At 33.3% G+C, this 72,089-nt stretch overlaps 1 protein-coding gene and 1 long non-coding RNA gene across 2 annotated transcripts; one reads left to right on the plus strand and one right to left on the minus strand.

Moving 5' to 3' along the window:
• Positions 1-11,002: 11,002 nt before the first annotated feature.
• Positions 11,003-11,532, minus strand: LOC150037395 (uncharacterized). Its single transcript, XR_016528657.1, has 2 exons — positions 11,443-11,532; positions 11,003-11,363 (listed from the first exon to the last, which is right to left on the minus strand). It is a non-coding gene; the product is annotated as an uncharacterized LOC150037395 (long non-coding RNA).
• Positions 11,533-37,218: 25,686 nt separating this feature from the next.
• Positions 37,219-37,557, plus strand: LOC150037396 (uncharacterized). Its single transcript, XM_090311987.1, has one exon. The coding sequence runs from the start codon at positions 37,219-37,221 to the stop codon at positions 37,555-37,557; it is 339 nt and encodes a 112-aa protein (XP_090168113.1).
• Positions 37,558-72,089: the final 34,532 nt, after the last annotated feature.

Genomic DNA, 72,089 nt, shown 5'->3' on the forward strand with positions numbered 1-72,089 from the left:
GATTCCTTATGTAAAATAATGGACGGGACATGCGGTGAGGGAGGTTGATTGACTGAAGTTCTTTGACTTGGTCCAGACAGAGGAATAAGTTCTTGTTTCGATAGTATTCCCAGGCTGAAAGGTGGAGCTAAGTCAAGCATTCTCTTGGATTTTCCTAGGAGAAAGGGATGTGCCTTTTTGGATGCTTTATATTCTCATCGCTCATTGTGTTTTGTACAATAGGGTTGCTTCCATTGACTGCAAAAATATTTTTAGCATCTGCTTGATAGATTGTAATGTTTTTTATGGTGTGATTGACACGAAAATAATTAAACAAATTTTAATTAAAATAATTTTAAAAAATTCCAGGGATAGTTGCATAAATAGAATTGAAGCCTAAAATAATAGAATATGTAGTACTAGGATAAAATAATTGCATATATAGATCAAAAAATGGTAAAAGACTAAAAGACCCATGCCTAGCTACCATTTTGCCCATTTTTTCTCGATTTTCTCAAATTGAAAGCTATCATTGATAGTTGCTATCAGTGATAGCCACTGAGCTGCTATCACAGATAGCTGCTATCAATTGCTATCGATGATAGTTGCTATCAGTGATAACTTTCAATTTGAGAAAAATTAATACAATCTTGAAATATTAACTTTTAATTTGCTATCCATTATTAGTGACTATCATTGATACATTTTCATCAATTGGAATCAACCTTGAAACATTCATACTTAAGGCTATCAGTGGCTATCAATGATAGATTAATAAGTAGTTATCAACTTTGAAAGATTAAGCTATACATGGAAAACTATTAGTGGTTATCACTCATAGACTTTCATAAATGACTATCAACTTTGAAAGATTAACATAGTAGCTATCACTAATAATCTTTTATCATGGCTATCACTGATAGCAACTATAAGTCGTTAAGAACTGTCATCACCTTTCCAAGATGATGCAAAGTGCCCAACATCCTCAAAATGTGTTAATTTTAAAAAATAAAAATAAAAAGGATTCACCAATGATCTTTTTTATGTCGTGATTGATACGAAAATAATACAAACAAATTTTAATTAAAATAATTTTAAAAAAATTTGCGATAACTAGAGTTGGGTTCGGGAATCATTTGTATATGGGAAAGGTGTTAATACCCCTCAATAACCACTAGATTTAAATCTTGAATTGAAAATATTCTTTAGTTTTTTTTTTTTTTTAAAAAAAAAAACATTGTCTTATTTTGCCCTTCATTACTCCAATATTAGAAGTAATGATCCTATACAATAAGCGAAAAAAAAAAAGTCCATCAACGGCTATGTTAGAATTGATGCAAAATTCTCCACCTCAAGAATGTGAGAAATTACTACAATTTCTCAAAGTCCGTCATAGGATAGTCTTTTTAATAAACTTTTTTTAAAAAAAAATTATTTTAATTAAAATAATTAAAAAAAGAAAGGTAAAGAATACAATCACTCGTAGTTTGAGATGCGGATCCTTGGATCAAACCCTATAAAATGCTAGTTCTAACTAAGTATGGGTCTCATTGTGTCTTAGATTTTGAATTTTGGTGGAGGATGTTTGCATGTAAAAACTCTCTGTGTAGTTCTCTCCATTTGAATTTTTTCTATGAAAATGTATTGTTTTGGTTTTCTTTAAGAGAAGAAGAGATTGGAGATGTGGAGCTAGTGTTTTATTTTTTGGTTGAGAAAAGTAATGAGTATGGTGGCTCTCTCTAGGTTTCTATGTGTAAAAGAACGTGTCCTTCGAATGACGAATGATCACCCAATTTATAGAAAAATTCAAACCCTTTAATTTTGGAAAATAATCAATCAAATTACCACTAAAAGGAAAAAATAAAAATAATTTTCTGATTGATTTGTGTTTTTAAAAAAATATATATTATACTATTAATTTTTTTTCAAAATGTTTTTATACGATTTTTACATAAATGAAAGATGTAAATACTCAAATTTTATTCTCCCAATAAAAACATTTTATTTCACCCTTTTTTAATGAAAAATAAAAGTATTTAAATATTAATTACTAAGATTTGTATTTATTTGTTTTTATTTATTTTTAAAACTTGTCTCAAATTTAAAATTAACATAAATAAGTAATCAGATTAGACTGGACTTTTCAACTAGCTGTTCCCACGATGTGATCTCCCTTGGTTCGAAAGAGTAAGCCCATTTCCCTGCTTGGTCACACAATGAAAATGGGAACAAAGTTATTTGAACCTCCTCAGCGAAGATGTTTGGGAACACAAACGTATTGTAGATTTTAATAAAACTCAGGAGGTATGCGTGCAGATCCTCGCCACGTCTACCGGCAAACGTCTGGCAGTTTGAACCATCTGCAACATCACCGGCTTCATCTTGAACCTCGATCCGTCCAAGGCTGGCCTCATAATTCCTGGTGAGAAATCATAAAGGTTGGGCAATGCATAGTCCCGGATGGGCCTATTGCAGTCGTTTGCCAAGAGAATAGGGTTCGCCATGATATTATTTGCATTGGGTGCTCTGTCTTCCGGTTGCTCCGCCATGATGGGATTTCTCTCTTTTTTTCATTGGCAGCTGTTTCTTCTACTTCTTTGGAAAGTTCTTTCAATCTCTGGGTCGTAGTTGGGCTCCAAAACTTGTCCTTCGCTCATACAACGCCCGCTTCTTCCCGTACCAAAGGAGAGGCACTGCACAAAGATGGAAAGTCTGCAAAGAAAATAAAAAAATTACCGTTAACACAATATGTACTATCGTAGTCCCCGACAACGGCGTCAAAAACTTGATGCGTTGTGAATATGATGAAATAATAGTGTATATTGCGATGGTGGTGTATGTGTTGTACATGCAAGTTTTCCTAGCAAAATCCAAGTATAAATTCTACTAGGTTGCCTGGTAAACCTAGGGTCGAACACAGGGACTATGGAGACAGTATGCGATGGTGATTCTTGATTCCTTTGCAGTGACAAATAAAATAATGAGTTGATTGGTATGTTTGTTTAAAATATAAATCCTATTCGGCGGAATTGAGAAAAGAGTTAATAACAATGAAAGTTACAATGAGTATGCAGGGAACGGGTTGAGAAGGGATTTAGCTAACACTTCCTAACATTGTGTTCAAGTTATGCGATCAGGCTACACACATACAACAACAGGTCATCTTTCAATGCAAATGCTATAGCTCCTAGTTTTAGGACGCATGCGATGTATACGATGATGTCTATATGACTTACGTCTAAGCCTCTATTCTTGTCTAAACAATGATGAATGACACACACATATACAAGGTGACCGCATACTACCAAAACCTATTTCTAGGGTGTGCGATGCATGTTTGCAAACAGAACTTATCTCTAAGTTTCTATCTCTTGCTTATGCGGTTCTAATCTGGCTTTCTTAAGCCTAGATTCTAACCTAGCCTGTAACGAGTTTATGTTTTGCAAATTATATTTACTTAATGACTATCGTTTGTGACTGTTTGCTACCGTTAAATCCTGTCTGTCGAAGGGTAGCCGGTTCCAACAATTTTAAGAGGATCCATCTACTACTGTTGTGACGACCCTTTCAAATCAGAACGAAATTATGACCTTCGACCTCAACCATCTGTTTCAATTCTATGGAGCGAACTTCAGACGGTAGAAGTAGAAAATGCTATTTTTTCTCACAATTAAGAAGGTTGTTGACATTTGCACTACGGAGAAACCAACTGTCCTAAAAGAAGATCCTATTGAACAATAAATCAAAGAAGCTGCTGATTGGGAAGAAAAATATTTTTTGTGTGAAAATTTTATATTAAATGGTTTGACTGATCATCTGTATGATTACTACAGCTCAATGAAGACAACAATGGATGTTTATGATGTCCTACAAAAGAAGTACGATATCAAGGAGGCCAGGTAAAAAAATTATGCCATCAACCGTTACATTAAGTTCCAGATAACAGATGACAAATCATGGAGGCTCAGTCCCACGAACTGCAGAAGATAACCCACAAAACAATAAGTGAATGTATGCCCCTGAACGAACAATTCTAAATTGTTGTTATTATTGACAACTTGCCTCCCTTATGGAAGGGTTTTAAGAACATCTTAAGGTTCTAAGGGATATCCATGTTTTAGAGAGGGTGAGGAAATAGGCAAATGCGAATATGGTGGACATCCCACACACATGCATCTTCGTCTAATCGAGCATGGCAAAAAGAAAAATTATTATTATTATTATTTATTTAACAACTCCACAAGTCGCGAGCAGATGGTGTTGGTCAATTCTCCATATTCTCTCTTGTCCCTTCTCTTTCTTCCGTTCTCGTTTTTTGAGCAAGTCAGCTCAGGGTTTGAGTTTTTGATCGGTCACGGTGTTACTCTGATCGAGATCATATCATCTATTTTGGCCTGTTTTATTCTTGGGACAACATGACAATTCTGTAGAATTTCTTGAACCCTTTAGTAAAGCCACGAAACGTCTTAAAGAGAGCGATATTCGTGACTCAGCCTATAACAAGTTTCTGTTTTGCAGGCTATATTTGCTTGATGACTGTCGTTTGTGATTGTTTGCTACCGTCAAATCCTATCCGTCGAAGGGTAGCTAGTTCCAACAATTTTAAGATGATCCATCTACCGCTGCTGTGACAACCTTTTCAAATTAGAACGAAATTATGACCTTTGACCTCAACCGTCTGTTTCGATTCTAAGGAGCGAACTTCAAACGGTGGAAGCAGAAGATGCTGGTTTTTCTCACGTTAAGAACGTTGTCGACGTTTGCACTACGGAGAAACCAACTATCCCAAAAGATGATTCCACTAAACAAAAAATCAAAGAAGCTGCTGATTGAGAAGAAAAAGATTTTTCGTGTGAAAATTTCATATTAAATGGTTTGACTAATGATCTATATGATCTTTACAGCTCAATGAAGACAGCAATGGAAGGTTGGGATGTCCTACAGAAGAAGTACGATACCGAGGAGGCTAGGTCAAAAAAGTATGTCATCAACCGTTACCTTAAGTTCCAGATGGTAGATGACAAATCTGTGGAGGCCCAGTCCCACGAGCTGCAGAAGATAGCCCACAAAATAATAAGTGAAGTTATGCCCCTGAACGAGCAATTCTAAATTGCTGTTATTATTGACAAGCTGCCTCTCTTGTGGAAGGATTTTAAGAACATCTTAAGGCACAAGACCAAGGAGTTTTTCTTCAGAAGTCTAATCACCCGCCTAAGGATTGAGAAGGAAACCCGGTAACAGAACTAAAGGGAGGAGGTGAACGTTGTTCTTGGGAAATCTACCTCTACTATGATAAAAACCTGACTAAAAATTTAAGGGAATTAAGATGAAAGGTTAGAATCGTGGTTTTAGCAACCAGGACAATTAGAAGAAGCAGAAACTCCCCCTCGACAGAAAGTATAGCTCCTTTGCTTTAACTGCAATAAAACTGGAATTTTAAAATAAATTTAAAAAATATTTTCTTGTTAAATTGAATAACTATAGTTTTGTTTAAAAATTGTTATGTTTTTTTAATGTATGTATATCAAAATTATGTGTTTTCCCAAATTAAAAATTTTAATTAGATGCGTATCATTTAAGATAATTACTATTTTTTTAATTATACAATTTTGACTTTTAGTTTTATGTATTAGTTTTTAAATATAACAATTTTAATAAGTAAATTAAAAAATAATTTGAATAAGTAATAAATAACTCAAATGATTTTTAATTGCATTTGTGCATTTAGCACCATAGGTAGCGGCTTAATGTTTTCCTCTTGGGTCCTGAATGACTGCAACATCTCTTCTTTTTACTTGAAGCTCCAATTTATGCCTAATGGCAAAATTATGATGATTTGGAGAAAACACTCATATGTTGAAAGAAAATTGCCAAAATTTGATAAAATTTAACCAATTATATCATATACAATTGGACTGGGTAATTATATATGATATAATTGGCTAAATGTATGAGATACATTATTTTGAGGAAATTAGATATAAATATGATTTATATCAAGTAGAGGAGAAAATACCATAGTAGATATGTTGTATGAAACTATAGGTTAAAAATATAATATGATTATGTTTATTAATATTTTAGTTGGTTAATCATATGATAATTAACCCAAAAATCACGTTTGGACGTGGATTAGTGGGGCAGCATCGGTTATTGTAACCAATGAATTAAAATGAAAATAGTTTTCATTTTGAATCGCTAGTCCAGAAAAGATAGAAGATCGCGTTGATGAATCGTTAACGATCGTTTAGAAGAATCAAGAGCCTATATGATAGTCACTGTTCGTCTAGATAATCGTCCACCTCGCGTCTAAACGATCCCACACTTGTTCTTACACGATCGGATAGCTTCTCTAAACGATCGTATAGTGTGCCCATTTTGCTAAACGATCGTATTTGTAGTTGTGGTCTGAAGTTTTCATGTCATTGAAAAAATGAGCTTTGTTGGGTTTTATTTAAGTGATCTGCCTTGTTGGTATTTTAATAGTGATTTAGTTGATGTAAGAATTTCTAAATGTTTGTGAATTTTTGTTGGTTATAAAGCATCCCCTCTCTCCAATTGTCTTCTTGGTTTATTGGCATTTGAGTGGTTTTACCATGATTTTTTTACTTGGAGTGTATTGAATAAAATTGTGTAGGAACATCTCCTTCGGGTAGTATAATTGATGATGCAATTAATACAGTTTTCGGTCCTGATCATGACTATGTACAAGACATACATTACTATTATATGGTCAATGGATAAAGTCAAATTATGTAAGAAAATTTATTTACTACTTTGTGAATTAAGTATTTATTTAGTTCATTAGCTAATTTGTTGTTAGAGTTAGATCATGATGATTTATAAAAAGCTATTTTGTTTTATTTTTTATTAGGTGATTGATATGATGACAAACATCGGAGCTACATATTTTTTGTGGGAGAATTTTGGTATCACTATAATCCAAAACATCTCTTTTGATTGTATCAACATTTTGGGATTATATATGTAGTCATTTTGTTTGGGTTAAGAATTTACAACTTATTCTATTAGGTAAGAACTTTGTCGGAACATGCTTTTAATGACTATATCAAACCTTTTGGAGGAATGTAGTGTTTTATTTTTTTTATATGCTATAAATTTGAAGATTTTGGGTATTATTATGATTGTAGATTTGATAAAATGTGAACTGCATCTTTCTTCGTCTAGACAATAATATGGGTAAGCAACTTTTACAAATATATGTTTATAATTAATTCTACAATAATATTTGTAAAACAAATTGTAAAATCTAAAAAAAAAAATTATTAACAAGTGTATTAAATATTAATTGTAGCATTGTTTTTAAGATGGGGTATTTATAACTTTTTTCCATTACAATGAAAAAATGCCAATAAAAATAAGAGATTTTCAATAGTGTGTCTAAAATCACTCTAAAATGTCTTTTGTTACATTTTTTTCTTCCTATGAAAACTTTTGATGGTACTTTTTCCAATACATTAGAACATTTCCGTAACATTGAATTAAAGCCTTCATATGTCAACTTTTTATAGTGATATTAATAGCTATACAAAAATGCTATAGAAAGTCGAGGACTTTTAATAACATTGATGACGACAGCATTTATAAAACGTTATGAAAACTCTTTTATAGCGTTTTTACAATGTTATTAAAAATGCTATTGAAACATTTTGATAGCATTTTTGATAGCATTGGAAAAGCGATATCAAGACGTTTCAATAGTGTTTTTTAAACATTGGACAAACGCAACACTTTTCTAACGCTATAAAAAACACTATCAAAACGTTTCAATAGCATTTTTTTATGTTATGAAATGTTTTTATAGCATCATATATGTGCTATCAAAATAGACTTTTCATGGTGTTCTTTATAGCGTTGAAATAACGTTATGGAAAATCATGGACTTTCAATAACATGGGCTGAGACAGCATTTCTAAATGCTATGTAAAATCTATGTTAGCGTTTTTTTAATGCCATTGTAAGTGATATTTCTTGTACTGAGGTTTAGGGTCTCTTTGGGTAAGTTTGCTCGATCTAGCACTATTTTAGATTTTTATTACAATTTTGAATAAACATGCAACCTTGGATTCTTGTTCTCATTATTTTAGGAGCCTTTCAATTAATTTAGGAAGGACGCTTTGAAATTTGAATTGGCGGTTTCACATCGAATTTGATTTGATTTAACCACCTTTAAAAAATATCAAGAATTGATCCATTTTTAATATGTTTATCACCATTTTTATTTTAATTTATAATATATCTTTAGATTTGGTGGAAAATCAATTCCATGAATATTAATAATGGAGATAAAAATATAGTGAGAGATTGATTAATAACCAAGATAGAAATATAGTGTAATTGGTCTTATCATATTTATAACCTAATAGATTTGACAAAACAGAAAATGAGCATCATTTCAATTTTTTTGGCCCATTTGAAATTCAAATTTATAGTTTATTATCAAATTAGATTTTGATAACTAACTTTTCAAATTGATTCAAAATAAACCAATCTCTTTCTTATTTTTCTTCAATTTTAAATTTAAATTTATCTTTTAATATCAACTTTTATTTTATCTTAATAATCAAGAATTATTTCAAATGCGTGTGACCACGTTTAATTGTATCTTAATCTTTTTTCATTATTCAAACATATTTTTATCAAATAATTGTAAATTTGTTCATATTTCCAAAATTTTCACATTTTATCTCATGATATATTATTATTATTTTCTAAAAGAAAGGTTTTTGAGATACATATATTATTATTAGATTTTTTTTTTTTGAAACCCATGCATCAGAATAAATTTTAATATACTTTTAAATTCTAGATTTCTTTTTAGAATCTAATAAATTTAAATAGAATTTTAGTCAGTATAAAAGTTTAAAGAAAATGTAAATGATACATCTTCAAGATCGAATATTGGTTGCTTCCAATTTCTTACAATAATATATATATTACTGAACAATCTAATTAAAATAAAATAACAAAAACCCACAAATCTCATCTTCTTTTTCTTCTTTGTCTCTTTTAGTTAGCCACTGTCCCCTTCCCCAAATCTCTCTCTCCTTCTCAATCTCATGTCTACCACAGTTGGTTCAGCAACCCTCCCTTGCATTCTATCATCTCAACTGGCTTTTGATAACCATTCCCTTAGATCGTTGGCCTTGGCCGCTTGCACGTGTGTTTTCTTACTTTTGTTTATGCTTTGAACACCGTTTTCAACAATGATGTTTTAGGATTGATGTCAAACACAATTCAAAATCTAATAGGGTTTCTAAACTTGTCTTTGATGGATTCTCATTTTCTAGCTTGTTTTAGATAAATAAGTTTTACAAGGAAGCATGTTATATGGTGGATTTTTATGGAAATGTGGTTTTGTGGTCGATGGAAATAGATGTTAAACCACTAGATTATGAATTTGGGAAATGTCAGTGTGCCTTGGGTACATCTAAGGGGAAATGTTGATATGTGCACACAAGATGTGATATCTTGACACGGAGTATGTATATACAAGAGGTAATGGGTATAGGTTTTTGTGTGATTTTGGATTTAGGTTTTTGAAATGTGGTGTACTATAAGCCATGCGTTAAAAGGGTTTTGTTGTGAACTCTACATTTGAACTCTGATTCGATTGCGAATGGCCATGCTTGAAGTGGATTTACTAATGAACACCACTCGTGAAGTGAATTTTAGTGAAACTATGTGTGAAATATATGTTCTTATTCTTATGAAGTTTTCTTTCCATAGGTGGAAAAGTGATAAAACTGTTTTATACGTTGCGACCTTGTTAGTATATCTTGTTGGGGTAAACCGAAGTATGCGTTTAACATGGTTTTATGGATTACAGTGTTACTAATCTTAGAAGTTTTATGTCTTATGTTTCAGTAAAGTATGTTTCAAAGCTATGTTCTGTGAAAGTATGTTTGTAAAATTGTCTTCTATCTATTGAACTATCACTTATTGGACTTCCGAATGCATGCTTTCAAAATGTTTAAGATAATTGTGTGTTCCTATCGTCAATAATATTATGAGTTAGTAAGTTATGAGTTAAGTTCCTAGCATTGATAGTTGAGTTAATTCGTCGAGATCTATTAAACTCACTTTTAGCCTAACGTTATCTATCGCTATTTGTCTTATATAGTGACGTTGCAAGTTTGTTATTGAAAGTTAAGATTTAGCAACATATAAGACTGTTGTTAAAGGTAGATCAATGGTCATTGAAAATATCTTTTGCAACATATGTAACCGTTGATAAAAGTATTTCATTAATTAGAAAAATAATATTCAATTTAATACATAAAATTGTTATCTCTGGTACAAAATTAGACTATAATTTCGATTGAAAACTGATATTATAGGGGTATTTACTGGCATCGAAGAAGGCTAACTAACGATATTTATATGGATATAATAAAATGAATATGATATTTATATATGCAACTTAACTTTAAATAAATATAACAATTAACTAATTCACATTAACAAAAGTGATATAATTATTCATCCTCCACGACCTATATTTAACTTATAAAGATAAACGAAATTAGTAAGTATAATAAGTACAAGACTCTAAACCTTAAAATTACTTGTTTACCCTAAATAATTCTCTTTTTGAGCATGAATACTTCATGAAGCTCCATTGTCAGTTTCACCATACCGAGCTTTTTTCTAGTTGGCTTAATCAAATCCAACTTAAACTTAAGCGTCTTCCTACTTTTGCATTGAATATTTAAAGAATAACTTAATCAGACTTTTATCTTTTTTAAGAATTAACAAGCACTCAAGATGAACATAACAATTCTAGAGAGATCATAGCTTGAACTTGAAAATAGAAATAATAATAATTGATTCTAGAATGATGAAGATAAACATACAAACACAAACTGATTTAGCCATTCACAGAAATACCTAAGATCAAACACCCACCTTAATTGAAATGGAACAAAAAATTGAAATTCGTCAAACATCTACTTCTTCGTTCATAAAAATATTTCTCATTAATCAAGTTCTTGTTAAGTACTTAGAGAAAATGACATTGAGCACAAATTTTATTCTCTGATAAAAACATATTGTAAAGATTACTCCAATACATGAAATAGCTAGTTTAGAGTTTTACTTAACAACATTTCTTTTCTTACTGTAACTGACAAAAACTAATAAAAGGTATGTACTATAAATACCTAAAGATCAGATCTATTACATACATCAGATAGAAATAATCACACATTTCTTATAAAAGAAAAACTATTGTACAAAGGCAATCTCAAGAAAGAAAAGAAGTTCTTCCCGTGGATGTACGCATCCTTTCTAAACCACGTACTTGTGTGTGTTCTTTATCTTCTTCCTTTCATCTTTTGAACTGTGCATGTTGTTCTTCGTCTCTAAAAAAACAATCCTCATTATTAAAGAAGAACTCTATAACTAATTGAGAGAAAATCGAGAGAGAAAAGAAAGTTTTACCTAAAAATAAATTTCTTTTCCCAAGTACAATAATCTGATCAGCTGAAGAGAGAATTTTAGCCCTACACGTATGTGGAAATTAGGTTTTCTATGTGGCTCATGTAGAACCAAGCTTTTCACCTAACAAAAGACTTCAGCTAAACATCGTACTTGGGCTTTTCCTTCAAGATTCAGTTCGTGGGCCTATAGAAATAGAGAAATAGGCCCAAAAAAATTTGTATCAGAGGTTGAAGACAATCAAGTTAATCTTTCTTGAAGCATCAAGGTTTTCAAGAAAACACTTCTTGGTGTTCTAAGTCTAGTTTTCAGATTAGCAATGGTTGTTGCACGATTCAAAATAGAGAAGTTTAATGGGAAGGGTGACTTCGGCTTGTGAAAAGCCAAAATTAAGGCAATTCTTGGAAAACAGAAAGCTCATAAAGCCCTCTTAGATCCATTTACTCTGCCACCTATGATAATAACTCAAGAAAGGGAAGATATAGAACTTAAAGCTTTTAGAACCTAGAACCTTAGTCCTCAACCTCAGTGACAACACTTTGAAACAGGTAATCAACCAAGACACAACTTAAAAGATGTGGACTAAGTTTGAAGGTCTTTTTGCCATAAGAGATCTTCCTAATAAGATGTTTTTAAGAGAGAAATTCTTCACATTCAAGATGGATTCTGCTAAAACACTATCTGGCAATTTGGATGAGTTTACGAAGATAGTTTATGAGTTCAGAAGCCTTGGTGAAAAGATTGGTGATGAAAATGAAGTCTTTGTTTTGTTGAAATCTCTACCCAAAGCCTATAAGAAGTAAAAAATGCATTGAAATATGGCAGGGAGTCAATCACCACTAATGCCATTATCTCAGAATTGAGAACTAGGGAGTTGGTAAAGGAGTAATAAAACGTGCAACGAAAAAATTTAGAATCAATAAGCACTTAAACTATATTTAATTTGAGTTATAAACATTCTACTCATGAAGTTTTCAAAAGAGGGTTTGAACATGACAATACCTTTGTAGTTCTCTTCAAATTTCAACAAAATCTCTACAAGTTTGAGCTGGATTCTTCAGATAGACCACCAACAAGATCTTCTCAACTATGCTCAAGAAGGAATGTGTGGTGGGAACACTCTAATGAAGCTAAATTGAAGATGAACTAGTGAAGGTGTAGTAGGGTTTCAGTTTTATAACAACTTGGATAAAGAACTCAGTCTTTTTTCAAATCCCATGCATGAAGCTTCATTATATAGCTTGATTTCATGCATTAGAAGATGGTTGCATGTAGGACAGCTCCTACTTTATATTAATTGAAGAACTCATTGTGGATTTTGATGATAAAACACCCTGAATGAAGTTTACTGGATTTCTCCAATTTTAGCGAAAAATCCACTAGCTCAAAAACAATTTCAAAAATAGTTTTTTTTTTCCATTTAGATAAAACTATTTTATTGAAATTTTAGTTTTTTATAATTAATTTAAATAAAACTAATTTAATTAATTTAATATCTTAATATTAAAGTAATAAAACATCAATTCCACCAATATGATTCAAAATCAATATTTAAATCATAATTTAAATATTAATTGATTCTCCAATCTCATTTTAATTTCGATTAAATTAACCGATTTTAATCTACCATATACAATCAATTGAAAAACCCTAAAAATGAATTTGAACATTTCAAATTCATAACCCTAAATTCAAAATTCATTCAGTCAATTACTCAATTCATTATTCCAATTTATAAGCTAGTAGAGGGACCTATTGGACATACACGTCATGAGCTCCAAAGATTTGTAATCAATTGGTTAAACTCTTTAAATCGAATTAATTACTTTTCGTTAATCATCAAGACATACTAATATAGCTCGATAGTTGCACTCTCCTCATTGTAGATGTATTTATGTCCATGTAAACCATAATCAGTAAATCGATCATTCACAGGTCATTCGTATTTAAAGTTGGATCAAAATTACCATTTTACCCCTATAAATACTTTTTATTCATTAAGCTCCCACTGACCCTCTAATGAACAATTGATTCATAATACTACTTAATGAACCATGTCCCTTTATATCATGAGAAGGCGGGACCCCGATTGTTTAAGACCTAGAATTAGCATTTAAGAGAACAACCTATCTGCTAACCCTAAAACGGGTAGGAGTGAATTCTATTTCGTAGGGCTATGTCCCCAGCTATCTATCCGGTCTTATCCCCAAAATGGAGGCTTATTGAGCAGTGTTGTTGGATTACTCTAACCCATGCAGATCAAAGGACAATCTCCAATAAACAGGAGTTCATAGCTAGCTTAGTATTAAGATCGAGTTATCCTAAGCTACTTTAGTATGAAATAGTCAGTTTTAACAGTAAACTGTCGTTATAAAGAAAAGTGACTATTTCGTGGTCTAGTCTTTATGTAAACTCATTGCAAAGGATGCCCCCACTCATATGTCTCTACATGAATACTCTGTGGATTACATCATTTGTATTACCTATACAAAATAGGCCACATCCAATAGTGTTACTAGGATGAGATACCTAATTTCATCCATATACTTATAAACCATTTAGGCTATATACTATTAACTTGATCCTGTTTACGTCACTACATAGAGTTAAAGTATTCACACTATAGCCATGGATATGTTTATTGGATTTTCATAATAGAATGCAACATCAATATCGAATAAGATAATCGATAATATTTTATTGATAAATATAATGTTTAACATGAATTTTACGAACTGTGAGTTCTAGGACATTTCCAACAATCTCCCACTTGGACTAAAACTCCAGTGAGAATAAATATATACAATACAATGTTGAGAAACATAGAGGGAAAATACAATAAACTAAGGCATCACTAATACCATAGATATTCTCCTACTTTCTCTAGATTACGTTGCTCGGAGTCCTAGTCCAACTAGGTGCAAACACTTTAGCCAAGAGGGCCTTCGTAGATGGATCAACAAGGCTGTGTTTAGAGGCTATCTTCGTGACGATCACGTCTCCTCGGTGTACTGTCTTTTTGATGTTATATTTTTCACATTTGTGATTCATTGGTGAAGGAACTCTTATTCAAAAGTACGTACGAGCGAAAGTGGATCATTCCAATTCATTGTAACAGAATTACTACACATACATTCAAACATACTAATATACATTCATAATGTTAAAGAGATCAAGAGATCATATTAGTTGATGTGATGGCAACTTTATACCATTAATATGATGGAAACAATATATAAATGGCATATGAATGCAAAGTTTGTATCAGTAAACGATACTATATTATTTATTGTGTCCCACCGAATTTGAAATTTTTTTTATTATGATCTTACAAAAACATATGTTTAAATTTGTAATATGTATATTTATAAATTATTTTGACTTTGAATTTTGAATATTAAAATTTTCAAATATTTCAATATGTAAACTTATATATTAATTTAATTTTGAATTGATATTTTTTATGTGTAATATTTCTATATGTTATTAATTTTGAACATTTAATTATAATTTTTAGTAGACTTGAAATTAGTAAGAATTTTGTAATAAATTTTGTTTATTAAATATGTATTTGCTCCCTTTTAATATTTATGTCACATTTATACAGAACAATATAATTTAGTTGAACATCAATTGATATCATTTAATGTGAACTATTCAAATATTATGTGCATTGCACGTGTTTTATAGGAAGAAAATAAATACTTGAATATGTATCAAATTAAGTCTTTTAAAAGTTTGTGATAATTGTCTTTTAATTTTTTTTTATTTTTATTTGAACGATTTGATTATCTCTTAATTTCAAATTTTAATTTAAATAAAAAAAACTATTTTCAAAATTTCAGGATAACCCTCTTTTATTTTTTGATAATGGGTATCTTTTATTTTGATTTAGAACCAAAAAAAAAAAAAAAAAAAGATATCCTCTTAATTTTAAACTTTAATTTAGATAAAAATATTTTATCCATTTTTTTTTAATTATGATAATCATCTCTTAGTTTAAAAAATATTTATTCATTATTTATTTTCCTAATTTCATGATAATCCTCTATGAATTAAAGAAAAAACAAAATTTTTGTCTTCTAATTTCAAACTTTATTTTAAACTAAAATATATTTTTTTAATATTATTTATTTTCGATTAGACATGTACCAATTTTTAGAACAATTTTAATAAGTAAATACAAAAATAACTTGAATAAGTAATAAATAATTCAAATGATTTTTAATTGCATTTTGTGCATTTAGGCACCGTAGTTAATTGGATTAGGTTGAGTATCTATTTCTGGAGATACTATCGAATATGACCCGCTTTATGATTGTTATAAATGTTGTAAAGTGTCATAAATGATGTGCTCAGTTCGTTCATGTAGAGACATGGGAGCGAGAGTGTTACACACTATGAGATTGTGTAAGTCAGATCACGAAATAATCACGGTTACGTATTAACACCATTTACTGTTAACACTTATTAATATCACTTCTCGATGACTTAGATAACTTGAACTGAATCCTGAGCTGTCTATGGACTCCTGCTTATTCGCGATTGTCCATTGATTTTCATAGGTGAGAGTAAGCCCAGCATCGCTAACCAATATGTCTCTATTTTAGGGACAAGACCAAGTAGATTGTTGGGGACATAGAATTTGCAAGATGGAATTCACTCCTACCTATTTTAGGGATAGTAGAAATGTTGTTCCCTTAAGGGTTGATCCCAGGTCTTGAACAAGGGGCCCCATCCTCTCATTGGTCTGAATGGGAATGGATTTAGTGATTATGATCCTAAATCAATTGTTCGTTAGAGGGACAATGGCACTTAAGGAGAAAAGATGTAACTCAAGTGTATTTCGCTATTTGACCTAGTTGAGGTTACGAACAACCTGTGAAGGATCAACTTCTTGATGACGGTTATATCAAACGAACACATAATATATCTACAGTGAGAGGAGTGCAACTATAGGCTATAGTGGACAGTTCTGTTAATTAACGAATATTGATTAACTAGGTTAAAGAGTTTGACCGGTTAGTCTCAGATTATTGGAACCCGTGATCTGTATGTCCATCGGATCTTCTTGCTAGCTCAATACGGACAAAATTGAAGAACTAGGTGAAGTAAGAATTTAAAATGTCCAAATTCGGGTTTTAAGGAAAATTTTATTTATATGAGATATAATTTACAATTATATAATTAATTTATTAATTAATTATTTTTTAGAGTATACTTGACCATTAGCATGAAAGTATTTTTTAAACTTGATTAATGTGATTAATTAAAGCTAGGTGTCTTAAACAATTTAATATATGATATTAAATTTGTTTATTTTTATTTAATTGAAATTGTTTTGATTAAATAATTTCCAATTTTTAAAATTTTTTTTTCATTTTTTTTTTATTATAAAATTAGTGAGTGGAAAAATCCTTGGATTGTCCCACTGACTAAGTGGACTTTGGAGTGACATTTCCCAAGCTTGATACCTAGAGATTACATGCTAATGGAGTTCGAATTGGAAGACATGTGAAATGAGATTTTGCATGTGTTTTCTCTACAAAAGGCTTTTTGAAATTTTAAAAAACTAATGCTTCCTTGACAATTAACTTAAATTCTTTCACCAAACTTTCTTTACTATCCTACTTAATATAGTGAAATTCCCAAACTTTCTTTACTAACATAATTGTCCAACAACCGTGTTCTTCAACCTGAGAATAGCGAGATTTACCGTTGGTGGTATCGATCAAGCTCGGTGGAGTCTTCAAACGTTGTATTCTCTAACCCTTTGCATGCTTATTCTTCTTTTTAATACAATTAGAATGTTGCTGATTTCATCACTTCCGCTGTGCATGCATTCTTTATGTTCCATCAAATGGTATCAGTGCATGCTTATAACGTTCTATTGCATTTTTGTGGGTGTTATTCATGCAATGAATGTTCACCAAAGTGGATACATTATGGTTTTGGCATTAGTTTTCAAAAGGGTTCGAGTGGTTTTTGGCTGGTTCGAATTGGTTTAAAGTGTTTGAAGCCGGTTCGAGGGAGCTGCTTACAGTTTTATGTAATAGTTTAGTTGTTTGTTTGCTTTTAATTGCAAAACCAATCCACTTTAGTATTGTTTATTTATTATGCATGTTACATATAATATTTTTTGATTATGTGTGCATAAAGTATGCCATATAGTTTTCTAAAAAATCCCCCGTAGGATAAACATGTGTCATGCATTTGTTATATGTTATAAGTGTTATAATGTATATAGTATGCATGCTAGGTTTTAATATAAGTGTTATATTAAAGCATGTTTGTTTAAGGAAGCATGTTTGTTTAAGGAAGCATGTTATAGATGAATTTTCTAGGGTTATAAATGTGATAAAATAACCTAGACTTTTAAAACCTGTAACAAAGATAAGATGCATGCTCACCTAGGGTTAATAGTACACTTTAATCGCCTTTCTAAGAGTTAGAATAGGTCGATTACTTGTAAAACAAGAGTTGTTTACTTACCTGGGGATATCTTGTCTAAGGTTGGGGGTACTTAAGTTGACAGTTTACAGAACACCTCTTACCTTAAGATCAAACGGGCATCTAAGTAAATAACCCTTGTTTTATGAGCATGCATGAGTGGTGTATGGTAATAAAATTGGTTTATCACCTAGACATCATAGGTTAATCCCAATATAAGAGTTATACTAGAAAAAATCACCTAGACTTAGGTTGTTAAATGTTATCCGGTTAATAACCAAGTAAATACCCAATCTTTTATAAAATAGAACACTTCAGTGGGAGACGAATAGTATATAAGATATATTATTTCTAGCTCTCACATCCCTAAGAGTTCACTCCGTGAGATCCATGCTCGGCTTCAGTTGCTATTAGCGGCAACCTCCCTTCGAAAAGTGTTTACATAGGTCAATAGCAAGTTGAATAGGGAAAGTAGAGCATAGTAAGTGGGTGAAGGATGTATGGCAACACGTCCTACAGTCTCTTCCATTAAGTGACACCGTGAGATTCCTATGTTGCACTTGCTTGTTGGCTTTATGCGACCATTTGCTAGTCGTTTAACGATGACTATCCCTTTGGAGGGTTGTAACATACGATTCGAAACACCGTGAGCTCCAAAAATGGATAGGGTTGCTTAGGTCCATTTTCAAACAATTGTTTCTCCTTTAGGGGCTTGTTTGATTCTGATCTCTGCAATTTGAAAGTGGCGGGTACACACTTGCAACACTTACTAAGTGTTAGTAAGGTTCTTGACCAAATAAACGGTAGCTAAGTACTATAAGGATAAGAGTTATTCTGGTATTAGTATGTAGTGAAGAATGTTTTGATTCAATGAAAGAGTAGTCAACTGCCCTTTGGTGGGGGCTATTCTGACTTACTGAAGTATCGTAGTAAAATAATAATGAGAATGGGTACATTGTTTTTGCAAATAAATTGGATTAAAAAGAGTTGAAAGCAATTCTCTAATAAATTTGTTTACTTTTTCAGCAATGTCATCATTCATTATACAACTACTAGCTTCTGAAAAACTTAACAACAATAATTACGAAACTTGGAAATCAAATATCAACATGATACTAGTAATAGATGATCCCCGATTCGCTTTAATGGAGGAGTGTCCTCCATCCCTAATCTCAATGGAAATCAAATAGTTCGGGATGTGTATGACAATGGGTCAAAACTAGTTCCTAGAGGCAACTTGAAGAAGATGAGATTACTCTCCGGGTTGGATCAGAGGAGTGTATCTCAGTAAAAGCAGTGGGAGTTGTTAAGTTAAATTTTGGAAATAGATATCTGCATTTAGAAAATGTTCTTTATGTACCTTATTGTAAAATAAATTTGATATCTATTTCCTGTTTGTTTGTAGATTTATACAAAGTAAATTTTTTCTTAATGAAGCGTTCATTACAAAAAGATGTATACAAATCTGTTAGAAAGTAACTTCTATAAGTTAAAACCACATAAAGTTGAAGATGTATATAACACAGAAATGTTTAAAATAGTTGAAACTCAAAGAAAAAGGCAACACATTTCACAGAGTACCTATCTTTGGCACTTGAGACTTGGCCATATTAATCTCAATAGGATTGAGAGACTAGCTAAAAGTGATCTTCTATACAAGTTAGAAGATGTCTCTTTACCGCCTTGTGAGTCATGTCTCGAAGGAAAAATGACAAAAAGATCTTTTTTCTGGAAAAGGTCTTGAGCCAAAAAATCCTTACAGCTCATGCATTTGGACCTCTGTGGACAGATGAGTGTTAAAGCACGGGGTGGTTATGAATATTTCATTAGCTTTATAGATAATTATTCAAGGTACGATTACATTTACCTAATTCATTTTAAGTCTGAAGCTCTTGAAAAGTTCAAAGAATTTAAGACCAAGGTTGAGAACCTGTGAAACCCGAATCTCAATTTTTCTACTTAAGTAGGTAATTAAGGGAATTAACTAAGTATAAGTTAAATCCTATGTTAAAGATAAGGAAAATTTCTATGTGTTGAAAAGGTTTTCTTTGAGTAGCTTGAAGTTAAGCCTTGACTAGTGAAAATTTGACTAAGTATGAAGTCAAAAAGAAACCATGCGTGTGGTGTTAGGAAACATTAAAGGCATGAGATGAGGCTGAGTTAGTAAAGGTTTGAAGAAGTTAACATTGAAGCCAAGGGCAACCATGCGTAGAGATTGTGAGGTTGGACGCATGTTGGCCAAAGTGTTGGCAAGAGGCATTGCCAAAAGTTGCTCATGTGTTGAAGCTGCATGAGGGAGAGCGAGAGAAGCTTGAGCGCAAGGCGTTGGGCGGACGATCGTATAGCAACGTGGGCGGCACTGAGTGATGCGCTAGACGATAGGCGTCAATGCTACATGATGAAGTTAAACGATAGACGCAGGAGCTATGTGATAGGCTATGTGCTAGATGTTGAGTGTTATTGAAATCGTTAACAGCGAGAGATACGCAATAGCGAGATCATTGAGAACGAGAGATCATTAAACGATTAAGCTATGCGATGGGGCATAAGTGTTATGCGATAAGACGCAGGAACTAGATGATTGGCAATAGCGAGAGGACTGAGTGATGAACGACAACGAGAGGGATAGATGTTAAGAGACATCGAGAGATTCATTAGACAATGAAGTTGTGCAATGAAGTGCAAGAGTTACATGATGGACTAACAAGGGCCAAGTGCTTAGGCAATGCAGAGGCTTGCGTTACATAAGGCTGATGAGCTCACCCGGACAAATGGCTATATCAAAAGGTGGTTAAGCTTGAGTTAGTAGAAGCTGGACGAATAGAGTTTCATACAAAGAAGTCTTATGCATGAGGAAGACAACTCAAGTAGGTGAATGGCAAGGGAGTAGGTGGTGGCAAAGCATGGTGGAAACACTCCAAAGTAGGAGGTATCTTGCATTGAAGTTAGTAAAGATGAGAAGGATTGGTTCCTTTGGCCTATAAATCCCATCACAAGGTGTTTCTTCAGTTCATAACTCGAAATCCTATACAAAGAACAATAGGAAGAGTGTTAGAGGGTAGATTTGGAGGAGATTATGCATTGATCATAAAGGGCATGTGTTGGTAGCAAGACCATGCGTTGATCATGAAGTTTCAAGAGGAATAGATGTTGTCGGACAGTGAGGTCTGGAAGTAGCATCAACTTGGGACGAAGAGTCTCCCATAATACTCATGCGTTTTGAGTGATTCGAAATATACCTAAAAGCTTTGAGAGTCTAGTTTTTAGGGTAGGGCTACCAGAGAAGAATCTCCAAGGAATTAGGCTAGAGAGTGAGAAAACGACAGAAGGGTCGAGCTGTCAGGTAAGCTTGGGCCAGTCTTGATGTTTTGAGGATTCTAGCCAAACCACGAAGACTTCAGAGCTAAGATTTCAAAACATGTATGTAGAAGGAAGTATCTCGAGATAAGGCTTAGTATCTCGAAATAAGGCTTGTAACTGTGAGTAATCTAAGCTTGAATTTGAATATGGAATTTAGGGTTCAAAAACGAGCCGAGAAAACCAAGGAACATCTCAGAGAAAGGTTCCTATCTTACCAATGTGAGTGGTACTTTCCTTTAAGTCTTAAGCATGTCTATTAGAGTAAATTGTATATGCTATGAATGAGTAATTAGTATGAGAATGAGATTATGTGTTCGGGATGGTCAGGAGGTCAATAGACCTAGTTCTTGAGCCCTCAGTGGAACCTCACGGGATGGTCAGGGGACCGAGAGGTCTAGTTCCTGAGCCTGTGGAAGGAACCTTGTATGGGATTGTCAGAGGGTTGGCAGGCTCAACTTCTAAGCCCATAAGCGGGGAGCTACGTGCACATAAAAAACAAAGGGAACACAAGAGAGTAAACGTTTATGATTAGTATCAGTTGACTATGTACTGTGAGTGTAGGTAGAGTTTGAGATCAAACTCATTCAAGGTTGAGGTTTGAGTATTAACCTCGTATTGGTGATATGCTTGTATTATTTATTAGTTGAAATAGACTCTAGAAGTTTCTTGCTACTCACTGAGCTTCATGAAGCTCATTCTTTTCGTTCATGTTTTTCTTCCCAGGTAGCGAAAGGTGAGGAGTTTTAGGGTGCTGCTAAGGTCAAGGTTTTCCACAGCCACAATCACACTTCTGGGTTTTAGAATTGTTATTGTAAACTTTGTAGTAAAACTGAGATTTGTATAAACATTGTACTGGTTGTAATAAAATGAGTTGCTTACATCCTTGGTTTAAAGTTTGCTTAGAGTAAAGATGTTCAGATGGGCAGTAGGTATCAGAAAAAGGTGGTATTTGCGGTCCTTCACACCTCCTCTCAAACTCAGGAGGCGGGCTCAGGGTGTGGTGTGACAAAACCAATTAGGTAAATCTATGAAGACACTTCGATCAGATCGAAGTGGGGAGTATTTGGACATGAAATTCAAGGACTATATGATGGAACACGAGATTCAGTCAAAAATCTTTACACAGTCACTCTTCTAGGTTTTAGAATTGTTATTGTACTCTTTGTAAGACTGAGAGTTGTATAATCGTTGTACTGGTTGTAATAAAATGAGTTATTATTTACATCCTTGGTTTAAAGTTTACTTAGAGTTAAGAGGTTCAGATGAGTATTAGGTATCACAAAAGGGTTGTATTTGTGGTCCTTCACGCCTCCCCTTAGGCTCAAGAGGTGGGCTTGGGGTGGGGTGTGACTAAACCAATTAGGTAAATATATTAAGACACTTCGATCAGATCGAGGTGGGAGTATTTGGGCTTGAAATTCCAGGACTATATGTAGAACACGGGATTCAGTCATAACTCTCAACACCAGGAACGCCTCAACAGAACGGTGTACTGAACGGAGAAACAAAACCTTGTTGGACATGGTTCGGTCCATGATGAGTTATGTCCAGTTGCCTAACTCGTTTTGGGGATATGCAGTAGAGACTGCAACTTACATTTTGAATAACGTTCCCTCTAAGAGTGTTTCAGAAACACTTTATGAGTTATGGACAGAACGTAAAGCTAGTTTATGTCATTTCCAGATCTGTGGTTGCCTGGCACACGTGTTGGTGCAAAATCATAAAAAATCGGAACATCGTTCAAAATTATGCATGTTTGAAGGTTACCCTAAAGGAACGAGAGGTGGTCAGTTTTATGATCATCAGGATGATAAGGTAATTGTATCGACAAATGCCACATTCCTAGAGAAAGACCACATTCGAGATCATAAACCCCACAGTAAACTAGTATTGGAAGAGATTTCAAATAATGCTACAGACGAATCAACAACAGCTGTTGATCAACCTTGCTCATCAACAAGAGTTATAGATAGATCAAGGACATCTAGTCCATCACATCCTACTCGAGAGTTGAGAGATCCTAGATGGAGGGTTGTGAGACATCCTGACCGCTATATGGGTTTAACTGAAAGCGAAGCCAACATACTTGATGATGGCTTATAGGATCCATTAACATATAAACAGGTAATGGATGATGTTGATCGAAAGTAGTGGAGTAAAGCCATGGACCTTGAAATAGAGTCTATGTACTTTAATTCTTTCCGGCAACTTGTTGATAAACCAGATGAGGTAAGACCTATCGATTGTAAGTGGATCTACAAGCCTAAAAGAGACCATACGGGGAAGGTATAGACCTATAAAGCCCGTTTAGTAACAAAGGGTTCGACCCAGGTTGAGGGGTGGACTATGAAGAAACCTTCTCCCCTGTTGCTATGATTAAATCAATCAGGATACTCATGTCCATTGCCACTTTTTATAATTATGAAATTTGGAAAATGGATGTCAAGACTGCCTTTCTAAATGGAGATCTTGAAGAGAGTATTTATATGGTCCAGCCAGAAGGGTTCGTTGAACAGGGTCAGGAGCAAAAGGTTTGCTAACTGAAGAGATCTATTTATGGATTAAAACAGGCATCCAAATTCTGGAATATAAAATTTGATACTGCGGTCAAATCTTATGGCTTTGAACAGAACGTTGATGGATCGTGTGTATACAAAAAGATCATCAACTCCAATGTAGCATTTCTAGTTTTGTATGTAGATGATATCTTACTTATTACAAATAATGTAGGGTACCTAGCTGACATTAAAAATTGGCTAGCAACCCAATCTCAGATGAAAGATCTGGGAGAAGAGCAATATGTTCTTGGGATTCAAATAGTTTGAAACCGAAAGAACAGAGCTAGCCATGTCTCAAACATCTTATATAGACAAGTTGTTGTTTAAGTTTAATATACAGGATTACAAAGGAGGTATTTTACCTTTTAGGAATGGAATACACTTGTCAAAGGAGCAATGTTCTAAGACACCTCGAAAGTCTGATGTATGCAATGCTATGTACTCGTCCAAACATATGCTTTGCAGTAGGGATTGTCAGTAGGTAGTCCAATCCTGGTTATGAACATTGGAGTGCTGTTAAGAATATCCTCAAGTATCTCAGAAGAACGAGGAACTACGTGCTTGTATATGGAAATAAAGATTTGATCCTTACAGGATATACTGACTTTGATTTTCAGACCAATATAGACTCTAGGAGATCTACTTCGGGATCGGTGTTCACTCAAAATTGAGGAGCAGTAGTATGAAGAAGTACTAAGCAGAGCTGCATTGCAAACTTCACAATAGAAGCAGAATATGTTGCTGTTTGTGAAACAACCAAGAAGGCAGTATGGCTTAGGAAGTTCCTAAATGATCTGGAAGTTGTTCCAGAAATGCAACTGCCTATCACTATGTATTGCGATAATAGTAGGGTAGTAGCGAACTCCAAAGAACCTACAAGCCATAAGCGTAGAAAACATATTGAGTGCAAATATCATCTCATCAGAGAGATCGTTCTAAGGAGAGAGATTATTGTGAGACAAATAGTGTCTGAGGACAATATTGCTGATCATCCATTTACTAAGGCCCTCCAAGCTATGATTTTCGTGGGTCACCTGAGGAGTTTAGGACTATGGGTAGAATAAATAAGGCAAGTGGAGAAATTGTGGGTATGGGATGCCTTAGTTTATTATATTTAGTTTTCTCACACAACACTCAACTTTGTTGTAACCCACTAGGAGTTCTAATTTCAGTGGGAGTTTGTTGGGTTGTATGTCTTAAAACTCGTAGTTTTGTAAACAGTAAACATATATGAAGCTTATTCAGACAAGTGTTGTTGATTGTTTAATAACTTTAAATCCAATAAACTACAAACCCTAGACTATTGTTATAAATACTTGGACTTTATGTGGAGACATAAACTAGATGAAGTTCGAGTAAAATAGCCTAAACCGTCTACAGTACTTAGATTAAGTTAGGTACCTATTTGGGGAGATACTATCGAATACGGCCCGCTCTATGATTTTTAAAATTGTTGTAAAGTGTCATAAATCATATGATCAGTTCGTTTATGTAGAGAAATGTGAGCGGGGGTGTTCTACATAATAAGATTGTGTAAGACAGACCATGAAATAATCACTAGTATGTATGAACACCGTTTAGTGTTAATATTTATAATTTCACTTCTTGATGACCTAGATAGCTTGATCTGAATCCTGAGCTGTCTCTGAACTCCTGTTTATTTGTAATTATCCCTTGATCTGTATAGGTGAGGGTAAGCCCAACATTGCTGCTCAATATGTCTCCTATTTCAGGGATAAGACTGGGTAGATGGCTATGGACATATAATTTGCAAAATGGAATTCACTTCTACCCATTATAGAGATAATAGAAACGTTGTTCCCTTAAGAGCTGATCTCGAGTCTTGAGCAAGGGACCCCATCCTCTCGTTGGCCTGATAGTAAATGGATTTAGTGATTATGATCCTAAATAAATTGTTCATTAAAGGGATAGTGGTACTTAAGGAGAAAAGATGTAACTCAAAGGTATTTCGGTATTTGACCTAGCTGAGGTTACGAACTAGCTGTGAAGGATCAACTTATTGATGATGGTTATATCAAATGGACATAAAATATATCTACAGTGAGGGGAGTACAACTATAGGCTATAGTGGACAATTCTGTTTGTTAACGAGTTTGACCGGTTAGTCTCAGATCATTGGAGCCCATGATCTGTAGGTCCATTGGGTCTCCTTGCTAGCTCAATATGGACGAAATTGAAGATTCAGGTGAAATAAGAATTTGAAATGTTGAAATTCGGGTTTTAGGGAAAATTGTATTTTATATGAGATATCAGTTACAATCATATAATTAATTTATTAATTAATTATTTTTTAGAGTACACTTGATCATTCGCATGAAAGTATTTTTTAAACTTGATTAATGTGATTAATCAATGTTTTGTGTCTAAAATATATGATATTAAATTTGTTTATTTCTATTTAATTGAGATTGTTTTCATTAAATAATTTCCAAAATTTGAAAATTGTTTTTCATTTTTTTATTATTAAAAAAATTAGTTAGTGGAAAAATCAAATTGTTGGATTTTCCCACTAATTAAGTAGACTTTGGAGTGGTATTTCTCAAGCTTGACACCTATAGATTACATGCTAATGGAGATTGAGGTGGAAGACATGCAAAATGAGATTTTTCATGTGTTTTCTTTACAAAATCCTTTCTTTTTGAAATTTTAAAAAACTAATGCTTCCTAGAAATTTAACTTTAATTCTTCCACCAAATTCTCTTTACTCTCCTATTTAATATAGGGAAATTCGTTTATTTCACTAACATAACGGTCCCAAAATCGTGCTCTTCAATCAGAGAATAGCAGGATTTACCATTCGTGGTGTCAATCGAGCTCGGGAGAGGAAGATTGTGGTGGAGCCTTTAAAGGTTGTATTTTCTAACCCTTTGCATGCTTATTCTTCTCTTTAATGCAATTACAATGTTATCGATTTCATTGCTTTCGTTGTGCATGCATTCTTTATGTTCCATCATGCACCACATCACATCAAATCAACATCAACATCAACATCAATACCAACTCAAGTTCAACTCCATGAAAAAAGTTTCTCTTGAAGCCTCGTGTGAACACTAATCCTCCAAGAAGATCATCAAGCCCAAAGATTGATCATCCAAAAAGAATAAAAAGCCCAAAAGTCGATCATCCAAGAAGATTAACAAGCCCAAAGGTCGATCGTCCAACAAGATCATCAAACCCAAAGGCCAATCATCCAAGAAGATCAACAAGCCCAAAGGTCGATCGTCCAAAAAGTTCATCAAGCGCAACGGTCGATCATCCAAGAAAATCATCAAGCCCAGAGGCCGATCATTTAAGAAGATCAACCAGCTTAAAGACTATAGTTTATTTTGAAAGCATCAAAATATTATGTGTTAGAGATGGTACTCACTTTCCACAAAATTAATACAAATACAAAGTTCAAATTCCACGAATTAAGTTTCTCTGGAAACTTTGTGCGAACAACTGCAACATCTCTTCTTTTTACTTGAAACTCCAATTTATGCCTAATGGCAAAATTATGATAGTTGAAGAAAACACTCCCCTGGTGAAAAAAATTTGCCAAAATTTACAGATAAATGATAAACCATGACAATTTTAAAATATATTCAAAAGGCACATTTATGTGCTATTCTAAACCATCATCGAATGCAAATATAATAGAATTGTTTTAGGGTTCATTTTAGATCACTTTTAAGAGTGATATAATTGATTAGGAAAAAAAGTTAGTCGCTTTTATGGGTTTGATAAAGTTGATTATGAATGAATGCATTAAAAATCACTTTTAAAACACACGTTGATTTTACACTTAATAAATTCAATCACACAAGCACTCAACAAGTGGTTAACATATTTGATTTTTAAATAAAAAATAATGGAAAACTAAATAGAAAACATCATTTAGAAACTTCAAAAATAAAATGTCAATTTTGAGTTGTTAGTTTTATTGTAAAGCTTTTTACTAAAAAGATTTCTAACAAATTCCGTGTTTTTATTGTTTCTCTAAAACTAAAAATGTTATTTTTAGCTTTTACGCGAAAATGTTACCTTCATTTCAATTGAAAAACAAATGCTATATAAAGAGGAAGCAATAGATGAAGATGGGCAAACATACAACAAAAATGATGTTGATTAATCCTTCAAATGTATTTTTTGGAGCTTGTGCTCTCATACTCTTTGGGATGTATTATACAATCTATCAAGCAGATGCTAGAAATGTTATTGTAGTCGATGAAGACTACGTAGCTCCACCTTTCAGCTTGGGAATACTATCAAAAGAGGTACAGATTCCTCCATCTGAATCGAGTCAAAGTGCTTCAGACAATCCACCTCCCTCACCACATTTCCCACCCATCATTTTACATAAGGAATCTAGGATCAATTTTGGAATATTACCAAAAGGCATGCGTATTCCTCCATCTGGGCCGAGTAAAAAAATTTCAGACTATCCACCACCTCCACCAAATCATGTATCCTAGAACACCGATTCTACCATCTACTGCAAATGGACGGGTGCCTTTATAAGTACGTCATAAGCCCTGATATTTGTCGCAATACCCCTCAATTCAGAGTTCTTGTTACTGATTTTACTACAGGTGTTGTGACAATATATTTAAAGTCACGCTCCTTAAATTTAACCAATATGAAAAATGGGGGTCTACAAGTTTAGGAATAAAAATGTCTTATGAAAAGGGGTAATTTCAATAATTGTAAATTTTATCTATTTTAATTGTATCTCCTTAATTTCAATAATTAAACTTTTATCTATTTTAATTGTATCGCCTTTTAATATTTTATAATTATTAGGCTGTGACGAAATAATTATGATTTCTTTATCTATTAAGAATATAGAGATAAAGATAATAAATCATAAATGAGTGTATTTTAGTATCACATTTTTCAATTGTAATACCTTGGAATTTTTCTTGCTTTCTTAATTACTTGTCATTGAATGATCATATATTAATAAAATAAATTACTAAAATCATTTTTTCTTCAAGATATTTATATCGTAATAACTTTTGCTAATTTTTAAATAACATATATAGTTGATAATAAAAATAAGAAATTCATTTGATTGTTGAAAAAATATAACTCCTGTATATGTTAATAATATAATGATAACATTTATGATTCACCTTGAGTGTACAACTTTTTCATTATATTATTATTTATTTATTTATTTTAGCAAGTTGGAGGGGATGAATTGAAATTCATGACTTCTTGATTGAGGATTTATGCCAAAATCAATCGAGGCATGTTTAAGTTGACTATCATTGTCCCATGATATTGTTCGTTTATTATATATTGGGTAATATAATGGCAACTTTATACCATTAATGTGATGGAAATAATATATAGATGACATACGAATACAAAGTTTGTATCAGTAAACGATACTATAGTATTTATTGTGTTCCACCGAATTTACATTTTTCTTATTATGATCTTACAAAAACATATGTTTAAATTTATTATTTCTTAAATTTGTAATATGTATATTTATAAATTATTTTGACTTTGAATTTTGAATATTAAAATTTTCAATATTTCAATATGTAAACTTATATATTAATTTAATTTTGAATTGATATTTTTTATGTGTAATATTTCTATATTTTATTAATTTTGAACATTTCATTATAATTTTTAGTACACTTGAAATTAGTAAGAATTGTAGTATATAAATTTTGTTTATTAAATATGTATTTGTTCCATTTTAATATTTACGGTCACATTTATACAAAACAATATAATTCAGTTGAAAATCAATTGATATCATTTAATGCTAACTAGTCGAATACGATGTGCATTGTACGTGTTTTATAGGAAGAAAACAAATACTTGAATATGTATCAAATTAAATCTTTTAAAAGTTTGTGATAATTGTCTTTTAAAATTTTTTTATTTTTATGTGAACCATTTGATTATCTCTTAATTTTAAATTTTAATTTAAATAAAAAAAACTATTTTCAAAATTTCATGGTAATCCTCTTTTATTTTTTGAAATGGGATATCTTTTAGTTTGATTTAGAACAAAAGAAAATATATATATCCTCTTAATTTTAAACTTTAATTTAAATAAAAATATTTTATCCATTACTTTTTTAAAAAATTATGATAATTATCTCTTAGTTTGAAAAATATTTAGTAATTATTTATTTTTCTAATTTTATGATAATCCTCTATGAATTAAAGAAAAAACACAATTTTTGTTTTCTAATTTCAAACTTTATTTTAAACTAAAATATTTATTTTGTTTTTAATATTATTTATTTTCGCTTAGACATGTATTAATTTTAAAATAGAACAATTTTAATTACAAAAATAATTTGAATAAGTAATAAATAATTCAAATGATTTTTAATTGCATTTCGTGCACTTAGGCATCGTAATTACTTGGATTAGGTTGGGTACCTATTTCTAGAGATACTATCGAATACGACTCGCTTTATGATTGTTACAAATGTTGTAAAGTGTCATAAACGATCTGATCAGTTCGTTCATATAGAGACATAAGAGCGGGAGTGTTCTACACGATGAAATTGTGTAAGACGGACCACGAAATAATCACTGTTACGTATTAACAACGTTTACTATTAACATTGATTAATTTCACTTCTTAATGACCTAGATAACGTGATCTGAATCCTAAGTTGTCTACGAACTCCTGCTTATTCGCGATTGTCCCTTGGTCTGCATAGGTGAGGGTAGGCCCAACATCGTTAATTAATATGCCTCCCATTTCAGGGATAAGACCAGGTAGATGGCTGGGGACATAGAATTTGCAAGATGGAATTCATTCTTACCCATTTTAGGGATAGTAGAAATGTTGTTCCCTTAAGGGTTGATCCGGAGTCTTGAACAAGGGACCCCATCCACTCATTGGCCTGAAAGGGAATGGATTTAGTGATTATGATCCTAAATCAATTGTTCATTAGATGTACAGTGGTACTTAAGGAGAAAAGATGTAACTTAGGGGTATTTCGGTATTTGACCTAGCTGAGGTTACGAACAACATGTGAAGGATCAACTTATTGATGACAGTTATATCAAATGAACACATAATATATCTACATTGAGGGGAGTGCAACTACAGGCTATAGTGGACAGTCCTGTTAGTTAACGAAAGTTGATTAACTAGGTTAAAGAATTTGACTGGTTAGTCTCAGATCATTGGAGTCCATGATTTGTTGTCCATCGAGTCTCCTTGCTAGCTCAATACAGACAAAATTGAAGAACTAGGTGAAGTAAGAATTTAAAATTTTCAAATTCGGGTTTTAGGAAAAATTGTATTTATATGAGATATAATTTACAATTATATAATTAATTTATTAATTAATTATTTTTTAGAGTATACATGACCATTAGCTTGAAAGTATTTTTAAACTTGATTAATTTGATTAATCAAAACTAGGTGTCTTAAGCAATTTAATATATGATATTAAATTTATTTATTTTTATTTAATTGAAATTTTTTTGATTAAATAATTTCCAAAATTTGAAAATTATTTTTCATTTTTTTATTACTAAAAAATTAGTGAGTGGAAAAATCCTTGGATTTTCCCACTAACTTAGTGGACTTTGGAGTGACATTTTCCAAGCTTGGCACCTAGAGATTACATGCTAATAGAGTTTGAGGTGGAAGACATTCAAAATGAGATTTTACATGTGTTTTCTCTACAAAAGGCTTTGTTTTTTAAATTTTAAAAAACTAATGCTTCATTGACAATTAACTTAAATTCTTCCACCAAATTCTCTTTTCTCTCCTACTTAATAAAGTGAAATTCCCTTATTTTCACTAACATAATGGTCCCACAACTGTGTTCTTCAACCTGAGAATAGCGAGATTTACCATTGGTGGTGTCGATCAAGCGAGGAAGATTGCGGTGGAATCTTCAAAGGTTGTATTATCTAACCCTTTGCATGCTTATTCTTCTTTTTAATACAATTAGAATGTTGTCAATTTCATCGCTTCCACTGTGCATGCGTTCTTTATGTTCCATCAAATGGTATCAGTGCATGCTTATAACATTTTATTGCATTTTGGTTGGTGTTATTCATGTGATGAATGTTTGGTTGACTAAAGTGGATACATTACAGTTTTGGTATTAGTTTTCATTTAATTTCTTGTTAAAATTTGTAATTGCTCACATGTATATGAGCTTTAATGTGTGGCAAAGAGTTTATAAATTTTCTAGAGTCGTTTTTCGGCTGTAATTGCTCAATTTTGGGAAAGAGGAGAGCTTCTCTTTGGTGAAGAAAAGCTCACGGACCCGAAAGTTACTCCCAGACCCAGTCTAGACCCGAACATCGGACCCGCAGCGCCCTTCCAATCGGGTTCGTTGTGCTCCCCTATGCATGCCTCGTCCAGACCCGTGTTCGACCCTTTTATGACCCATCCGACCCCGCTCCATCAGTAGTCCCCGTGCGTTAGCTATCTCGTCAACCCGACCAACCCGTGCGCCCGATTCAAGACCCGGTTCGTGCCCCACCGACCCATGCGTATGTTGACCAGCCAGTCCAGATGGTCTGGATAGGTTCAGTTGACCTGGATGAGCCAGTCTGACTGGTTCAACCTAGTTTTTGGTGTTTTTGAGATGGTTCGAGTGGTTTTTGGCCGGTTCGGATTGGTTCAAAGTGTTTTAAGCCGGTTCGAGGAAGCTTCTTGCTGTTTTATGTAATAATTTAGCAGTTTGTTTTCATTTAATGCCAAAACCGGTCCACTTTAGTGTTGTTTATTTATTATGCATGTGATGTATAATATTGTTTAATTATGTGTGCATAAAATATGCATATAGTTTTTTAAAAAAACCCTACCGCAAGATAAACATGTGTCATGCATTTGTTATATGTTATAAGTGTTATAATATATATAGTATGCATGCTAGGTTTTAATATAAGTGTTATATTAAAGCATGTTTGTTTAAGGAAGCATGTTATAGATGAATTTTCTAGGGTTATAAATGTTATAATTTCTTTTATAATTGTTATAAAATAACCTAGACTTTTAAAATCTATAACAAAGATAAGATGCATGTTCACCTAGGGTTAACCTGTGCAATTCAATCGCCTTTTTAAGAGTTAGAATAGGTCGATTACTTGTAAAACAAGAGTTGTTTACTTACCCAAGGAGATCTTGTCTAATATTGGGGATACTGAAGTTGATGGTTTATGGAACACCTCCTACCTAGAGATCATTGGTTTATGAGCATGCATGAGGTCTAGAAGTAGCATCAACTTGGGACAGGGAATTCTCCCAGAATACTCGTGCATTTTGAGTGATTATGAAACCACCTGAAAGCTCTGAGAGTCTAGGTATAAGGGTAGGGCTGTCGGAGAAGAATCTTCAAGAAATCAGGTTGGAGAGTGATGAAAAAGCAAAATCGTCGAGCTATCGGGAAAGCTTGGGCCAGTCTTGATATTTTGAAGATTTCAGTCAAACCAGAAAGACTTATGAGCTAAGATTTTAATGTATGCTTCCTGAGACATTTTATATAATTAATTTATTAATTAATTATTTTTTAGAGTATACTTGATCATTAGTATGAAAGTATTTTTTAAACATGATTAATGTGGTTAATCAAAGTTATGTGTCTTATACAATTTAATATATGATATTAAATTTGTTTATTTTTATTTAATTGAAATTTTTTTGATTAAATAATTTCCAAATTCTGAATTTTTTTTTATTATTAAAAAATTAGTTTGTGGAAAAATCCAATTGTTGGATTTTCCCACTAACTAAGTGGACTTTGGAGTGGCATTTCCCAAGCTTGACACCTAAAGATTATATGCTAATGAAGTTTGAGGTAGAAGACATGCAAAATGAGATTTTTCATGTGTTTTCTCTACAAAAGCCTTTGTGTTCGAAATTTTAAAAAATAATGCTTCATTGACAATTAACTTTAATTCTTCCACCAAATTCTCTTTACTCTCCTACTTAATATAGTGAAATTCCCTTATTTTCACTAACATAATGGTCCCAAAATCGTGTTCTTTAACCGAAGAATAGCAGGATTTACCATTCGTGGTGTCAATCGAGCTTGGGAGAGGAAGATTGCGGTGGAGTCTTTAAATGTTGTATTCTCTAACCCTTTGCATGCTTATTATTCTTTTTAATGAAATTAGAATGTTGTCTATTTCATCGCTTTCGTTGTGCATGTGTTCTTTATGTACCATCATGAACCACATCTTATCAAATCAACATCAACATCAACATCAATGCCAACTCAAGTTCAACTCTACGAAACAAGTTTCTCCAAAAGCCTCGTGCGAATACTAATCCTCTAAGAAGATCATCAAGCCCAAAGGTTGATCATGCAAGAAGATCAAAAAGCTGAAAGGCCGATCATCTAAGAAGATCAACAAACCCAAAGGCTGATGGTCCAAGAATATCATCAAGCCCAAAGGACAATCATCCAAGAAGTTCAACAAGCCCAAAGTTCGATCGTCCAAGAAGATAAAAAACCCCAAAGGCCGATCATCTAAGAAGATCAACAAGCTCAAAGGCCGATCGTCCACCATCAAGCCCAAAGGCCAATCATCCAAGAAGATCAACAAGCCCAAAGGTCGATCATCCAAGAAGATCATCAAGCCCAAAGGCCAATCATCGAAGAAGATCATCAAGCCCAAAGGCCGATTATCCAAGAAGATCATCAAGCCCAAAGGCTAATCATCCAAGAAGATTATCAAGCCCAAAGGCCGACCATCCAAGAAAATCATCAAGCCCAAAGGCCGACCATCCAAGAAGATCAACAAGCCCAAAGGCCGATCATTCAAGAAGATCAACAAGCGCAAAGGCCGATCATTCAAGAAGATCAACCGGCTTAAAGACTATAGTTTATTTTGAAAGCATCAAAATTTTATGTATTAGAGATGGTACTCACTTTCCGTTCCTAGAATTTATGATGGTTAGATAATATGAACATATAATATATCTACAGTGAGGGAAGTACAACTACAAGCTATAGTGGAGAGTCTTGTTAGTTAATGAATGTTGATTAAATAGGTTAAAGAGTTTGACCAGTTAGTCTCAGATCGTTGGAGCCCATGATCTGTATGTCCATCGGGTCTCCTTGCTAGCTCAATACCGACAAAATTGAAGAACTAGGTGAAGTATCATTTACAATTATATAATAGTTTTAGGAAAATTCGGGTTCAACCTGGTTTTTGGTGTTTTCAAGCCGTTTTGAGTGATTTTTGGCCGGTTTGGATTGGTTTAAAGTGTTTAAAGCCGGTTCGAGGAAGCTGTTTGCTGCTTTATGTAATAGTTTAGCTGTTTGTTTGCTTTTAATGCCAAAACCAATCCACCTTAGTGTTGTTTACTTATTATACATGTGATGTATAACTTTGTTTGATTATGTGTGCATAAAGTATGCCAAATAGTTTTTTAAAAACCCCATCGTAGGATAAACTTGTGTCATGCATTTGTTATATGTTATAAGTGTTATAATGTAAATAGTATGCATGATAGGTTTTAATATAAGTGTTATATTAAAGCATGTTTATTTAAGGAAGCATGTTATAAATGAATTTTCTAGGGTTATAAATGTTATAATTTGTTTTATAATTGTTATAAAATAACCTAAACTTTTAAAATCTATAACAAAGATAAGATGCATGCTCACCTAGGGTTAACTAGTGCAATTCAATCACCTTTTTAAGAGTTAGAATAGATCGATTACTTGTAAAACAAGAGTTATTTACTTACCTGGGGAGATCTGGTCTAAGGTTAGGGGTACTTAAGTTGACGGTTTATGGAACACCTCCTACCTGGAGATCAAAATGGCGTCTAAGTCAATAACCCTTGTTTTATGAGCATGCATGAGTGGTATAAGGTAATAAAATTGGTTTATCACGTAGACATCATAGATTAATCCCGATATAAGAGTTATACTAGGAAAAATCACCTAGACTTAGGTTGTTAAATATTATCCGATTAATAACCAAGTAAATACCCAATCTTTTATAAGATAGAATATTTCAGTGGCAGATTAATATTATACGAGATATATTATTTCTAGCTCTCACGTCCCTAAGAGTTCACATCGTGAGATCCGTGCTTGACTTCGAGTTGCTATTATGTAACGACCCAGATTTGTATACAGGAAATTAAATGTCAAGATTATTCTAGGGCTAGCAGGGCATGTATGGTTGCACCCCTCTAGACCTAATTCTATATCACGATTATGCTAGGGACTAACAGGGTATGTATGGTTGCACCCCTCTAGTCCAATCTTACGTTTATGTTAATGGTTGATGTTGGATGCGACTCTGGCCCTACTAACTGCATAATCCGCTAATCATCAGATGGGCTAGTTTCTGCCTAAGTCCTCATCTTCCTATCAGAGCGGAGAAATTTACGTTAGAAGCATAACCGACCACCACATGTTATTATATGTTTTCAGTCCCAATCATATGTTTTTAGGACACGTTACATATGATTGTGCATTTAGTCACTACCTTATGTGAGAACTACTTACTGGGTATATTATATACTCATCCTATTTTTACAGACTTTGTAGGTAAGGACACAGCGTAGGTGGCAGAACTGGACGTCGCTCAAATGGCCAACCATCAAACTCACTATTATAGGCATATGCATTTTTATATGACTACGCTAGTGTTTTATGGATCCTGGCATTTTGTAAAATAAACTTTTTATATAGTTTTCTACCTAATTAATAAAATCTTAGATATTTTCTTTTGAGATTTTTACCAAAAGTCATCTCATAATAGAAAAGTCTAAGCATGATGTCGTAGCAGTCGGACCATAGTATGTAAGGATCCGGTCGTTACATATTAGCGGCAACCTCCCTTCGAAAAGTGTTTGCATGGGTCAACAACAAGGTGAATAGAGGAAGCAGTTCATAGTAAATGGGTGAAGGGTGTGTGGCAATACGTCCTATAGTCTCTTCCATTATGTCACACCATGAGATTCCTATATTGCGCGTGCTGGTTGGCTTTATGCGAGCCTTTGCTAGTCATTTGGCAACGGCTATCCCTTCGGAGGGTTGTAACATAGGATTCGAAACACCGTGAGCTCCATAAGTGGATAGGGTTAGTTAGGTCCATTTTCAAACAATTGTTTCTCCTTCAAGGGCTTGTTTGATTTTGATCTCTGCAATTCGAAAGTGGTCGGTATACACTTACAACACTTACTAAGTGTTAGTAAAGTTCTCGAGCAAATAAACGGTAGCTAAGTACTATAAGGATAAGAGTTATTCTGGTATTAGTATTTAGTCAAGAATGTTTTGATTCAATGAAGGAGTAGTCAACTGCCCATTGGTGGGGACTATTCAGACTTACTGAAGTATCGTAGTAAAATAATAATGAGAATGGGTACATTATTTTTCCTAAATAAATTGGATTAAAAAGAAATTTTCTAATAAATTTGTTTACTTTTTTAGCAATGTTATCATCCATTACACAACTGTTAGCTTTTCAAAAACTTAATGGCGATAATTATGGAACTTGGAAATCGAATATCAACAAGATACTAGTAATAGATGATCCCCAATTCATTTTAACGGAGAAGTGTCCTCCATCCCCTAATCCCAATGAAAATCGAATAGTTTGGGATACGTATGACAGATGGGTCAAAGCTAATGAGAAGGCTCGAGTTTATATCTTAACCAGTATATCTGATGTATTGTCTAAGAAGCACGAGAAGTTAGCTACTGCAAAAAAGATCACAGACTCTTTGCAAGGAGTTTTTGGACAACAGTCCACATCTGTCAACGAACTCTAGATTTACAAATCTTTATTGAAAAATAAAGTTTCAAAGGCAGAAGAAAATGTTGCTTCCACCTTAAAGGGGAAACCTCAGAAAGAATCGTCTTCTGGGAGTAAATCTAGCCCTTCTTTCTCCAAGAATAGAGGTATTCAAAAGAAAAAGAAGAAAACTGGGAAGGGGAAGGCTCCAACTGCACAGAAAGCTGAAAAAGAAAAACCAAGTAAATTAGATTTACTGGTTATTGAAATATTTATAGTAGAGAATGAAGATTCTACCTGGATATTGGATTCAGAGGCCACTAATCATGTTTGTTTTTCTTTTCAAGAAACTAGTTCCTAGAGGCAACTTGAAGAAGATGAGATTACTCTCCGTGTTAGATCAGGGGAGTGTATCTCAACAAAAGCAGTGGGAGCTGTTAAGTTAACTTTTGGAAATAGAATCTGCATTTAGAAAATGTTCTTGATGTACCTTATTGTAAAAGAAATTTGATATCTATTTTCTATTTGTTGGAAGATTTGTAAAAAGTAAATTTTTGTCTTAATGAAGCGTTCTTTACAAAAAGAGATATCCAAATCGTTTCTACACTTAAAAAGTAACTTATATAAGTTATAACCACCTAAAGTTGAAGTTGTATATGACACAAAAATATTTAAAATAGTCGAAACTCAAAGAAAAAGGCAACACATTTCTCAGAGTACCTATCTTTGGGACTTGAGACATGATCACATTAATCTCAATAGGATTGAGAGACTGGCTAAAAGTGGTCTTCTATACAAGTTAGAAGATGTCTCTTTACCGCCATGTGAGTCATGTCTCGAAGGAAAAATGACAAAAAGATCTTTTTCTGGAACATGTCTTCAAGCCAAAGAAACCTTACAGCTCGTGCATTCAGACCTCTGTGGACCGATAAGTGTTAAAGCACAGGGAGGTTATGAATATTTCATTAGCTTTATGGATGATTATTCAAGGTACGTTTACATTTACCTAATTCATTTTAAGTCTGAAGCTCTTGAAAAGTGCAAGGAATTTAAGACCGAGGTTGAGAAACTGTGAAACCAAGATCTCAATTTTCCTACTAAAGCAAGTAACTAATGGAATTAACTAAGTATAAGTTAAGTTCTATGTTAAAGAGAAGGAAAATTTCTAAATGTTGAAGAGATTTGCTTTGAGTAGCTTGAAGTTAAGCCTTGACTAGTGAAAATTTGGCTAAGTATGAAGTCAAAAAGAAACAATACGTGTGGTGTTAGGAAACATTAAATGCATGAGATGAGGATGAGGTAGTGGTTTAAAGGAGTTAAGCATTGAAGCGAAGGCCAACCATGCGCAGAGATTATAATGTTGGACGCATGTTGGTCGAAGCGTTGGCAAGAGGCATTGCCAAAAGTTTCTCATACGTTGATGCTGCGTGAGCGGGAGCGAGAGAAGCTTGAGTATAAGGCACTGGGCGGACGATCGCATAACAATGTGGGTGGCGCTGAGTGATGCACCAGATGATTGTGTAGCTACAGGTGGCGCTAAACGATTTGAAGTGATGCACTAAAAGATAAGCATAGAAGCTAAATGATATCGTTAGACGATAGCACTAGACGATAGCTCTAAATGATGAGCGGGCACTAGACGATAAGCTTAAACGTTAGACGATGCATTAGGAGGGCTCTGGGCAATTGATGCAGACGCTGGGTGATTGCGTTACACGATAAACATACGCGTTATATGAAGGGTGTGATGCATTAGACGATAGGCATCAGCGTTACATGACGGAGCTAAACGATAGACACAGGAACTATGTGATAGGCTATGTGCTAAACGATGAGAGTCAGTGAGATCGTTAACAGCGAGATATATGCGATAGCAAGATCGTTAAGAGCAAGAGATCACTATGCGATGGGACACATGCACTAGATGATTGGCAACGACAAGAGAGTTGGATGATGAAGGACAGCGAGAGGGCTAGATGTTAAGCTACAGTGAGAGATTCATTAGACGATGGAGTTGTGCGATGAAGTGCAAGAGCTACACGATGGACTAAACGATAGGCCAAGTGTTTAGGCGATGCTAAGGCTTGCGTTACGCAAGGCTGATGAGCTCACCCAAAAAAATGGCTATACCGAGATGTGGTTGGGCTTGAGTTAGTAGGAGCTGGACGAATAGAGTTTCATGCAAAGAAGACTTATGCATGAGGAAGACAACTAAAGTAGGTAAATGGTAAGGGAGTAGACGGTAGCAAAGCATGGTGCAAACACTCCAAATTATGAGGTGTCTTGCATTGAGGCTTAGTAATGTTGAGAAGGACCAGTTCCTTTGGACTATAAATACCACCACAAGGTGTTTCTTCAATTAATAACTCGAAATCCTCTTTAAAGAACGTTAGGAAGATATTTAGAGGGTAGATTTGGAGGAGATTATACATTGATCATGAAGGGCATGCGTTGGTAGCAAGACCATGCGTTGATCAAGCAGTTCCAAAAGGAAAAGATGCTGCCAGACAGTGAGGTATGGAAGTAGAATAAACTTAGGACGAGAAGTTCTTCCAGAATACTCGTGAGTTTTGAGTGATTTCAAAGCGACCTAAAAGCTCTGAGATTCTAGTTTTAGTGTAGGGCTTCTGGAGAAAAAGTTCCAAGGAATCGGGCTGGAGAGTGTAGAAAAAATAGTAGGGTTGAGCTTTCTAGTAAGCTTCGGCCAGTCTTGATGTTTTGAGGATTCCGGCCAAACCATGTAGAATTCTAAGCACATATTTTAATGTAAGCTTTCTGAGACATTTTAAAACATGTTTGTAGAATGCTTGTAACTATAAGTAATCTACGCTTGAATTTGAATGTGGAATTTAGGGTTCAAAAGGGAGCCGAGAAAACCAAGGAACTTCTAAAAGAAAGGTTCCTATTTTACCAAGGTGAGTGGTACTTTCCATTAAGTATTAAGCATATCTATTATAGTAAATTGTATATGTTATGAATGAGTAATTAGCATAAGAATTAGATTATATGTTCGGGATGATCATGGGGTCAATAGACCTAGTTTCTAAGCCCTAAGTGGAAGCTCACGGGATGGTCAAGGGATCGAGAGGTCTAGTTCCTGAGCCTGCAGGAGGAACCTTGTATGGGATGGTCAGAGGGCTGGCAGGCCTAATTTTTGAGCCCATAAGCGGGGAGCTATGTGCACATAGGAAATAAATGGAACGCAAGAGACTAAGCATTTATGATTAGTATCAGTTGACTATCTACTGTGAGTGTAGGTAGAGTTTGAGATCAGACTCATTCAAGGCTGAGGTTTGAATATTAACCTCATATTTGGGATATGCTTGTATTATTTATGAGTTGAAATAGACTCTAGAAGTTGTTTACCACTCACTGTGCTTTGTGAAGCTCATTCTTTTCTTTCATGTTTTTCTTACCAGGTAGCGAAAGGTGAGGAATTCTAGGGTACAACTAAGGTCAACGTTTGCCACAGCCACAGTCACACATCCGGGTTTTAGAATTGTTACTGTAAACTTTGTAGTAAGTCTGAGAGTTGTATAAACGTTGTACTAGCTGTAATAAAATGAGTTATTGTTTACATCCTTAGTTTAAAGTTTACTTAGAGTTAAGAGGTTCAGATGGGTAGTAGGTATCAAAAAAGATTTGTATTTGTGGACCTTCATGCCTCCCCTTGGGCTCAGGATGAGGGCTCGGGGTGGGGTGTGACAAAACCAATTAGGTAAATCTATTAAGACACTTGGATCAGATCGAGGTGGGATTATTTGGACTTGAAATTCCAGGACTATATGATAGAACACGGGATTCAGTCACATCTATCTACACTAGGAATGCCTCAGTAGAATGATGTATCTAAACGGAGAAATAGAATCTTGTTGGACATGGTTTGGTCCATGATGAGTTATATTTGGTTGCTTAACTCGTTCTGCGAATATGCTGTAGAAACTGCAGCTTACATTTTGAATAACATTCTCTCTAAGAGTGTTTCAGAAACACCTTATGAGTTATGGACAGAACGTAAAGCTAGTTTACGTCATTTCTAGATCTGGGGTTGCTCAGCACACGTGTTGGTGCAAAATCCTAAGAAATTGGAACATCGTTTAAAATTATGCCTATTTGTAGGTTACCCTAAAGGAACGAGAGATGGTCAGTTTTATGATCCTTCAGATGATAAGGTAATTGTATCGACAAATGCCACATCTAGAGGAAGACCACAGTCGAGGTCATAAACCCCGCAATAATCTAGTATTGGAAGAGATTTCAAATAATGCTACAGATGAATTAACAAAAGCTATTAATCAGCCTTGCTCATCAAGGAGAGTTGTAGATAGACCAAGTACGTTTGATCCATCACATCCTACTCAAGAGTTGAGAGAGCCTCGACGTAGTGGGAGGGTTGTGAGACAGCCTAACCGCCATATGGGTTTAATTGAAAGTGAAGTCAACATATGTGATTATGGCTTAGAAAATCCATTAATATATAAATAGGCAATGGATGATGTTGCTCGAAATCAGTGGATCAAAGCCATGAACCTTGAAATAGAGTCTATATACTTTAATTTAGTCTGGGAACTTATAGATAAACCTGATGAGGTAAGACCTATCGATTGTAAATAGATCTATAAGCGTAAAAGAGACCATATAAGGAAGGTATAGACCTATAAAGCCCGGTCAGTAGCAAAGGGTTGGACCCAGGTTGAGGGTGTGGACTATGAAGAAACCTTCTCACATGAGGCTATAATCAAATCAATTAGTATACTCTTGTCCATTGCCACTTTTTATAATTATGAAATTTGACAAATGGATATCAAGACTGCCTTTCTAAATGGAGATCTTTATGGTCCAACTAAAAGGGTTCATTGAACAGGGTCAGGAGCAAAAGGTTTGAAAACTGAAAAGATCAATTTATGGATTGAAACAGGAATCCAGATTTTGGAATATAATATTTGATACTGTGGTCAAATCTTATTGCTTTGAACTGAATGTTGATGAACCGTGTGTATACAAAAAGATCATCAACTCCACTGTAGCATTTCTAGTTTTGTATGTAGATGATATCCTACTTATTGGAAATAATGTAGGATACCTAACTTTCATTAAAAATTGGCTAGCAACCCAATTTCAAATGAAAGATCTGGGAGAAGCACAATATGTTCTTGGGATTCAAATAGTTCGAAACTGAAAGAACAGAATGCTAGCCATGTCTCAAACATCTTATATAGATAAGGTATTGTCTAAGTTTAATATACAGGATTACAAAGGAGGTATTTTACCTTTTAGGAATGGAATACACTTGTAAAAGGAACAATGTCCTAAGACACCTCAAGAAGTTGAGGATATGAGACGGGTTCTCTATGCATCAACAGTCGGAAGTCTGATGTATGCAATGCTCTGTACTCGTCCAAATATATGCTTTGTAATAGGGATTGTCAGTAGGTATCAGTCCAATCCTGGTTATGAACATTGGACTACTATTAAGAATATCCTCAAGTATCTCAGGAGAACGAGGAACTACGTGCTCGTATATGGAAATAAGGATTTGATCCTTATGGGATATACTGACTCCGATTTTCAAACCAATATAGACTATAGAAGATCTACTTCACGATCGGTGTTCACTCTAAATGGAGGAGCAGTAGTATGGAGAAGTATTAATCAGAGTTGCAATGCAGACTCCACAATGGAAACAGAATATGTTGCTGCTTGTGAAGCAGCAAGGGAAGTAGTATGGCTTAGGAAGTTCCTAAATGATCTGGAAGTTGTTCCAGACATACTGCCAATCATTATGTATTATGATAACAGTAGGGCAGTAGCGAACTCTAAAGAACCTAGAAGCCATAAGAGCAAAAAACATATTGAGCGCAAATATCATCTCATTAGAGAGATCGTGCTAAGAGTAGACGTTATTGTGAGAAAAATAGAATATGAGGACAATATTGTTGATTCATTTACTAAAGCCCTCCTAGCTAACATTTTCGTGGGTCACCTTAAGAGTTTAGGACTACGGGTAGAATAAATAGGGCAAGTGGGAGAAATTGTGGGTATGGGATACCCTGGTTTATTGTATTTAGTTTTCTCTTACAGCACTCAACTTTGTTGTAACCCACTAGGAGTTTTAGTTGTTGGGTTGTATGTCCTAAAACTCGTAGTTTTGTAAACAGTACACATATATAAAGTTTATTCAAACAAGTGTTGTTGATTGTTTAATAATTCTAATTCCAATAAACTATAAACCTTTGGCTATTGTTATGAATATTTGGACTTTATGTGGAGACATAAACTAGATGAAGTTCGAGTAAAATAGCCTAAACCTTCTATATTACTTGGATTAAGTTGGGTACCTATTTTTGAAGATACTATCGAATATGACCCGCTCTATGATTGTTACAAATGTTGTAAAGTGTCATAAATGATGTGATCAGTTCGTTCATGTAGAGAAATGTGAGCGAAGGTGTTCTAAATAATGAGATTATGTAAGACAGACCACGAAATAATCACTTTTACGTATTAGCACCGTTTACTATTAACATTGATTAATTTCACTTCTTGATGACCTAGATAACTTGATCTGAATCCTGAGCTGTCTATGAACTCCTGTTTATTCGCGATTGTCCCTTGATCTGCATAGGTGATGTTAAACCTAACATTGCTGCTCAATATGTCTCCTATTTCAGGGATAAGATCGGGTAGATGGTTAGGGACATAGAATTTGCAAAATGGAATTCGCTCCTACCCATTTTAGGGATAGTATAAAGGTTGTTCCCTGTTGATCCCGAGTCTTGAGCAAGGAATCTCATCATCTCGTTGGCCTGAGAGGGAATGGATTTAGTGATTATAATCCTAAATAAATTATTCATTAGAGGGACAGTGGTACTTAAGGAGAAAAGATGTAACTCAGGGGTATTTCGGTATTTGACCTAGCTGAGGTCACGAACAACCTATGAAGGATCAACTTATTGATGATGGTTATATCAAATGGACACATAAGATATCTATAGTGATGGGAGTACAACTACAGGCTAGAATGGATAATTCTGTTAGTTAACGAATGTTGTTTAACTAGGTTAAAGAGTTTGACCGGTTAGTCTCAGATCATTGGATCCCATGATATGTAGGTCCCTCGGATTTCCTTGTTAGCTCAATACGTACAACATTGAAGAACTAGGTGAAATAAGAATTTGAAATGTTAAAATTCAGGTTTTAGGAAAAATTGTATTTTATATGAGATATAATTTACAATTATATATTTAATTTATTAATTAGTTATTTTTTAGAGTATAGTTGATCGTTAGCATGAAAGTATCTTTTAAACTTGATTAATGTGATTAATCAAAGTTATGTGTCTTAAACAATTTAATATATGATATTAAATTTTTTTATTTTATTTAATTCAAATTGTTTTGATTAAATAATTTCCAAATTTTGAAAAATATTTTTCATTTTTTTATATTAAAAAATTAGTTAGTAGAAAAATCAAATTGTTGGATTTTCCCACTAACTAAGTGGACTTTGGAGTGACATTTCCGAAGCTTGACACCTAGAGATTATATGCTAATGGAGTTTGAGGTGGAAGATATGCAAAATGAGATTTTTCATGTGTTTTCTCTACAAAAGCTTTGTTTTTGAAATTTTAAAAAACTAATGCTTCCTTGACAATTAACTTTAATTCTTCCACCAAATTCTCTTTACTCTCCTACTTAATATAGTGAAATTCCCTTATTTTCTCTAACATAACGGTCCCAAAACCGTATTCTTCAATAAGAGAATAGCAGGACTTACTGTTCGTGGTGTCGATCGAGCTCGAGAGTCTTTGAAGGTTGTATTCTCTAACCCTTTGCATGCTTATTCTTCTTTTTAATGCAATTAGAATGTTGTCGATTTCATCACTTTCGCTGTGCATACGCTTTTTATGTTCCATCACAAACCACATCACATCAAATCAACATCAACATCAATACCAACTCAAGTTCAACTCCACGAAACAAGTTTCTCCAGAAGCCTCGTTCGAACACTAATCCTCCAAGAAGATTATCAAGCCCAAAGGTCGATCATCCAAGAAGATCAAAAAGCCCAAAGGTCGATCATCTAAGAAGATCTACAAGCCCAAAGCCCGATCGTGCAAGAAGATCATCAAACCCAAACTCCAATCATCCAAAAAGATCAAGAAACCGAAAGGTTGTTCATCCGAGAAGATCATCAAGCCCAAAGGCCGATCATCCAAGAAGTTCTACAAGCCCAAAGGTCGATTGTCGAAGAAGATCATCAAGCCCAAAGGCCGATCATCTAAGAAGATGAACAAGCCCAAAGGTCGATCATCCTAGAAAATCAACAAGCCCAAAGGTCGATCATTCAATAAGATCAACCAGCTTAAAGACTATAGTTTATTTTGAAAGCATCAAAAAATTATGTATTAGAGATGGTATTCACTTTCCACAAAATTAATACAAATACAAAGTTCAAATCCCACGAATTAAGTTTCTCTGGAAACCTCGTGCGAACAACTACAACACCTCTTCTTTTTACCTGAAGCTCCAATTTATGCCTAATGGCAAAATTATGATAGTTTGGAGAAAACACTCCTATGGTGAAAAAAAATTGCCAAAATTTATAGATAAAAGATAAACCATGAAAATTTTAAAATATATTCAAAAGGCACATTTAATGGCTATTCTAAACCATCCTCGAATTGAAATATATTAGGATTGTTTTAGGCTTCATTCCTAGATCACTTTTAAGAGTTAATTGATTACGAAAAAAAGTTAGTCATTTTATGGGTTTGATAAAGTTGATTATGAATGAATGCGTTAAAAATCACTTTTAAAACACACGTTTATTCTACACTTATTAAATTCAATCATACAAGCACTCAACAAGTGGTTAACATATTTGATTTTTAAATAAAAAATAATTGTAAACAGAAAAGAAAACATCATTTAGAACTTCAAAAATAAAATGTCAATTTTGAGTTGTTAGTTTTATTGTAAAGCTTTTTACTAAAAATATTTCTAACAAATTCCGTATTTTTGTTGTTTCTCTAAAACTAAAAATGTTATTTTTAGCTTGTACGCTAAAATGTTACCTTCATTTCAATTGAAAAAAAATATGCTATATAAAGAGGAAGCAATAGAAGAAGATGGGCAAACATACAACAAAAATGATGTTGATTAATCTTTCAAATGTGTTTTCCGGAGCTTGTGCTCTCATACTCTTTGGGATGCCACAATCTATCAAGCAGATGCTAGAAATGTTATTGTAGTCGATCAAGACTACGTAGCTCCACCTTTTGGCTTAGGAATACTATCAAAAGAGGTACGGATTGCTCCGTCTGGATCGAGTCAAAGTACTTCAGACAATCCACCTCCCTCACCACATTTCCCACCCATCATTTTACATAAGGAATCTAGGATCAACTTTGGAATATTACTAAAAGGCATGCATATTCCTCCATCTGGGCCAAGTAAAAAAACTTCAGACTATCTACCACCTCCACTTCATCATGTATCTTAGAACACCTATTTTACCATCTACTGTAAATGGACGGGTGCCTTTATAAGTACGTCATCAGCCTTGATATTTGTTGCAATACCCCTCAATTCAGAGTCTTTGTTACTGCTTTTACTACAAATGTTGTGACAATATATTTAAAGTCACCCTCCTTCAACTTAACTAATATGAAAAATGGGGGTCTACAAGTTTATGAATAAAATATGTTGTGAAACGGGTAATTTCAATAATTGCAATTTTTTTATCTATTTAAATTGTATCTCCTTTTAATATTTTATAATTCTTAGATTATGACGAAATAATTACGATTTCTTCATGTATTAAGAATATAGAGATAAAGGTAATAAATCACAATAAATGAGTGTATCTTAGTATCATATTTTTCGATTGTAATACCTTGGATTTTTTCTTGCTTTCTTAATAACTTATTGAATGATTATATATTAATCAAATAAATTACTAAAATCATTAATCAAATAAATTACTAAAATCATTTTTTCTTCGTGATATTTATATCATATTAACTTTTTCTAATTTTTAAATAACATATATAGTTGTATAGTAAAAATAAGAAATTCATGAAAAAAATATAACTCCCGTATATGTTAAGAATATTATGATAACACTACTAGCTCGCCTTGAAAGTAGAACTTTTTAATTATATTATTATTTATTTATTTTAGCAAGTTGGAGTGGATGAATTGAAATTTATGACTTCTTGATCTAGGATTTATGACAAAATCAATTGAGGCATATTTAAGTTGACTATTATCGTCTCATGATGTTGTTCGTTTATTATATATAGGGTAGTATAATGGCAACTTTATACCATTAATGTGATAGAAACAATATATAGATGGCATACGAATGCAAAGTTTGTAAGCGATCGTTTAGCTAACTATTACGCGATCGTTTAGCTATCTATTATGCGATCGTTTGGCTAACTATTACGCGATCATTTAGTTTTGTTATACGATCGTTGAGATATCTATTATGCGATCATATAGTTTTTGTTAAATGATCGTTTAGAGAATACTAAGAGATCGTTTAGCTAACTGTTACATGATCATTTAGATGTTCATTATGTAATCGTTTGGCTAACTATCACGCGATCATTCAGTTTTTGTTATACGATCGTTGAGATATCTATTATGCGATCGTATAGTTTTTGTTAAACGACAGAAGAATTTCAAGCCTCAACATACTATCTCTTATGACTCTTGAATTGTTATTGACTGTTAAATCTGCGATTTTTATGATTGTGAACGTGAACGTAAAAAATTTCAATTTATAGACTTCTATAATTGTCTATTAAGGATAAAATTCATGAACATGAGTTCTATCATTGAGCTTACCATCACTAACAATATTTCTTTGTTTATATTCCTTTTCTAGATTGAAACATGTGATATAACCATTTATACAAACACTAATATATACTGATAGACATTGATAGATTTCTATCAGTGTCTATCATTTATACACACTGATATACCATTGTGTTGATATCCACTGGTAGACAATAGCACCGTCCATTTATGGCTTCTTCCCCGCAGATAGATAGTTTTTGGTGGGACTATGTATGGATGTAAACATTTCTCTACCTCTGATAGACAATGATACACATATATCACTATTTATAAGTTATACAAAGTGATAAAGTTTTATCACTTTTTATCAGTGATAGACAGTGATATAGTTCAATCACTGTCTATCACTAATAGAAAGTGATAGAACTCTGTCATTCTCTATAACAGTGATTGAGCTTTATCACTAGTGATATATCGTGCTTGATATACTATGACTGAGCTCTATCATTGTCTATCACTGATAGACGGTGATAGACAACGCTTGATATATCATTTAACTCTGCGTCCAATCATTTATACGATCATTTAGCTCATCAACTGTCGTCTACAGGATCGTCTAACTGCAGTCAACTGTCGTCTACACGATCATCTAGCGTTTCATTCAATCATTTACATAATCTAACTATCGTTTAGTTCTTGGAGTTTCGTCTACATGATTGAGTTGCCATTTGGTAAACGACAAAAGAATTTCAAGCCTCAACATGCTACCTCCCCTGACTCTTGAATTGTTTTTTACCGTTAAATATAAGTATTTTGTGATTGTGAACGTGAAGATCATAGTTTAAATGAAGAATTTGTGAATGTGAATGTGAAGAATTTCAATTTATAGACTTTTATCATTGTCTATCACTGATAGAATTCATGATAACATGAATTAATTGAGCTTACCATCACTAACAATATTTCTTTGTTTATATTCCTTTTTTAGATTGAAAGATGTGATATAACCATTTATACAAACACTGATATATATTGATAGACACTATAGATTTCTATTAGTGTCTATCATTTATACACACTGATATACCATTGTGTTGATATCCACTGATAGACAATAGCACCATCCATCTATGGCTTCTTTCCCACAAATAGATAGTTTTTGGTGGGACTATGTGTGGATGTGAATATTTCTCTACCTCTGATAGACATATATCACCGTCTATAAGTTATACAAAGTGATAGAGTTCTATCACTGTCTATCACATTGATTGAGCTCTATCATTCTCTATAACATTGATTGAGCTCTATCACTAGTGATATACCATGCTTGATATACTATGATTGATTGAGCTCTTACAATCATGTTCTTTTTTAATAGACCATCACTAATAGACATTTATAGTCTTCTATCATATTCTATCAATGATAGAATTCATGATAACATGAATTCTATCATTGAGCTTACCATCACTAACAATATTTCTTTGTTTATATTCCTTTTCTAGATTGAAGCATGTGATATACCCATTTATACAAATACTCATATATACTGATAGATTTCTATCAGTGTCTATCATCTATACACACTGATATCCCATTGTGTTCATATCCATTGATATCTTTCAATCTGTGTATATCACAACTATTCTGAAAATGAAGATACTTGATGAACTGATCATGGATATTGATATTGAACTTGTCTAATGGTCAATTTTAAAGTCATTGTTTTATTTCTTACCATATGATACCGTATATCAGTTTTGGTTATTAAAATTTATATATTGATTTCATTTTTTATGTAAAAGTTGTTGCAATATTAGGATTATCCATGGTTGGTTCATTTTTTTGGTATCAAAACTAGGAGCATTATAGCACTATAGTAATTGAGTTGAGAGTTGACAGCAACTGATAAAAGTCTATTAATGTCTATCAATAAACTATGAAATTGATAGACGTCAAAAGTATAAAATATATATTTAAATATTGATAGACACTGATAGTAGTTTAAATATATTTATCAATAAACTACGGGTTTTTTTTTTCTTATCTGCATTGCGTTTATGTGATAAATATTTGTGGATGAATTTTTTATGGATGTTTCGTGATAGAATTCTTGTTTTAAGGCTTTCTTTAAATTTCACAAAGTTAAACGATCGATAGCTTTTATTATGCGATCATGTAGAGTGTACTATACGACCGTATAGCATTTGCTAAACAATTGTTTAGCTAATGCTACGCGATCGTGTAGAGTATTTTACATGATCGTGTGGCTCTGGTTGCATGATCGCATAGGTGCTAGCTTACTAGACAATGATAGACAGTGCTTGATATATCGTTTAGCTCCGTGTCCAATCGTCTATACGATCATTTAACTCATCAACTGTCATCTACATGATCATCTAGCTAGAGTCAACTGTCGTCTACACGATCGTCTAGCTTTTCATCCAATCGTTTACATAATTGAACTATTGTTTAGTTCTCGGAGCTTCGTCTATACGTGTAAAGCTCGAACCCTAATTATTTTTTTAAGTAAGAGTAAGTAATGAGATGTTTCTTAATGAGTTGAATGAATCCATGACTTATGAAGGGTAGAAGGTGGAAGCATGAAGAAATAAGCTTGTGTAAGCTAAGTGTAAACCTCGAAATCTAAGTTCCTAAACAAGTATCTTTCCCTAAAGGAATGATATATTAAATATCATATAAGTGAAAATCCATACAAATTATAGAGGTTGAGAAGAAAGGAAAAGAAAAATGTATTAAATAAAGAAACTCACTTATAGGCTTGGGCTGAGTCATTAGATATGAGTTGACGTGGCAAATTATCCTTGAATTTGGGAGGCGGTAGGAAGATTAAAAGGGAAAAAGAACTTCGAAAGTTTGGTTTTGGCAATCTACATGAGCAAATTTAGTGAAATCGGTGCCATTTGAAATCTGAGAGAATCTAATTTTCAAAGTTGTCTTGCTGGAGAAAGAGGGTAGGAGAAGAATGGAAAGTGATGAAATTACAGGAGAGACAGAATCTTGGGTTAATCAGGTCTCGAGGTGAAGATTGGGATCTCTAGGCCAAACTATAAGAAATTTGTGGCTGAAATTTTAAAAGAACCTGTGCATAAGCAGACAGCTGCTTGGAAAAAATAAGCAAACAGCCCACAGTAGAGATTATAGCGAGATTTTGTGAAGAGGATCTCGCTAATGAAGGAGATCTCGCTAATTTTATGAAGAGGATCTCGCTAATGATGAAGATCTCACTAAAAATTGTGAGGAGGATCTCGCTCTAGAGGAGAATCTCGCTAGAAATTGGGCAGGTATCACTGGTGTCACTAGTGTCGCTGGTTGCTGAGTATTGTTAGTATCGCTGGGGGGCTGAGTATCACTGGTGTTGTTGGTAATGAGATCTCGCTGGTATCGCTCATAATTATCTCGCTGGTGTCGCTCGTGGTGATCTCGCTGGTGTCGCTCTAGGGGATCTCGCTGACCTTGCTTATGGGGATCTCGCTAGCCACGAAAAACTAGGAGAAGCATGCGACCCGTTAAGAGGCCAATAAGCTGTGAGTGACTATGTGACGAATTAATTTTTTTAATAATTTAGAATCTATGGTTCCATTGAAGCTATTTCTCATGCTATGTTTTAGAAACTATGATTTCTGTGAAGTTAGTCTCATGCTAAGTGTTTAAATGATATGCCAAGCAACATATTTGTGGAACAGTTTTTCATGTTAAGTAAAGCATGTTTTCTATGGGATTTGGGTAGATATGTTACCTTGTCCAAATACTTTCAGTAGGTTTAAGTAACTCCATTTTTATGATGAACTAGTATGATGATGATGATTTGAGCACTAATCTTTAGTGTTCAACTGAATGTTGTGACTAGTTACGTGACGGATACTGAAGGACAATGAGAAGGTATCCTTTCAACTAAATATTTATGACTAGTTTTACTTACAACGAGGTACCGAAGGACACTTGAGAAGGTACCTGGCCAACTTGATACCGAAGGACTTTTGAGAAGGTATCCAGCCAATTTGATACCAAAAGATGTTGAGAAGGTATCTAACCAATTTGGTACCGAAGGACACTTGAGAAGGTACCTGGCCAATTTGAACCGAAGGACTTTTGAGAAGGTATCCAGCCAATTTGATATCGAAGGACGTTGAGAATGTATCTAACCAATTTGGGTACCGAAGGACACTTGAGAAGGTACCTGGTCAATTTGATACCGAAGGACTTTTGAGAAGGTATCCGGCCAAATTGATACCGAAGAACATATGAGAAGGTATGTTAGCAGCTCGATACTGAAGGATGTTTGAGAAGGTATCTGAGCAGAAGTACCTGAGGATACTGAAGGACAATGAGAAGGTATCCTAGTCAGGTACATAAGGTATGACGATACTCAGTTATAACCACGTGCACGTAGGTAATACGACGTCAAGGGATCGAGTAAAAGAGTTCTCCCCGACTAAGGTTGATGTTGAGGGTTAGAACTATTAGTTCACTCCCAACTAAGGATAAAAGCAGTCATATATTCTTCTTGGCTAGAAGGATAGCTTGAAGTTTCTATTGCTTGTGAATGTTTATCAATGCTTGATGTATACTAATGTGTGAGTTTTTCAAGTATGTTTTCCATGTCTAACGCATGATTAGTGGTTTTACAAGCTGGTTAGTTTTAAGCCAACTTATTTTATAGAGTATGAAGCATGCTTTAGGGTTAAAACATAGTTTGGTGTGCTATGTTTATATACCTAAGATTTCTAAAGTACATGCGTTGATATTCCTAAACATAATAAAGTTGAGTATTGAAGGTAAGAAATGTATATGAATAAATGTACCTAAGTTGTTGACGGTACATAGAAACATCCACGTACACGTGGGTAGTTTTGAAGGAGAGACCAAGTATGGATCTCCTAAGCCATAGAATAGCAAAAGGAGGCTGAAATATAGGTCTCTTGGCCGATAATAGACGTTGGGAGCTAGATCGATGTATGCTCGTTCTCAACTAAGATGTAATGATGATTATTGATGTATAAGAGTTGTTATCAATGTTTATGTCGTAAGGATGTTGTTGAGATGCCATCGAAATATTTAAAGAGATCAATGTAGGGATCTCTCTTAGCCATAGTTTAATGTGAACAGGTCGAGGTAGTGGTCTCATCCGGCCATGGCTTGATGTTGGGAATTAGAACAGTGAGTGTTCATTCTCAATTAAGATTCAGGTTCAAGATACGATGGTTTTAAAGGTTTTTATGTATACGTTTTCTTGGTTTATTCTAGTTTCAGTATTATGTTTTCAAGCTTAAGGTTTTAGAGCATGAGACATATGTTTTATTAAGTCACTCACTGGGCTTCTAGCCCACGTTTCAAATGGTTTCTTTCAGGTAGCGGTCAGTTCCCAAAGGACTATTATGCTGCTGCTCTGCCACTCAAAGAAACAGGTTGAAGGAAGCGTAATTGAAGACCTGTATTAGTTAGTATACATGTGTCTGTCTAGTGACTAGAATTCTTGATGGGGCCCACTAGGTTGTATTATCTATGTGAAAACCTGTAATGTAAATGTGTTAAGCTCTGTGTTATTATGTATGTATTCAGGGTTTGAATATTATTTTAAGGTAAGTTATGCAGTAAGTGCCAGCAAAAGGGTTGGTAACGGCTGCAGTCACCATTCTGTCCAGGTTAGGAGGGTAATCTGGTGCGGAGTGTGACAATATGATTGAGCTGTTATTTGGTAAACGACAGAAGAATTTCAAGCCTTAACATACTTCCTCCCCTGACTCTTGGATTGTTGTTGACCATTAAATTTGAGTGTTTTGTGATTGTGAACGTGAAGATCATAGTGAGATGGAGCTTTCAATCACGTTCTTTTTTAATAGACCATCACTAACAGACTTTTATAGACTTCTATCATTGTCTATCAACTATAGAATTCTAATTACATTGAACATATATTTTGTCTAAATTTTGTACGTTTTCCTTTTCTTGCAACTTCAACAACCTAAAATAATAGTAACATGAAATGGACCTAAATGGAAAAATGTTGGGGAAGATGAATCAACTTCGATCGAAGAAGCGTCATGAAACAACATGATGAAAGAAGAAGAAGAAGAACAAGAAGAGTGAACGAAGTCGATCTGAAGAGGGGGATAAAATGTTGGAGGGAAAAATCGGCTGAAGAAGAAAAATCAGGCGAGACTTTTTTGATATTTCACACCATGTTTGGTCTTTGGTTTGGCTGCAACTTTCGGTAGGTTTTTTTTGCTACAGATTGTAATTATTTTGGTCCAGTTGTTTATATTTAAAAAACCTCCTTTTTAAATTATACATTTTTTAATTTTAATTTATGTATTAATTCATAAATATAACAATTTTAATAAGTAAATACAAAAATAATTTGAATAAGTAATAAATAACTCAAATGATTTTTAATTGCATTTAGTGCATTTAGGCACCGTAGGTAGTGGCTTAATGTTTTCCTCTCGGGTCTTCAATGACTGCAACACTTCTTCTTTTTACTTGAAGCTCTAATTTATGCCCAATTGCAAAATTATGATAGTTTAGAGAAAACACTCATATGTTGAAAGAAAATTGCCAAAATTTACGGATAAGTAATAAACTATGAATATTGAAAAATGTATTCAAAAGACATATTTAATGGCTATTCTAAACCGTCATCGAATGCAAATATAATATAATTGTTTTAGGCTTCATTTTAGATGACTTTTAACAGCGCTAGAATTGATTACGAAAAAAAGTTAATCGCTTTATGGGTTTGATAAAGTTGATTATGAATGAATGCATTAAAAATCACTTGTCAAACACACGTTGATTCTCACACTTATTAAATTCAATCATACAAGCATTCAACAAGTGGTTAACATATTTGATTTTTAAAATAAAAAATAATGGAAAACAGAAAAGAAAACGTCATTTAGAAACTTCAAAAATAAAATGTCAATTTTGAGTTGTTAGTTTTATTGTAAAGCTTTTTACAAAAAAGATTTCTAACAAATTCCGTATTTTTGTTGTTTCTCTAAAACTAAAAATGTTATTTTTAGCTTGTACGCTAAAATGTTACCTTCATTTCAATTGAAAAAAAAATGCTATGTAAAGAGGAAGCAATAGAAGAAGATGGGCAAATATACAACAAAAATGATGTTGATTAATCCTTCAAATGTGTTTTTCGGAGCTTGTGCTCTCATACTCCTTGGGATGCATTCTACATACTATCAAGCAGATGCTAGACCGAGTTGATCAAGACTATGTAGCTCCACCATTCATCTTAGGAATACTATCAAAAGAGGTACAAATTCCTCCATCTAGACCGAGTCAAAGAGCTTCAGACAATCCACCTCCTTCACCACATTTCCCACCAGTCATTTTACATAAGGAATCTAGAATCAGCTTTGGAATATTACCAAAAGGCGTGCATATTCCTACAATTGGGCCAAGTAAAAAAACTTCAGACTACCCACCACCTCCACCTCATTCTCCTTCTATTATTTTAAATAAAGAATCTAAGTTTAATTTTGTCATGTATCCTAGAACACCTATTCCACCATTTACTGCAAATGGACGAGTGCCATTATGAGTATGTCATCAGCCATGTTGTCGCAATACTCGTCAATTTAGAGTTCTTGTTACTGCTTTTACTACAATTATTTTGACGATATATTTTAAGTCACCCTCCTTCAATTTAACCAATATGAAAAACGAGGGTCTATAAGTTTATGAAAAAAAAATATTGTGAAAGGAGTAATTTCAATAATCGTAATTTTTATCTATTTTAATTGTATCTCCTTTTAATATGTTATAATTCTTAGGCTCTTACGAAATAATTATGGTTTCTTCATCTATTAAGAATAAAGAAATAAAGGTTATAAATCACAATAAATGAGTGTATTTTAGTATCATATTTTTCAATTGTAATACCTTGGAATTTTTTTGGCTTTCTTACCAAATCATTGTTGAATGATTATATATTAATAAAATAAATTACTAAAATCATTTTTTCTTCAAGATGTTTGTATTCATGATAACTTTTTCTAAATTTTGAATGACATATATAGTTGATAGTGAAAATAAGAAATTCATTTGATTGTTGAAAAAATATAGCTCCTATATATGTTAAGAATATAATGATAACATTAATGAATCACTTCGAGTGTACAACTTTTCAATTATATTATTATTTATTTATTTTAGCAAGTTGGAGTCGGTGGATTGAAATTTATGACTTCTTGATCGAGGATTTATGTCAAAATCAATTGAGACATATTTAAGTTGACTATCATCCTCCCATGATGTTGTTTGTTTATTATATATTGGGTAATATAATGGCAACTTTATACCATTAATGTGATGGAAACAATATATAGATGACATACAAATGCAAAGTTCTTCTTAATTTCACACCTTAGACAAAAACCCTCAAACTTATTTACAATGTTCTTCTTAATTTTAACTATATTTCAAATAAATATATTTTTTAGATGATTTGGTTAATACCTTAATTTATTTGGTTTGGAAAATTCATAATTTGTTATTCAACTTAGTCTAAATCTAAAATCAAAATTCAATGTACACAACTAATCAAATTTAATTTCACATCATAATTATAAAAAGAAAGAATGATGAGAGAGGAAGATAAACGTGGGTGGAGGATTGAGATTCCTTTTAATGACAAAGCTCATACATATTTAATACTCGATTGTTTTAGCATATAAAAAGAAATAGATTACAAAAGAAAAAAACACGGACTAATTATGGAAGAATAATTTGAGTTGATAACGCAGCAAAAAGAAAACAAAAGATTATTAACAAAATAAAAAAAAAAATAGCATGAGAAAGAAAAAGAGAGATAATCGTTGAAAATTTGGAGTGTAGGGATTGAATTTACAGAGAAAATTTGATTTGATCTTAAATCAAATCTTGAAAATAAAAGGCTGAGAGAGGAAGGTAAATGTGAGCGGAGGATTGAGATTCTTTTTCAATGACAAAACTCATAAATATTTACTACTCAATTGTTTTAACATATGAAAATAAGTAGATTACAGAAGAAAAAGAACACATTACTAATTATGAAGGAATAGTTAGAGTTGGAGTTACCAAGTATAACGCTACAAAAAGAAAACAAAAAATTATCAACGAAATTATAAAAGAGGAAAAAAAACATGAGAAAGAAATAGAAAAGGAGAAAATAAACATGAGAAAGAAAGAGAGAAATATATAACCGAAGAAAATTCGGAATGTAATTATTGAATTTATAGAGAAAATTTGATTTGATTTTAAATCAAATGTTGAAGATAAATCAAAATTTAAACGGTTTTCTTAAATGAATCTAGGATACCATTCATGTTAAGATGAAACTATTTTTTAAAAAATACGTAATACCACATTTGATACTAAACGATAGGAAAAAAGTTATTATTATTATTTTTTATATGTGATGCTAAAAAATAGGGGCAAAATAATTTTTTGATGATTTTAAACCTGAAATTATCTAATATATCTATATAATCATCTACTAAAAGGAACAAAAAGGAAATCAAATGTTACTCTCCCATAGTACCTGTGTTAGATAGTATAATTTTATTATTGTTGTTAATTTTGAATTTATTTACTTTAGCATTGGAGATTAAATTTGAGCAACAATTCGAAGGTAGGAATAATTTTATTATTGTTGTTAATTTTGAATTTATTTATTTTCTATACTTTTGATTATTGTTTTTTTATTATATTTTCAATGCATATATAATTATTATACCATAAAACTAAATTATATTTAAATTTAACAAAGGAGAAAAGTAAGGATAAACATACCAGAAATAAGATAGATGAATAGTGTAATGCCCGACATTATAAAATTAAGGCTAATTTGGCATAAATTTGGTATTTGAAGTCCCTTCAGTCCGTTAATTCTAAATTAATGGAGCCTCTTTGTTGGGTTTTCTAAATTGAAAATTTTCAATTTTTGTTAAATTTTTAAAATTTCCAAATAAAATTTATTAAAATTTTGGAAAAAAGATTTCAATTAAAACCTTTATTTTCGAGATTTTGGAATTTATTATTAGAAAGTTTTCCAAATCTTTTGCATTTTTAAATTGGAGTGCCAATTTTTGGTAAAAGAGAAACTGTATTTGGAGCTAAAGGAAGATGCTAAATTTTATTTTATTTTTCTGTTTAATTTGTTGGCTTTTGTTTTAAAAATATAAAAAGAAAGTAGATTTTTTTATTATTTTATTATTTTATTATTTTTTATTTTTTAAGAAAAGCCCTGGCCCCCATCTGGTTCCCCCTCCTACTTTTTTTCCCTTCACGTGAACCTACCTTCCTTGAGATTTGCTTCAATTGGCTAACACACCCACACTCGGGCATCTTTTAACAACTCGACACTTACCCATTATTTTTTGGCACTAGATGTGAGTTACCCACTTTCTAACACCACCAAATATGTAGGATTAAGTCTATTCAGACACCAACTAGTAAGGATTCGGAATAGTTTTGGAAATATTTGAAACCTCATAGCGAAATCCAAGTCTGTTCTAGTGAGTTTTAGGCTTTAGAACTCTGTTTAGACCCTTTCAAATTAAATTTAGATGATGTAATTTAGTCTTTAACTCATGGGTACTCGTTTTTGTAATTTAGGCTTCATTTCAGGTGTTTCATATTGAGGCACTACAACAAATACTCCTATTAATAACTTTTCTTTATGGTATTTATTGAAATTCCCTATAAAAAAAAAATAGAGGGAAAACGAAAAAGTAAAAAAAAAAAAAAGGGTGGAAAGCTCAATTCCCTTTAGTGTGTGCGCTAAGATTTTAGGTCTGAACCCATCTTTCCCTCAACCTCTCTCATTGACACTTCCATTTCTCCCACCAGCCGCAATAGTTGAAGCCTGTGCATCTTCAAGCCTCTGCATCTTCATCCGCTGAGCACTGCTGCCGTATAGTTCTATTCACCAACCCGTGCAATTTTGCCGTCGGCCTGTTGTGCACTTTGTCCAACCCACCTATTCGCAAGTCAAAACCGTAGTTCTTCTTTTCAGCAACATGGTGAGTTGTTTTGTGGCTTATTTTTAGTTTAGATCTCGATTTTTCGCTCACATTCAATCTTTTGGCTTTAAACATGGGGTTGTTTCAATATTTTGGCTCCAAAAATCCTTCCCCATTTCTTCTTTTCATATGCCTCTTCGTATCCTAATCTCCAATTTCTCTGTATTCCTCTTCACCATGGCCCTAATTCCCCTCTAGTTCTATTTTAAAAAAAATTTGTTATGGTTTTCTGTTCAAAAATAATTTCTTACGGTCTCAATCCTGTTGGGGTTGATGCCTTAAATCTAGTAGGGTTCTATAGTTTGTAAACCTTGTATGAAGAAACTTGTATGTGATTAATAATATTTGATACTTTATTCACTTTTTTTATGAACTTTGATATTTTAGTTCTATTAACCACAAACCATAGACTAACATCCGTGGTTATCGTTGTAACTTAAACATGTATGTGGAGACATACAGATGGATCATGTTTAAGTGATAACCTAAATGGTCTATAGTATATGGATAAGGTTCGGTACCTTATCCTGGTAACACTACGAGTATGACCTGCTTTGTAGGCCTGTTTTGTAGATGTTACAAATGTTGTAAAGTGCTATAAATGATCTGATCCTGATTATTCATGTATTAGACATGCGAGCAGGGATATTTTATACAAAGGAGTTTGTATAAAATCGGACCACGAAATGCTTAGTCTCATTATACAACACCGTTCATAATAGAGATTTTCATTTCACTAAGATGACCATAGGTAACATGACCTTAATCCTGAGTGAGTTGTGAACTCCTACCTATGAGCATGGTCCTTTTATTCGTGTGGGTGAGAGTGACTAGATCGCTGACTCAACAAACCTACCATTTTGGGGATTCTTCTGATTGGCGAGCTGGGAACTCAGCCACACAAGATCAAATTCACTCCTTGCCTGAAGCAGGGGTAAGTAGATAAATTGCTCCCTTAAAGGCTGATTCCAGATCTTGAACAATGTGGTGCCACACCCTCTCCTGGCCTGAGAGGGGTTCAATCATAGTGGGACTCTGATCTATTGTTTATTAGAGGGATTAGTGGTATTTAAGGAGTTAGATGTAACTACAAGAGCAAGACGGAAATTTGGCCTAACTGTAGTTACGAGCAATTTATTCGAGCATCTATCATTGTTCTCTCTCATTCTTCTCTTTGTTCGAGCATCTTCTACCAGTTTGGCTCCAAAATTCTAACTTTCTTCTTCATTGGAATGCTCTGCATCAATTCAAGCATCTTTGCGCATTAGTGCACTGATTCGAGCAATTTGTGAGGTAAATCGATTTCTATATTTTTCATCTTTGCTTTTGTTTCAATATGCAGGAGCAAATGCATACATTCTCTAACGACAAAAGAAAAATCTACTTCTCCTCCACCAAATACAGAGCAAGAGTTTGAGAAAGCCACCAGAGATACTCATCATCTACTTCTTACTTTCTAAGTTTACTTTGTCTTTCATTATTTTACATTGTCTTCTAAACATTTTTTCCATTCATGATTGTATGAACTATTTCATACTTCAATATCATATCATGACTTCATCTTCTATTTCTTCCATTTTTATTTTCTCAACCATTAGTAGCTAATTCTCACATGAGTCGGAATGAGTTAATCTTCATTCTGTAGAGCTTAATGGTTTAAAAAGTGTTCATTCAGATAATGGAACTTTAAATCCGACTTGTGAATCTTCTTAACCATTGGATTCATAAAATAATAGTTAACTACTCGAGAGAGCAAGTGATTGTGGATTTCATTAGTCCGAGCAAGTGAAATGTTTAAAGATAAATATTTCCTTGTTTTCAAAGTAACCCATGCATGCATCATGAAAACAAGATTAATGTGGCAAACTTAGAGGTGGAGTCCAAAAGGTTATAACATGAACATGAGTTTTCCTTATTGAGTTCGAAGGTTTGAAGAGTTTTCATTCCGACTCATCCATCTTACATCAATTCATTTTTCCTTGTTCTATACTATCCATTCGTGAAACCATTTTCATCCGAGATTTCTTATAACATCTTTCTTTGCATTTTATTAAGTTCATACGTTTAACAAACAAGCTACCATCTATCAACATGTACACCACCCTACGCTTAAAAGAAGAGGTTCATTAACTGAATTTGTTTGCATTCTAACTACAATCCCCATGTTAGACCTCAGTCCTTAGCGAGACTACCTCTTAACTAGTTTATACTTGGGTTGTGAGAAGTAAAAATTGTGCAATCGGTTAAAACATTATGCTTTTTGGAACATGATTAGAAAACACAACACAATAAAGCTCTAGCAAAGAAGCTGGAGAGAGAACACCTAATAATTATAAAATATTAGAAAGAGAGACAATTAAAATGATAAAAGTTACAACTATTACGATCATCTGTCACAATATATTCGTTTTTGATGAACTTGTTAGCCAACGATTTTCATACTGGTTAAATTGAAGGAAGGTGACTTCAAATATCGGAAGGACGCGAGCAGTAACAAGATTTCTTAATAGGAGGGGATGGCAATGAAAATCAGGACTGATGACATATTCATAATGTTACCCGTTCGCTTGGAGTTGATGGTAGAGTAGGCCTATTCCTTGGATACATCAAAAAATGAAACTTATAATCCTTCTTTACAACGTCGGAAGTGTCATGTGGTGGAGGAGGTGGATAGTCCAGAAATATTTTACTCAGCCTAAACGGATTAATACGCACACCTTTTAATAATATTCCGAAGTTGATCCAAGATTCATTATGTAAAACGATGGATGGGACAAGCGATGGGGGAGGTGGATTATCTGAAGTTCTTTGACCCAGTTCAAATGAAGGAATGCATTCTTGTTTCGATAGTATTCCCAGGCTGAAAGGTGGAGCTAAGTCAAGTATTCTCTTGGTCTTCCTTAGTGAGAAATGGATGTTCCTTTTTGGATGCTTGATATTTTTGTCGCTCATTTCATTTTCTAGAATAGGATCGCCTCCATCTATTGCAAAAATATTTTTATCATCTGCTTGATAGATTGTACTATGTTATTCAATGAAAATATTCCATCGAGAACACAGACTCCAAAAAACAGATTACAAGAACTAATTGACACCATTTTGGCTGTGTGTTTGCCCATCGTCTTCTATTACTTCATTTGGTTTCAACACAGACGCATTCTCGCGTATCATAAATTCACGAAAATTTTGTTTGGGTTATTAGATTGGTCGAATATTATTCCATGATATGCATGAGATCTAATCTACATTGTCTTTTCCAATTGTTGTCTCCACTGATGTATATCTTAGGATTATTGTAGATAAATTCAACTTCATCTTTTAGGTTCCCAACATAAGAAAAACAATTGCTATCCAAAATATTTACCCAACTAACAAGCCAATCCTTAGTATGATAATCACGTACTTAATTCACTATATAGATTAAAACTTGTCATTGTACAATCATGTGATTTAATTTACTATTGTTATCATTATAATATTACCATATGAAGGAACTTTTCTCTTCTCAACACTCAAATTATTTTTTTATTTTTGCAATATACTATAATTGTTATTGAAAAAAAATTAGCAAAACTCGTCACAATATATATAAATATATCGTTAAAAAAAATCTAGTTTAGCATTTTATTTTAATAATATATGCTAATAGAATTAGAGGCCGTATAAAAAAGAGCAAGAGAGATTTGAACGGAATACAGTAGAAATTGATGAGAAAACACACTCATTCATGTGCTTTATTACCTTTATTAAAATAGATAAATACTACAATCATTCCAAATACCTCTCACAATATATATATATTTTTCATGAACTTGTAGCCCCCGATTTTCATATTGGTTAAATTGAAGGAGGGCGACTTAAAATGTCGTAAGGACCCTTGTATTAAAATCAATAACAATATTTTTTAATAGGAGGGGATTGCGACGAAAATCGAGACTGATGACGTACTCATAATGGTACTCGTCCACTTGGAGCTGATAGTGGAGTAGGTGTATTCCTTGGATACATCACAAAATGAAACTTATAATTCTTCTTTACAACAACGGAAATGGCATGCGGTGAAGGAGGTGGATAGTACGAAAATCTATTACTCGGCCCAGATGGAGGAACACACACGCCTTTTGGTAATATTCCAAAGTTGACCCCAGATTCCTTGTGTAAAACAACGAACGGGACATGCGGTGAGGGAGGTTGATTGTCTGATGTTCTTTGACTCGGTCCAGACAGAGGAATAAGTTCTTGTTTCGATTGTATTCCCAGGCTGAAAGGTGGAGCTAAGTCAAGCATTCTCTTGGATTTTCTTAGTGAGAAAGGGATGTGCCTTTTTGGATGCTTTATATTCTCATCGCTTACTTCATTTTCTACAATAGGGTTGCTTCCATCGACTGCAAAAATATATTTAGCATCTGCTTGATAGATTGTAATGTTTTTTATGGTGTGATTGACACGAAAATAATTAAACAAATTTTTATGGTGTGATTGACACGAAAATAATTAAACAAATTTTAATTAAGAAAATTTTAAAAAATTCCAAGGATAGTTGTACAAATAGAATTCAAGCCTAAAATAATAGAATATGTAGTACAAGGATAAAATAATTGCATATATAGATCAAAAAATGGTAAAAGACTAAAAAACCCATGCCTAGCTACCATTTTGCCCACTTCTTCTCGATTTTCTCAAATTGAAAGCTATCATTGATTGCTGCTATCAGTGATACCACTGAGCTGCTATCATAGATAGTTGCTATCAATTGCTATCGATGATAGTTGCTATCAGTGATAACTTTCAATTTGAGAAAAATTAATACAATCTTGAAATATTAACTTTTAATTTGCTATCCGTTATTAGTGATTATCATTGATACATTTTCATCAATTGGAATCAACCTTGAAATATTCATACTTAAAGCTATCAGTGACTATCAATGATAGATTTATAAGTAGTTATCAACTTTGAAAGATTAAGCTATACATAGAAAACTATTAGTGGTTATCACTCATAGACTTTGATAAATGACTATCAACTTTGAAAGATTAACACAGTAGCTATCACTAATAATCTTTTATCATGGCTATCACCGATAGCAACTATAAGTCGTTAAGAACTGTCACCACCTTTCTGAGATGATTCAAAGTGCCCAACATCCTCAAAATGGTTAATTTAAAAAAATAAAAATAAAAAGGATTCACCAACGATCTTTTTTATGTTGTGATTGAGACGAAAATAATACAAACAAATTTTAATTAAAATAATTTTTAAAAAAATTGCGATAACCACCTCAATAACCACCAGATTTAACCAATATTAGAAACAAATTTTAATTAAAAAAAATAAAAAAATTGTGTATGGGAAAGGTGTTAATACCCCTCAATAACCACCAGATTTAAATCTTGAATTGAAAATATTCTTTAGGGTTTTTTTTTTTTTAAAAAAAAATAATGTCTTATTTTGCCCTTCATTACTCCAATATTAGAAGTAATGATCCTATACGGCTATGTTAGAATTGATGCAAAATTCCCCACCTCAAGAATGTGAGAAATTACTACAATTTCTCAAAGTCCGTCATAGGATAGTCTTTTTAATAAACATTTTTTTTTAAAAAAAATTGTTTTAATTAAAATAGTTAAAAAAAGAAAGATAAAGAATACAATCACTCATAGTTTGAGGTGCGGATCCTTGGATCAAACCCATAAAATGCTAGCTCTAACTAAGTATGGGTCTCATTGTATCTTAGATTCTGAATTTTGGTGGAGGATGTTTGCATGTAAAAACTCTCTGTTTAGTTCTCTCTATTTGAACTTTTTCTATGAAAATGTATTGTCTTGGTTTTCTTTAAGATAAGAAGAGATTGGAGATGTGGAGCTAGTGCTTTATTTTTTGGTTGAGAAAAGTAATAAGTATGGTGTCTCTCTAGGGTTCTAGGTGTAAAGAACGTGTCCTTCGAATGACGAATGATCACCCAATTTATAGAAAAATTCAAACCCTTTAATTTTGAAAAATAATCAATCAAATTACCGTTAAAAGAAAAAAATAAAAATAATTTTATGATTGATTTGTTTTTTTTAAAAAATATATATTATACTATTAATTTTTTTTCAAAATGTTTTTATACGATTTTTACATAAATGAAAGATGTCAGTACTTAAATTTTATTCTCCCAGTAAAAAGATTTTATTTCACCCTTTTTTAAAGAAAAATAAAAGTATTTAAATATTAATTACTAAAATTTGTATTTATTTGTTTTTATTTATTTTTAAAACTCGTCTTAATTTAAAATTAACATAAATAAGTAATCAGATTAGACCGGACAAAATAATGGCTACAAAGACCATAATCAATTGTGCCTTTTAATGACATTTTAAAATCGTCATCGTTTATCTCTTATCTATAAACTTTGTCATATTGCTTTCAACACAAGCATGTTTTCACATTTGTATCATAATTTTCCAATTTTTCATTGTATTTTGGTGCTCTCACATATATAAGCTATTGATTTACTCGATTTTAGATATTGGAACAATATCGGTGATTTGAATGGTAATATGATCTAGGTGGACCCACTACAACAAAAATGACGAAATTAAGCGATGAGAAACACTTGGTCGCAATTTCTACGACGAAATATCAATTCGTTGCAATTCGTGCGACAAATTGTATTTTTGTCACTAAAATCTTGTGACGGTTTTTTATTTTCGTCACAATTTGGAACGAATTATCTTTTCTATCGCAATAATGCTTGTGATGATTATGCATAAATTGGAGATTTGAAGGAAAAAGAAATGGTGTTGAGGGCGTTTAGAATAAGAGAAAACAACATTCAGAAGCTACCTATGGTGTCAAACTGTCCAAAATTCACGAAAATTTTGTTTGATTTATTAAACTAGTCGAATATCATTCCACCACATGCATGAGGTCTAATCTAAAGTTTCTTCTCAAATATCGTCTACACCGATGTAGATCTGAGGATTGTTGTAGATAAGTTCCAACTTCATTTATTAGGTTTCCCAAGATAAAACAAACAATTGGTATCTACAATAGTTAACCAACCAACAAAGCAATCCTCAGTTTGATAATCACGTACTCAATTTACCATATAGAAAATTAAAACTTGTGTTGTTCTTTTGGTTGTTGCTCTGCCCTTCATCATTGTCTGTACATTATCTTCGTAATCATCATGAAAACCTTAAATATTCCACATTTGCATCTCTATTTTATGAACTTTCATCTTATTGTAATATCAAGATTGTGTTCTCTCTCTGGTAGCATTGGTTATACATTTACAGGTGTTAGTTTATTCTTCAATAACTTGACAAGGGATTCTCAAATATCTGGGGAACCTAAGTTCATCAAGTGGAGAGGTATTCATTTGAAGGTGAAAATAAATAAAGTCTTGGTGAGCAGGAGTCTCACACTTAAGGAGAGGCTAAGTGATCATTCACTAATATTCTTATGCTTAGGAGGAGCACCTAAGTACATTGGAGGTAACAAGATCTTACACTTACGGTGAGTCTAAGTTTCATTGAGAAGGAGTCTCACACTTAGGAGCAGCCTAAGTGATCATTCTCTAAGTTGGGCTATTCATACGTCACTATAATGAGTGTTTATTTACATATAAGTATATTGTTGTAATTGATTGACTTTTTATTACCGAATATATCTTTCCACGGGCACAATGCCTCTCAGATGTAGGTGGTATTGCACTGAATTGGCTTACCAAACTTTGTGTTTTGTTCTGGTTTTAGTTTTCTACATTTATCTAGGATGTTTATGAAAATGTTGTAACATCATGTGTAACAAATTTTGTAGTGTGTTAGGTAACCTTTATTTAGATAACCTTTATTTCACTTAGGTTTCATTATCTTTCCTTACTCATGACCTTAGTTATGCTAGAAATTGAACCATGACTATAACTCAACCTATTTGCTATTCAAATTAAGCGTGCTTTCATTATGTATCAATCTCATCATACATTGCATACATGAACAATGTACACTTTCATATGGCAAATCTGTCACATTAATCAAACATACATTGAACATGGATTCATTGAAAAAATAGTAAACAATAAAGAATCAGAAAAGCACAAAAATTTTCTTCAAAATCTCATGAACCCCATAAACAAATGTCCAACAAATCTCAAAATTGATGTTTGGGCAAGAGTCGCCAAAACCGAGCCTAATGCTCCTAATATCGATCGACTACTCCTATCCTTTAACCCAGGAATGATAGGGTAATATTTATAGAAATTGTCATGTCTGAACGCATGTAGTGTAGTGTTTGTCGCACGTGCCTATGCTTGATGGGCTTTGCAACACAACAGGATGTTGGTAATGCTTCTAATTGCTCACAATTAGTTTCGAACACCTCGTAATGCTCTAGAATGTATGTATTGCTCGAGTTCCAACAAATATAGATATTTAAAACACATTAATTATTATAAACGAGCAATATTAAAGGTATTAAGATAACTCATTTAGTGAGCTATCAATTGAGAAGATACACAAGGAAGCGCGAGATATGTTTCATTAAGTCAATTTTCTAGTTAAAGCAAATAGGGGAGTTATATGTGGATATAAAATAAATTGTGGAAAATAAAGGATAAAGAGTAAATGTAATATAAGATTTGAGTAATCTAGTTTAGAAGTATGAGGTAGTTTGATGCAATTTGATCATTATATCTCATACTAAAACATACAATTGATTAGAAAGCAAACATCAACTTACTAAACTCAACCAACTCGTTTAAGTAACAAACAACCAACCCATTAGAAAAGACAAGAAAATGTCCTAACTATAAACTAAAGCTAATAACCTAACTAAACCAAATGTTCTTGTCCTATTGGGTTCAATTCCATCCATATAGGTTTAAGACATCTGCATTAAGGTCTAGGGATCCATTGCAGTGATTAATGAATTGGGTAGCCAAATTAACTAACCAGTTTATTCTTTGAGCATTAGTTGAACATGCATGAAGGATATGTGGCTAGCCTATAGTTCAAACATACATGGATTCAACCTTTGCTATTTAGGCAATTAAAGCGAGACGAAACATGGGGGAAATGTTCAAGCCAAAATCTATACCTAAAGACATACATAAAGGTCCGAGACGTAAATTCATTCACAAATACATATCAAAATAAACCACAAGCTCAAAGATACAAGCAATATAAATGAATTAAGCTTCAAACTCCAGTCTCACGAAATATACAATGAATTCTTACTCCTAAACTAGAAAGCTAACCTCAACTCTTGTCCAAATCTGTAATAGATAGAGCCACAATAGGTTATAATGTTGCCTTCCAGCTGATTAGATTAGGATCATAGAGAAATAAATAACCTGTTAAAGATCTTCTCTTGTCCAAATCTTGTGCATTGTCAGCATCTACATACCCATATAACTCTAATTTTGATTCATGTGATCTCTGATAGACTAGGTTAGAGTTTTTGAACCAAATTAATTATCTTAGGATCTATTTAGTGGCCTCCCAGTGTCTCTTTCCTAGGTTGGACATATATCTACTAACAAGGCTAGTTGAGTAAGAGAGATCGGGTCTAATAGAGTTCGTCAAATACATTAGGCTGCCAACTGCTTAGCTATAGGGTACTATAAACATCTTATTTTGATGTTCTAGGTCTGTTTCCATAAGAGAGTTAGCTGAGGACAGCTTAAAGTGCTGAGCAATAGGTAGTGTCACAGGTTTTGAACCACTTAGATTAAACCTTTTTAGTACCTTCACGGTGTTACTCTAATCGAGACAATATCATCTATTCTGGGTTGTTTTATCCTGAAGATGATGTGGCAATTCTATAGAACTGCTTGCACACTTTAGTAGAGCCACGAGCGAGATCCACGACTCAGTCTGTAACGAGTTTCTGTTTTGTAGGTTATATTTCCTTGACGACTGTGATTTGTGACTATTTGCTATTGTCAAATCCCATCCGTCAAAAGGTAGAAGGTTCCAAAAATTTTAAGACGATCCACCTGCCACTACTGTGACGACCCTTTCAAATCAAAACGAAATTATGACCTTCGACCTCAACCGTCTGTTTCGATTCGAAGGAGAGAACTTCAAACGATGGAAGCAGAACATGCCGTTTTTTCTCACAGTTAAGAAGGTTGCTGGCGTTTGCACTATGGAGAAGCCAACTGTCCCAAAAGAAGATCCTACTGAACAACAAATCAAAGAAGCTGTTGTTTGGGAAGAAAAATTTTTCTATGTAAAAATTTCATATTAAATAGTTTGACTGATGATCTGTATGATTACTACAGCTCAATGAAGACAACAGTAGAAGTTTGAGACATCCTGCATGAAGGAACTCTAAATAGAGAACCAGTGAGTGGATGCGGATCGTTCCAAATGCCATTGAGAAAGAACACAAACATTTACAGTCAAGAAGAAAAAATTATGCATAACGAGTAAATTACAACATGCTTCTTTTACGAACAAACAAGAGATAGAGTATGCAATACCTTTGAAGAACCCTTTCTTCTAGTATCCCTCGATCGTTCAGCAACGCGTCCAACAAGATGAATTCGAACACAACGATCAGAACTCGAACTCAACGAGTAACTAGATGAATCTCGATCACAATCGAGTACAACTCAATCGTTGACCCTCGAATAGAAAAAGAACACCACCACAAAATTTACATTGGTTTTCTCGGTGTGAGAATCCAAGGGTTGTGGGCTCTATATAACTTTGGATAGAAGAATGAAGGAAGTAAACGATCGAGTATGCGATAGAAGAAGGAAGTCTATCATATAGACTTGATACTCGATCGTGTAGAAGAAGAAGCCTATTATATAGACTTACTACTTGATTGTGTAGCAACGAGTAACTATCGTATAGTAAACTCAATACTTGATCGTTTAGTAAAAATCTTTTACTCGATAGTGATGTTTTTGTGAAATGATTCAAATGATAATGATGAATCATTTGATTTTGGAAAACTATTTTCCTTTCTATCTCACAGTTACCATAAACCGTAAATAACCTCCCACTCAAGACGGTTATTGAGAAAAAGAATTATTAATTATCACATACTTAATATATTATAATAAATATAACAACTAACTTATCATATTATATTTATAATCTATAGTTTTAATATTTCATGACCTGCAACATATAAACCATAATTATTTTTCTATTTTATGGCATTTAATATAAATCATATTTATATTAATTCCTCCAATCATATAATGTATCAAATACATCATATCAATTATATCACATATAATTGAATTAATTTAATTATATAATATATAATCAAATTTCCTCTTGTTAATTTGAACACTTCAAACTAACCCAAAATCTAGTTCTCAACTTGAACCTATTGAGCTACCAAGGGGACCTTATGGACATGTAGCTTGAAGCTCAAACGATACGTGAATGACTAACTAAACTCTTTAGTCACGAGATCCACCATCTGTTAACTGTCGGGCACTCCACTGAAGACCGAGAGTTGCACTCCTCACATTATAGATATATTTTTGTGTCCATATAACCAATCAACAGTGCAATGACCCTTCACAAATCGCTCGTAAGTACAGCTGAACCAATTTACTGTTTTGCCCCGATAGTTACATCTAACTCCTTAGGTACCACTGATTCCTCTAATGAACAATAAGTCATAGTCTCACTATGACTGAGTCCTTTCGTCCCAAGAGAGGGTGTGGCCACTATGTTCAAGACCCGGAATCAATCCTTAAGGGAGCAATTTATCTACTTACCCTTGCTTCAGGGAAGGAGTAACTTCTGTCTTGTGTAGCTGAGTTCCCAGCTCCCCAATCAGATGAATTCTCAATATGGTAGGTTTGTTGAGTTGGCAATCTGGCCATTCTGACCTATAAAAATCAAAGGACCACCCTCATAAGCAGGAGTTCCCAACTCACTCAGGATTAATGTCATATCACCTATGGTCATTCTAGTGAAAAGTAAGTCTCAATTATCAACGACGTTATATAAAGAGACTAATCATTTCGTGGTTTGGTCATATACAAACTCTTTGTATAGGGTACCCTCGCTTATATGTCTCCACATGAATGGTTAGGATCAGACCATTTGTAGCACTTTACAACACTTGTAACATCTACAAAGCGAGCCAAATCTATAATGTCACAAGGATAAGGTATCTCTCCTTTATCCATCTACCACAGACCATAGGTTATTACTTAAGGCATGATCCACTTGTATGTCTTCACATACATGCTTAAGTTACATAAAATAACAACGAATCTTAGTTTATAGATCTTAGTAAATGTTTATAAAATAACACTTATTTTACTAATAACAATATGTTTACCGTTACAAACTATGAGATTACTAGGAGATTTAGAACACCAATCCCAACACTACAAAAGAAGTATGATACCAAGGAGGTCAGGTAAAAAAAATATGCCATCAACCGTTACTTTAAATTCCAGATGATAGGTGAAAAATCTGTGGAGGCCCAGCCCCACGAGCTACAAAAGATAGCCCAAAATAATAAGTGAAGGTATGCCCCTGAACGAGCAATTTTAAATTGTGGTTATTATTGACGAATTGCCCCCTTGTAGAAGGATTTTAAGAACATCTTAAGGCACAAGACTAAGGAGTTTTCCTTGGAAAGTCTAATCACCCGCCTGACGATTGAGGAGGAAGCCTGGAAGTAGGACTAAAGGGAGGAGGTGAACATTGTTCTTGGGAAATCCGCCTCTACTGTGATAAATC

This window comes from Benincasa hispida, chromosome 3 (genome assembly GCF_027475165.1).
Source record: "Benincasa hispida cultivar pf3 chromosome 3, pf3_genome.v1.1, whole genome shotgun sequence".
Classification (NCBI taxonomy): Eukaryota; Viridiplantae; Streptophyta; class Magnoliopsida; order Cucurbitales; family Cucurbitaceae; genus Benincasa; species Benincasa hispida.

Excerpts from the sequence above, each read along its gene's own strand:
- LOC150037396 (XM_090311987.1), top strand. The coding sequence starts at position 37,219 with ATGTTATCATCCATTACACAACTGTTAGCTTTTCAAAAACTTAATGGC.